The sequence below is a fragment of the Pseudorca crassidens genome, chromosome 15, assembly GCF_039906515.1.
Source record: "Pseudorca crassidens isolate mPseCra1 chromosome 15, mPseCra1.hap1, whole genome shotgun sequence".
Taxonomy (NCBI): Eukaryota; Metazoa; Chordata; class Mammalia; order Artiodactyla; family Delphinidae; genus Pseudorca; species Pseudorca crassidens.
Genome location: NC_090310.1, coordinates 81,166,162 through 81,230,126, shown reverse-complemented (window position 1 = coordinate 81,230,126; position 63,965 = coordinate 81,166,162). Strand labels below are relative to the sequence as shown.

General features: G+C 44.2%; 2 protein-coding genes across 3 annotated transcripts in view; one reads left to right on the top strand and one right to left on the bottom strand.

Annotated features, from left to right (window-relative positions):
* Positions 1-2,150, bottom strand: part of PFDN4 (prefoldin subunit 4) — a 9,721-nt gene extending 7,571 nt beyond the window's left edge. For both annotated transcript variants that reach the window (XM_067708554.1, XM_067708553.1), the window contains exon 1: positions 1,984-2,150. In XM_067708554.1, coding sequence (XP_067564655.1) covers positions 1,984-2,007 — 24 coding nt within the window. In that variant the 5' untranslated portion in view covers positions 2,008-2,150. The remainder of the gene's footprint in view (positions 1-1,983) is intronic.
* Positions 2,151-25,576: 23,426 nt separating this feature from the next.
* On the top strand, positions 25,577-43,274 carry CYP24A1 (cytochrome P450 family 24 subfamily A member 1). Its single transcript, XM_067708552.1, has 12 exons — positions 25,577-26,317; positions 26,539-26,729; positions 28,160-28,253; positions 30,093-30,189; positions 32,648-32,739; positions 33,396-33,507; positions 34,984-35,129; positions 37,853-38,019; positions 38,815-38,893; positions 39,373-39,570; positions 39,668-39,788; positions 41,649-43,274. Exons 1-11 carry the CDS (start codon positions 26,060-26,062, stop codon positions 39,776-39,778), a joined length of 1,545 nt encoding a protein of 514 aa, XP_067564653.1. The 5' UTR covers positions 25,577-26,059; the 3' UTR covers positions 39,779-39,788; positions 41,649-43,274.
* Positions 43,275-63,965: the final 20,691 nt, after the last annotated feature.

Here is a 63,965-nt window from a genome sequence, read left to right as displayed (position 1 = left end):
CTGTCATCCTGGCCATCCTTTCATTGAATGCACGCAGGGCCTTTGCAGGAGGTACTCCAACTTTCTCTTCTGCTCCTCATGGAATCCTGCAGACCACACCTTCTCAGGAAAGCCTTCTCTGACCTCAAAGCAGACCTTATTCCAGCCCTCATTTCACAAGCCCCTTTCTTCCACAGTTCTTATCGGAGTTGCAAATTTTACAGTTTTCTGTGTGACTGTTGATTAACGCCTGCCTGTCCCCAAGAGTGTAAGTTCTACAATGCTGTAAGGACAAGGGGATAAAAACTTCATTATTGTTCACCATTCTTATGTCGATCACCTAAAACTGAAACTGTGCCGTAGACCATGCTCAAAAAGTTTGTTAAATGAATGAAAGGAAAAAGTGTTGATCAAGAATTTTGCGATCAAGCCCAGGGTTCAAACCATTCTTCCACCATTTCCTCAACGTTTACTTCATCTCTCTGTACTTTAGTTTCTACATCTGTCGAATGAGGGTGAACCACAACTAGTATCTTCCATGGAGTTAAAGGCCATACCTGACAGAGAGCCCAATATAAAAACAAAACAGAGGCCAAGTGACTCTCACATAGCTTCTGTCAATCATCATGGCCCTAAACCCAACTCTGGTACCTGATAAGAATTCGTGGATGACAGACCAGTAGAATGAGCAACGCACCCCGGTTTGCCTGGGGCTTTCCCAGTTTCAGCACTCCCTCCATCTCAGGCAAACCTGGGTGGATTGGTCGCCCTACAGCAAGTGCAGGAGGGCTTAGACTATGAGGTGCCCTTGAGCAGGAAAGCAATGGAAGCACATTCCCATGTGGTCTTACAAGTGGAATGAAAGGAAACACACACAAGACCTACAAAGCAAATCCCTTCAGCCAGGGGACTCTAATCAGACAGCATGGAAGTTAAAAACACAGGCTCTGGAGGCAGAACATCTATGTTTATTTATCTAAATCCTAATTTGCCTCTGTGCTTCAGTTTCCTCATCTGTAAAATAAGGTTAAACATAACATCACCCTTAAAGGAGTGTAAGATTAAAATAAACAATGTATACAATGTGCTTAAACCGGTGCCCAGCACACAGTAAAGCCTCAATAAATATCAGATATTATTTCCTTGTCCCTCTCCATTTTCTTTCTATCTAGATTTCTTTAAGCATCTGGGTAGACTTAACAAATTATAAGTCCTGAAGACACGTTCTGCTTGCTTAGTAGGATAAAAGGTGGGCTGTGGGAAAAACAAAATAACACCTGAGTTTGCACTCCACCTCTGCTTATTAGCTGAGTCACTTTGAAGCCGCTCACCGCTCTAAGTTTCTCCGTCTGTAAAGTGGGGGAAAAACGTGCCCTTGCTAAATTGCTGTAAGGATCCGTGATAATAATAAACGGACAGCTTCTGCCCCGGCCCATCGTCTATCCTCAATAACAGATGGTTTTAGCCTGGAGGGCGCAGGGACACCGAGTGTAGAGTTGAGTGGCTCAGGGGCCAGAAAATCCGGGGATTGCGGGTTCCTGCTCTGCTCCTTACGGCTGCGTGACCTTGGGCAGGTGACTCCACCTCTCTGGACCTCAGCTTCCTTGCCTGCAAAGAAGGGTACCAGACCGCCCACCCTTGTGAACTTGTAAGGGTTAAACGTGACGACCCAGGTAAAGTACCTGCGTTATGGCCAGCCGCAGTCAACCGGACCCTTAGGCTACCCACACCCCAAGGACAAGGACTGGGCAGCGGGATCCTCAGACTCTCCAAGATCATCCTCAGCTCCGCCAGAGGCGACCCAGAGTCCTCTAAGGGTCCCAGACCCCAAGACGCCGGGCGCGGGCAGGCCTCGCCCCGGGGCCGCCCTCAGGGTCGGGAGTCTCGGCCCCGAGCCCCGCGCCGGGCTTCAGAGCTGCGCGCCCCCTGCACCCCGCGGCCGGCCCCCTGCGGCCGACCCCCGCCCGCCGGCCGAGCATCCCGCAACCCGAGCGCCCCACTCACCGCCTTCTTCATGGTGGCCGCCATCTTGGGACTGGACTACGGCCCGAGGCGGGGAGGGCCGCTAAGGTGTGCCTCGGCCCCGCGCCCTCCCTCGCTCCCCGACGACGCAGGACTCCCGCCAAACACAAAGTGGTCTCTACTTTCCCTCTGACTGGATCTTCGATCAGTGATTCCTAAGGTCTGGGACTCGGGGAGGACATGTAACCTGGAAAGACTTGGTACGTGCCAATTAAAGGGACAGGCGACTCCCTGTGGGCCGACAGAAACTGGGTGGGTGTGGCGAGCGGCCGCAGCTCCAGCAGCGGGCAGCAGGGGGCGCTCAGCGCGGCGGGGCCGCGAGAGAGCAGAAGGGCCGTTCCTTTCCACCAGTCCCACGAACCGTGGAAGAAATACATATCCCTAAAAAAAGAGCTAAGAACGAATGACCTTGGCAATAGCGTGAGAGATGTATGTGCCCTGATAATTCAGATGATAAACAGGAGGAAGTACTCCTAGTAGTTAATTTTTTTCAACAATATTATTCAGCAATTACTGTATACTCTGACACATGTGCCTCCCGATTCTTAATTTTTTTTGGTCTCAGGATCCCTTTACACTCTTAAAAATTTTTGAGGACCCTGAAGAATTTCTGTCCTATATTCTTCAACATTTATCATATTAGAAGCAGAATTTTTGAGTGTATTTATTAATTTAAAATAATTTTAAAATCCATTTCATGTTATTGTAAGCAACATTTTAAAATTAAAGATAACCATATTTTCCAAGACCAAAAAAAATATTGAGAAGAATGACAGTTTTACATTCTTGCAAATCTCTGTAATGTCTGGCTTAGTGGAAGTTTGGATTCGCATACCTGCTTCTGCGTTCAACCTCTTGCAATACGTTGTTTAATTGCTATATATGAAGAAAATCTGATCTCACGTAGATATGTCGTTGGAAAAGAGAGGCCCTCGGGGATCCCCTGAATAGGTCTCAGGGACCCCAGGGGTTTGAGAATTGCCCTGGACAAGCCTCCTTTCTCGAAGTCCCAATTTCCTCTTCGGGAATTGAGGATAAGGGGGCCTTATAGCAAGCACACCCTACCTTCTCTGCCACAGCCCTTAGCCCCACGTGGCATGGCCCGCTCCGTCAGGGTCCCAGCTCCAGAATCCAAGCCCTTTGCATTAGGTCTTCCCTGTGCTCAGCTCATGTGCGCCCAATATATACTTGTTGAACGACGATGTTTTTTTTAGGGTTGGATCTTTTCACAGGATCTGGCCTAGAGTGGAATCTGCATCAATGACACTCATTCATTTAAAAGATCACTAACTAGCTAAATGTAAAGGCGCTGCAAGAACAGACAGTGGAGGGGGAGATAGAACACAAAAGGGCAAAATCATTACAGATGGTGCCAAGCAACTGACGGGGGAAACAAATGAGGTGCCGAGACAGAGAAGAACAGAAAGGGGTGGTCCCGAGGGGCTCTTTGGAGGTGGCCGCTGAGTGAACAGAGAATGGGAGGAAGAGAGGAGAGGAGGGGTCTCTCATGGAGGAAGGAGCTTCCTGGGCTGGATCAGCAGCTCAAAGACGTTGTCTTCCTGTGTTCAGACTTCTTTAATAAAATACCACAGACCGGGTGGCTTATGAACAATAGAGATCTATCTCTCACAGTTCTGGAACCTGGAAGTCTGAGATCTGGGCGACAGCATGGTCACGTGTGGGCTGATTCACAGCCAGCACCTTCTGGCTGGGTCCTCACACGGAGGAAGGGGCGAGGGAGCTCTCTGGTGTCTCTTTTGTAAGAGCACTAAATCCCTCTCGTGAAAGCTCCACCCTCCTGAACTCCACACCTCCCAAAGGGCCCACCTCCTAATACATCACATTGGGCATTAGGATTTCAAGGTATGAATCTGGGGGGTGCAGAGAGACGCAAGCATTCAGACCAAAGCAGAAGTTACGGCTCCCAGCTGGATATGCTGTCGTCCTTGGCCTTCCCTTTATCATCACAAGACGGCTATTGCATCCGCAAGAGTCATGTCTTTATCCAAGAGGTGCACAAGCAGAGAGAAAAGGGGTCAGCATGCATCTCTCTGCTTATGCTTCCTCTGACTCGCTGTCCTGTGCTCTCTCACTCTCGCTCTCTCTCACTCTCAAGGAGAAATGTATTTCCTAGAATCTCCTAGCCCCCTTGCCTTTATGTCTGTCTTACACCCGCCTCAATCACTGGCAAAAGCTACCGGATTAATGATTACCTTGAACAATGATGGCTAATTCCTCGAGGCTGGACATATGGCTGCTGAAAAAGAAAACTAGGCTGGGTTTCTGGAAACAAGGAAGGGGAAGAAGGAAGTAAGGGTTGTTGGATGAACAGCCAGCAGGGTCCTCTTCTTGGGAGTTCAGTCATCAGACGGGGCTGTTCAAAGGGCTGGGCAGATAAGGAGAGTGTCATTTAACCTGGACAGACGGACAGTGGGCAGAACCGACCCCAACCTTAGTGCTGAATTGGCTCCCTCTGGTTCCAAAGTCTTCTTTCTCACTCCATTTCCCGCCGTCCCTACCCCCGTGGCTTCCCAGCCCACAGCATCCTTTGAGCTAATCTCCTTTCCTGCAGGAAAACCAGTGCTGCAAGTACAAGTGGGGACTTTTCAAGTCTTCTGCTAAGCATCCTCTCATTCCGTAATATTGAGTATTTCCAACATTTGCTTCTGTTTTTTTTCTCCAGCTGGAGCGTGTCCGTACTTGTTTGGACTAAAAAGAAAGAAGCCTGGGGTACAAATGAAAACAATAGGAGACTGCAGGTCAGAAAGGTAAACCCCAATAAGCACTTGAAAATACTATCCCCCAGGGATGAATGAACACATTCCCTTATACCAGGTTGAAAAGTGGCCACCCAGTGACTGGATGCAAGATATGGGTTGTTTTCGGTTGCTTTTTTTTTTTTTTTTTTGACGCATACAGTATTTTTTTTAATTGAACCAACATTTGAAACTTAGGAGATTTCACTCAACAATGTTAGAGTTTTTATAGAAACAGACTCACAGACTTAGAGAACGAACTTATAGTTACCGGGGGGAAGGGTGGGGTGGAAGGGATAGATTGCGAGTTTGCGATTGACATGTACACACTGCTATGTATTTATTTATTTATTTAATTTATTTTTGGCTGCGTTGGGTCTTTTGCTACTGCGCGCGGGCTTTTCTCTGGTTGCAGCAAACGGGGCTACTCTTCGTTGCAGTGCGCGTGCTTCTCACTGTAGTGGCTTCTCTTGTTATGGAGCACAGGCTCTAGGCGCGCGGTAATTGCAGCACACGGGCTCAGTAGTTGTGGCACACAGGCTTAGGTGCTCCACGGCATGTGGGATCTTCCCGGACCAGGGCTCGAACCCGTGTCCCCTGCATTGGCAGGTGGATTCTTAACCACTGCGCCACCAGGGAAGCACCACACTGCTATAAAATGGATAACCAACAAGGACCTATTGTATAGCACAGGGAACTCTGCTCAATATTATATAACAACCTAAATGGGAAAAGAATTTGAAAAAGAATAGATACATGTATATGTATAAATGAATCACTCTGCTGTACACCTGAAACTATCACAACGCTGTTAATCAACTATACTCCAATATAAAATAAAAAGTTTTAAAAAATAATAATAAATAGAGTTTTATTTTGCTTGAGCTTGTAAAAGCAGCATTCCGGTGACCTTCAGCCCCCATTCCTGTGTGCCAGCAGCTGCTGGTGCTGATTGGACGTGGCCCATTTAGCCCACAGGCCCTCTCCATGGTCCCCACAGGTCCCTACCTGCCTCATCTGTGTGCTTCCCTGTCAGGCCTTCCAGGCGTATGAACTTGGCTACCCCCAGGCTTCTGTTCTAACAGATCTAAATGAGGGGGTTTGTGCGTGCCTTTGTTTGACACCTGTCCCATGCTAGATGCTATTGCAAAAAGAGAGCTGAATCAAACAAGGTGCTTTGCAGCAGGGAGCTTACAGTTGGCACACGTACATCGCTACAGATCAGAGCACCTGGGGCTGCAGCCCTGAGACCACGCTGAGGGTCCTGTGTCTGGATGGGGCAACCAACGAAGCCTCTGGAACTGATCAATAAGGGCAGGTGCTAGGCGGTGGGGCTACAGCACTGAAAAAAAGAGACAAAATGCCCTGTTATATGCAGCTTACATTCTAGTGATGGGAGACAGACCATACTCAAAATATATAAGTATGTTATACAGTATGTTAGAAGGTGCTATTCATGTGGTATTAATAGCTATAACAAGAACACATAAAATAATAACAAAAGACTACGTAACTACCAGTATGAAAACTCCATGAGGAAGATACAAGGATAGAAACGGCAAGTATGTTGAAGGGGAAAAACAAAAGACAAAAACCTCTGTTTGAATTGACATGTAAGCTACAAAATTGTCCAGACACGTCCCAGCTTAATTTAGATTCTGTCACAAAGGGATAATGAGCTCATTTCATAGCCGTACGTGCATGAGCGCCCTCCAAAACCTGCAACATCCGTGCCAGGCTCCCGGTTCTAAGACTTCAAAGAGGAGTGAGAGGCAAAGAGAAGCCAACCTCTGTGATCACGTGGTAATTTACTTATTGCCTGCAGGGGGCGCCCGAGGATCGTGGTAGCCTTCCCCAGACCTGAGTCACTCAAGTCCACTTGGTAGTTTTATGCCAAAACACCAGCAGAACTAATTTTTTTGTTAATTTAAACAAATAATCTCTCTTTAAAATTTAGAATAAATATATTTTAAAAGGGCATTTAAACATCTCTGACTTAAAATGAAAACGAGTTTCACCTGCTTAAAGGAGCAGATCTTAAGCAAATCTCCACTCTGGGAGGCTCGGAAGAAGTTCTTTCAGCTGAGATTTGATCGAAGCTTGGAGAACTAGGGTCAGGGCCGCCTCGGGAGTGAGTGCCTCCTTAAATTCTCCACCTCTAGGCCTCTCGCATGCTTGGCCCTAATCCCTTGGGGAGGCAAGATGTGCCCTCTTCAACCCCCCACCCCCCACCCCCCCCACCCCCCGCTGTCGAGGGGGTGGCAGCAGCTCCCAAGGCCCACAGGGACCTGGCAGGAAATGTAAATTGAGTGAAGCCGGTTAGGGAGGGACCACTCCATCCACGGGGACTCAAAGCCACTAGAAGTTCCCCTTTTTACCAGAAATACAGATTTTCTTTTTTTTTTTTACACGAAGTCTCCTGGTGTCAAACTCTTTACTCAAATCTCTTTTCAAATAAATTCGAAACTTCCATTTGTACCAACCAGATGGAGAGCTCAGGCCACCCACCCATTTGTGACCTCTGGTAAACCTCTCCAGGTGCACATCTTCTAGAATGTTCTTAGGACCAAAATTTCCATCCCTAAATGCATTTTCATGGATCAGGGACTCCATCTCTTACTGGAAAATGTCCTCCCTAGGCTGCCTGATTATTCTCTCCTGAATTCACCTCCTTCCTGCTTTGTTCCGTGATCATGAACTTCCTGTGTCCCTGCATGACTCTTGACACCCAAGGATGTCTTTAAATCTATCTTAAGATTTAATCCAACTCCTAAAGCCTTCCTTGGTTCTTGCTAACCTCTTCCATCTTTAAATTCTGCCCGTTTGGGAATTCCCTGGTGGTCCAGTGGTTAGGAGTCTGAGCTTTTAATGCCGAGGGCCTGGGTTCGATCCCTCATCAGGGAACTAAGATCCCATATGCCATTCGGCGTGGCCAAGAAAAAAATTAAAATTAAAATGTCGCAATCTTGATTTAAAAAAAAATAACTTAACAAAAAATAAATTCTGCACTTGTTACACGATTTGGTACTTTTCTAAGCTACCACCGTATATGCCTTACCTTCTCTATCTTGTACTTCTTTTGACTCTTCTTGGGTAATGTAGTCAGTTTGGACTTGGCTAAGCTTGAAATCCCTGCTTGAAATTCTTCACTGCCTTCTCGTTGCTCTTAGTTTATAGTTTTCTTACCAGGGTCTAGCCTCTGCTCAGACTCATTTCATACTGTTTTTCCCTCCACTCACTATTCTCCATCCCTCGGGCCTCCGTTCTGTGAATGCCACCTGGTCCCTTCTGCCTCAGAGCCTTTGCCGCCCTCCGGGCCTTATTTCCCGTTATTCACCTGGCTAAAGTCTACTCATCCTCAACACTCAACCTCAGTGTCGCTCTGTCAGGGAAGCTCTCCTTTAACACATCTACCACCCAGAAAGAGCAGTATCCCCCATTGAAGCACCCTTGTAGCCCTCCCCAGCACGTTTTGTTTTGAACTCTGTCTCCTCGTTATACTAGGAGCACCAAGGGAAACAAACCATGCTTGTTGCTTCATCTCTGTAATCACAACACCAACAGGGAAGTAGGTGCTTGACAAATATTAGCTAATGAATAAATAAATGTGTATGAATGAGTGACTCTGTATTTAGGAATTCATACAGTAATATATAATACAATACAGCTGTTGATGAATTAATTCAGTAACAATGTACAAGAGTCCATAGAGTATTTCCATTCACCTTTTTTTTTTTTTGCTAGTATATCTAGTAAAACAACGTACCTCACAAATTGTCATCATGTGGACTCATTGCCTGAATAGCGCTTTCCTCCAGATGGTTTGTGATTCCAGAATCTGACATTTTTACTTTTCTCTTTACAAACCCTCAGGAACTGTCCACATTCTCGTCTACACTCCACAAAGCAAGATTGCACAAAAGCAAGGAACCCTCTCTGTCTTTGGACCAAAATATAACCACCTCTCACTAGTTTGAATTCTCAACTTAGTTTTTACTGGTTTTTCCAAAGCCCTCCAGTGTATGCACTGGCTTAAGTCCTGTATAAAATAGGCCATGAACCAAACTGTTTATTTCAAGGGTACACGCTTATAGCGATCTTGATGTTGAGAAAGGAGTCAGAACTTGTTATAAGGAGCAGTCACGGCATATCTTCAAATTAAAATATAAATCCCCAGACTTCTCTGGTGGCACAGTGGTTGAGAATCTGCCTGCCAATGCAGGGGACACGGGTTCGAGCCCTGGTCTGGGAAGATCCCACATGCCGTGGAGCAACTGGGCCCGTGAGCCACAACTGCTGAGCCTGCACGTCTGGAGCCTGTGCTCTGCAACAAGAGAGGCCACAACAGTGAGAGGCCCGCGCACCGCGATGAAGAGTGGCCCCTACTAGCCGCAACTAGAGAAAGCCCTTGCACAGAAACGAAGACCCAACACAGCCATAAATAAATAAATAAATTTATTTAAAAAAAAAAAAAAAATATATATATATATATATATTCCCTAAATTCCCTAGTGTGATTCATTCAACAAGGATTCGCCCAGAACCTGGGTTGCCCTTAGCGTTGAGCCAGGCAAACTCTTCACACAGATGCTGCTCATAAAAGGATCTGTTTTGCAACGAAGTGGGCACCTTACGTATTTGTGACCATCTAGTAACTCTTGAACACGTTTCTCTATATTTGGGGTAATTTCCAGGTCATGGGCATCAACTCTCCATTCTAGAAGTCAGAACTCAATTTCCCAGCATCCCTTAAGCTAGGATGCCGGTCTGTGGATTTAGGTCCAGCCAATCAGACTCACCAGCAGGAGATTTTGCTCTAAGAGAACCAATGAGAAGAGGTGCCAGGTGCCTGGGGAACCCACTCCTGGTGATGAGGGTAGTCCAGCAGGGGAAGCTGGGGCTCTCTGAAGCAGCAGGAAGACAGTCCTAGTAGAAGCCCTGGCCTTAGTGACTCAGGCTCGGAGGTGCTGAGATTGTAGCAGCCAGCAGTCCTGCAAGGTCATTTCAACGTCATCCCTAGGTGTTTGCCTCCACCGTGGATTCCTCTGCCCTTACAAAGAGTCTGTGTGCATTCTGACCTCCTTTTCCAAATTCTCCATCTGCTGAATCTACTACAGGGGTTATTTACCACAAAGAACCTAAAGAGGTGTTATCTTTAGAGAAAAGTTATTCCTTTGTTATTGTAAGTTCAGCCAAGACAATCATGAAGGGCTGGAAGGACAAAGGGCTGTGATATTCTTTAGGCTGTTTTGCGGTGCTTCTGATGTGATAACTACAGAGGTGAAATTCTATCTGAAAATAAAAAACTATTGGCGCACACCAATTACAGCCAGGGACCTTGTGCTGACTTTTAAGGTTTTTTATCGTCTATAGCACACACTCAAGTAACCTGTAGGTGGCATTTGTGTCACACTGACACAGACTTTAATGAAGAGACGAGGCTGAGGGGATAACAAAACCACACAAAGTCAACCGCAAGCCCCCAGGCCAGCACACCACCCACCATTACCACGTAATAATCAGCTATACGGGTTACACGTGTAAGTGGAAAAAACAATCGAGAGAGAAGTGATGCCTCAGCCACTGCTTAATGCTTATAAAGCCTCGAAAGGCATCATGACTAATCTCTCTGGAGAAACCTGGTTCGTTTTTGGCGATAAGCAAAGGATAAGACGGAGGATGTCATGGCAAACCTTGCTGTCAATCATTGATGTCTCTTTAGTCTTTCTCAGAGCAAAATACTTTGCAGGCACTAAGGCTGAGGAGAGGAACAAAAAAGCAACCCCTGCCCTCATGCTCATACGTGGCCACCCGGGAAGAGAGATGGATGCTTAGAAATGCTTAAGAAAAGCAGCTTAAGAAAATGAATGAGCACTTTTATTGTTTGAAGGATAATTATATTCCTGGCCACCTATTCTGAGAAAATAAGTCTAAAACCAGAAATAGACTCTGTACAAGAGTGGTATTAAAGCAGTTAGTTTATAAAAATGAAGCATTTGAACTACCCTCTGTTCAGCCTATAAGACACCCACAGTGACATGCATTTATCACAATGACAGTTTTGAAAAGTAGTGACATGGAAAACCATGCTGAAAAACAGGTAGCATGCGAAATTCCCAATTCCAATTTTATTCTTAAAAACATATCTGTATATGGGCTTCCCTGGTGGCGCAGTGGTTGAGAGTCCGCCTGCCGATGCAGGGGACGCGGGTTCGTGCCCCGGTCCGGGAAGATCCCACATGCCGCGGAGAGGCTGGGCCCGTGAGCCATGGCCGCTGAGCCTGCGCGTCCGGAGCCTGTGCTCCGCAACGGGAGAGGCCACAACAGTGAGAGGCCCGCGTACCGCAAAAAAAAAAAAAAAAAAAAAAAAAAAAAAATCTGTATAGATATAGGTAGATATACTTGGAAAAATATAGAGATGAAACCCATAAAAATGTTGCTATATAATAGTGATTTGATATCTAGGTGTCAGGGATTAAAGGTGACTTTACTTTGCATCTTCACAATTTTCTAAATTTGTGAATGTGGATTACTCTTATATTCATGTAGAAATTAATATTAGCTGATACATAATAATGTAAGATGTAATGGTAAGTGATAACAGCAAGCTATAAAATGGACATATGGTGATTCCAACTAGAATTTTAAAATCTACCCATAGGCAGAATACATAGAAAAAAATATATAAAACTATTCTCAGTAGTTGTCACCAGGTGGTGACATGAAATGCAATTATTTTTTCTTATTTGTACTTTCTCAGGTTTCATTTAATGATTATGATCACTTTAATAATATTTGGGAAACTTCTTTTTAAAAGACATGACTGTGCTATTAACCTTCTCAATAAAGATAAAAAAGGTTAGGTAATTCTCACATTCCACCAATCACAGGACCTCAATCATCAGAAGCAAAGGATTTAAATCTAAATAGTTCTCAACATTATCACCCTAAGTTTCTGAAAAGGAACAAGAAGCTTTCTGAGATGTTAAACAGTTAACTACATTTTTTAAATGTTTCTGTAAATTTAATCTTTAATGTGATGAGCACAAATCTCATAAAATATGATTGCTATAAGAAATTACATTTATTCACTTAATCTGTAAATATGTTTGCTATAAGAAATTATTTTGCCAACTTAACCTGTAACTAAATCTATGAACTTTTAATAATTAGCCCAATATTAAAAAGAAAGATGTAGAGATATAAATATAAGTAGATAACTCTTCTCTTGTTTGTAAGAACACTTCATAGTAGCACTATTTACAATAGCTAAGACATGGAAGCAACCTAAGTGTCCATCAACAGACAAATGGATAAAGAAGATGTGATATATATATGCACAATGGAATATTACTCAGCCATGAAAAGAATGAAATTTTGCCATTTGCAATAACATGGATGGACCAGGAGGGTATTATGCTTAGTGAAATAAGTCAGAGAAAGACAAATATTATATGACATCACTTATATGTGGAATCTTAAAAAATGATGCAAATGAACTTATTTACAAAACAGAAACGGACTCACAGACATAGAAAACAAATTTATGGTTACCAAAGGGGAAAGGTGGGGGGAGGGATAACTTAGGAGTATGGGATTAACAGATACACACTACTATACATAAAAAATAGGTAAACAACAAGGAATTACTATATAGCACAGGGAACTGTATGCAATATCTTGTAATAACCTATAATGGAAAAGAATCTGAAAAAGAACATATATTATTCTTTCTATATACTGAATCACTTTGCGGTACACCTGAAACTAACACAATATTGTAGATCAACCATACTTCAATTAAAAAAAATAAAGCTTCAGACTCAGTCTTGTTTTCTCCAATACACTGCTCAGAATTAAGGGTGCCTCTAGCAGATTCAAATCCAAACACAGAACAAATACCATAAAACTGTAGTTGAGTGAGTTGCTCTTGTGGATGTGAATGTAAATTAAAGCGGGTTCATTGAAGTGTTTTCACAGAAGTGAAGCAGAGGAATGGGGAGAGATGACACAGGGCCTGAGTTTGAAAAAGTGTTTCCCTGCTCAAACTGAGCTAAGCTATCTCTCCTCCTGAGCTTTTTTTTTTTTTTTTTTTTTTTGTAGTACGCGGGCCTCTCACTGCTGCGGCCTCTCCCATTGCGGAGCACAGGCTCCGGACGCGCAGGCTCAGTGGCCATGGCTCACGGGCCCAGCCGCTCCGCGGCATGTGGGATCTTCCCGGACCGGGGCATGAACCCGCGTCCCCTGCATCGGCAGGCAGACTCTCAACCACTGCGCCACCAGGTAAGCCCCCTCCTGAGCTTTTTGATGACATGAGTCAACAAGTTCCTTATTTGCCTATAAAACTTTGGTTTAGCTTTCTGTGATTTCTAATCAAAAGAGTGTCCAATGATACATTCTGGCTACATCAGTGTCTTAACAGAGCCTGGGACGAGGGCTTGCTGCAGGGAGTCGATTTGGGGAGGTGATCCTGAGAAGGTAGGGGCTGGGGCTCAGAAAATGTTCAAAGGCAAGGATGGGAAGCTTTTCCAAGGGCTGGTCGCCCAGCTGGTTACCCTGTGGGCAACTGGAGATTATTCCTCCTGGGAACTCTTCGGAGAAATCATGCACCATGTGTCTCAGAATTGTTCTCGCCATAGAGACGGCATTTATCCACCCATCCTTATTTGGTCAAGGGTTGCCCTGCGGTGTCAACTCCCTTGCACTTCCAGGATTGTTCTTACATCATAATGGCTGCGAGAGCTCCCTGTACCCTGTAGCCAACAGAAGAACCCCAAGAGGAGAGGCAGAGCTGAGGTAAGATGCACCTGTGCAGAGTTCACCATCAGCTCAATGGCCAGAGTAAAAAGACAGGTCAAGGAAGATACAACAAGGCATTAAAGATGCCCAACACCACTAATACCAGTTATCAGCAGGACACATTGGTCCTCCAAGATTGGACTCTACCATTTTTTACGAGCCCAGAAAAAAACAGGGCTGAATCCAGTGGAGCCCAACCAGGATTAAATATTGATGTCCACCACCACTATTACGTAAGACTATTAAATAACCCCCTTTGGGAAATTTCCCAAAGTCTTAGGGAATTGTTTGATCTTAGGGATCAAAGTCTTAGGGAATTGTTCTGTTGCAGAACTGATTCAGACCAGGTGTGTGTGTACAAGTGGGCTTTCCCCTGAAATGAATGGATGGCGTCAAGGGGAATTGTTCTGTTGCAGAACTGATTCAGACCAGGTGTGTGTGCGTACAAGTGGGCTTTCCCCTGAAATGAACGGATGGCCTCACTGCAGTTCCTCGCTGAAAGAGATTGTCCTGGATCTGACAAATGAGAGCGAGGGAGGTCAACTTTAGATCAGGTGAAGAAAAACCTTATTTTTCTCACCTTGACCCAGAGTTCAAGGAGATGAGGGAAGCAGGAGTGACCCTCGCCTTCCTCACTCCCTCATTCATTCACCACATACTTACTAAATGTTACCAGGACGCACCACATCATTTGCAGGGCTCAGTGCAAAACGAAAATGGGGGAACCCCTTGTTCAAACATTATTAAGAATTTCAATATGGCAACAGCAGAGCATTAAACCAAGTGTGGGAATCTTCTGAATGAGGGGCGCTGCGTGACTGCACAGGGCACACGTGACCCCTGGATGTCATCTATGGGTCAGACATTGTGCAAAGTTTCAGGCATATGTTGGCAAACAAAGCACATAAGGCACCTGTCCTCATGGGGCTTCAAGTCCAGGCTAGGATTTATGTTGTTCCTTCCACCAGGATCCTTTCCTGGGTATCTTTCACAGTTTGAGCCCTTGCTATAGTGAGTTTGATTCTAGTAATTAAATAGTTTTTCATGCAGCCTCTTCCCTAAACCTCTGGAGCCCAAATGAAGAATCACTGATCCATTCCAGGGCAGGGTGTGGGCACAGATGGCAATGTCAAGGGTGGTCAGGTGTGTCTCTGGGAAGCACCGTGGTCTCCAAGGAGCAGCTTCCTAAGGGATTGTCAAGTATAGTTTTAACATTAGCAGCAGTTGATTTATAATCTGATTTACAACCCAACTGCTGAGTTTTCTGTGACTCCATGGAGTTCCCAGTTCACCACGTAGGACGTTCCCACCACTTCTTATGGCTTTCAGACCTGAGCACGTAACATAGCTACCCCATCTACACAGGCTCCGGAGATTCTGAGTCCAGGACCGCTGAACTCCTTGATACTCCCCCGCTAATATTTACAACATTCCTCACATGCATTTTCAGAGAACATCTCTCTGCAGCTTCAAAAGCTTGTCAAACGCCCGGATCTGCATAAGGAACAAGAGCTTCCAGAACCAGCACAAGCCCCGACTCGTTCTCCTGAATTGGGAACACAGGGCAGGTGCTGCCATGGGTGGTGGGGAATGGGGCTCAGGTCCAGGAAGTACCATTCCTGACTCAGGTGTTCTAAGTCGGGGACTTCCTGTTCCTGCCTCCCCGTGGATAACACTCTTTACATTACAGGAATTTGTATTTCCCATCACTGGGTTGGATGAATTGCACTTACCATGTTCTTACTTGTGGGCTCTTTCACCTTAGCTTATGTTATGATGGGTTCAGTAAGTTAATGATTAAAATTGTAGGTATCCTTCTCTGAAGATCTTAATTCTAAAGGAGCATCTTCACCTGCTGGAAATGCTGCAAAGCAATTCTATTTAAAATGTAATGAAAGAAAAAAAATGGAAACCTAAGGTACATTTCATTTTTAAAGTCTCTAATTCATACCTAAAAGTATAATGCTTTATACTGAAGATAGTTCATGATGAAGTAGTAGATATTTTTCATTTCAAAAGTGATTGCTTTTTGTATGTATATTATACTTAAAGAAAAGTTTTCTTTTTAAACCATTTCCACTATTTTTTTTCTCTGGTTGATATGATTATAGGTGATTTTTGTTGGCTTATTTTACATTTTGTTGCATTTCATAACTGCTAAGAATGAGCTGCTAAAGCTTCAATTCTTTCTCTGAATCCCACATAAAAAACTTTCTCCAAAATCAGTGATCACATAATAAGTAGTTGATAAAAGGAATATTATCCACCTGGTGCTCCAGCACAAATGATCTTCAGACCAGAAAGGAGCTGCATTTGGAATCTGCTCCAGGACACAGTCTACCTTTCCAGAGTGTAGCTTTTAAAAGGGGGCCAAAAAACAGCACTTCTGTTGGAATTCTTTCCTCCCTCACCCTTGGTTTCCTACAGAAGAGAAAGCATGCTCCCCCATCTGAGTCTTATACTACCTTATACTACCTGCTTGCCATGTGCCAATAATAGTCTAAGTGGTGGCCCTACAACCACCCATGAGCTTGGTAATATCCTCCTTTTCACTGATAAGGAAGCCAAGGCTGGAAAAAGTGATTCCACTTGCCAGTAGTCATAGAACTTGATGAATTCTGAAGCTGAAATTTGCACCCAAGTACATCTGATGCCCAAGTCTATTTTCTAAACAATTTTCTCCTCTAAGATAAAGACAAGGATTTGGACCACGGAGCGATGCACACATTTTCATTTTAGAGAAAAGTTATTTTATTGAACTACTTGTTTTATGTTTTAGACCCCAGAAAATGTCAGCAGCCCTGTGGCCTCGTCATGGTATTCATCCTGTTGAATAACAATATATCTGAGTCACTTACACTTCATGGAGCAAAAACACGTGAGGAGCTCTATATGTGATTGAATGGTTTTGAAATCAAGTCACAAGCTCAGGCATGAGGATACTATATTTATTTATGTTGGCGAGATTAACTGATTGTGAATGTTGTATAAGTAAAAGTGAACGGACGGACACCCCGGGGACACTATTGTTGATGAAACACCGGGGACTCATGGCTCACAAGTCTCAGAGCAGGGCGACAGGTGGAGGTGCTCTTGTTCATTCCATAAAATGGCTATTCATTTCAATGAAAAATAATTTCCCTCCATCCCCATACCTTCGGACACCTGTCCAAAGTCTGAATTTAATTTTTCTACATTCACATGTTGTCTTGCCCCTGCACAGGTGGCATTCTCATTGAGCTCTATGAGTAGAGGTTCTTCTGCCCCTGACAATACACTCTGACCTTCTACAAATGCCTCAGATTCCCTTAGCAGGGATTTCTCAGTCCCTTAGAGAAAGGGCTTCCTTTGAGGATACGCTTGTGCGAGAAACCAGTTCAGAATGAGGGGGACCAGTATTCTCAGCTTCCTTTCTGAGAGCTGATGTGGATAAAAGAAAGGGTAACAGAGTGAGTGTGCACTAGACATGACGAAAACACATAAAGAGCCATTTATTTTGTATTTATTTACTGCTGGCCAAGCACTCTTCTAGGTGCTTTCCATGAATTAACTCAATCACTTTGATAGACTTAGGAGGTAGGTATGATCGTAATCCATGTTTTATAGATGAAGAAACTGAGACACAGAGATTCTGAGCCGTCTGTTCAAGGTTGCACAGCCAGGAAGTAGGGGAGCTGGACTTAAACTTGGCTTAAATCAACCCCTTGTAACCACTACACTAAGCAGGCCATCGAGATGCGGTGGCAGAGGTGCTGATGGGGGCAAGAGTATTGCAAACACAATGTTGGGGCACAAAATACAACCTCGGAAGGTCTGATAGCAACATAATGTTTAGTATGACTGTATTAGCCAGTATTTTCTAAGATGCAAGAGGAGAAACCCAGGTCAAAATGGAATTAGCAAAAATGAGGAATGTGTTGGCCGCTGAACAGAAAATCAGGAATGGATGGATACATGGTCGCAAACGATACCATCAGGATTTGATGTTCCCTTTCCCTCACCTCCACTTCTTAGCTCTGCTTTCCTCTGAGCTGGCTTTGCCCTTAGGGCAGCCTTCTCTACGTGGTGGCACCCAGCCAATTTGGGCTCTCAGCTACCCCTCCCGGTGGAAAGAGTCTTCTCTCTCCCAGTTGCTCCAGCAAAAGTCCCAGAATTCACTGATTTGACTGACTTGGATCACGAGCTCATTCCAGATGGACGCACCCCATCTTACCCAAGGGGATGGAATCTGCTGATTGGTCCTAAATCGTGATCCCTCCCTTGGAGTATGAGATAACCCTGTATAACCACACAGAGTGCTGGTGGGAGAAGCAACACCTCCAAGAGAAGTCAGAAGACAGCCCGGATGCTGGGTTCAAAACCCATAAAAGTTCATCACGCTGATCCCAGCTCTGTTTTATTTTAAACACATGTCCTCAGAACCATTATATTTCTCAGGAGCTGGAAGACAGGAGGCCACGTGCCTCTAAACTTAGCGCTCAAGAGCATTTTGTGCAGCGTTTGGTTGATCAAATGACTCACAGATAGCTTCTATGTGCAACATTTCAGGACCCGAGAAATCGACCAAAGTTCACTCCTTCCTGATGCTTACCTTACGGAAGCTGGTTCCACCTGTGCACTGGGAAAGTATGGAAGATGGTCTTAATAGCATTATTCAGTTTAATTCTTACTTTAAGCAACTCGTGTTTATTTAAATAATTTTAACATTCACACCTGTATCACCAAACAAAACCTTGAAATAATAAAATGCCTCTGCAATACTAGAGCATGGCAACCAGGAACCATTTGATAATTAGGTTTAGAGATGACAGTAGGAAATACTGTCCCTTTGTCTTTAGGGTGAATAAAATATATTTGTGTTTCTGATCAGGATTCTTTGTGTGAGTATCTGTGTGGGGCTCCTTCAGCTGTTAGCTGTGAAGGACCTGGTCCTGATCCTCCAGGTCTTAGTGAGGCCAACTACTTCTCATAATTGAAGTCTGAGCTCAAATGTTAGTTCCTTAGGAAGGGCTTTGCAGATAACCAAAGCACAGTAACCATACATAACCCCAATTTATCTCCATCCCATCTCCCTATTTTGTGCCTATCTGAAATTATTCTATTTCTTTGATTACATGTGTGTTGTCTGTCATGTGAGCTCCAAGAAGTCAGAGGCCTTGTCTGTGTTATCCATCATTGTATCTCCAGTGCCAGGAATGGTGCCGGGCACGTAGTAGGTGCTCAGTAACCATGTGTGGAATAACTCCACTTCCAAAGAATTCCATTCTACCTGGATAGAGTAAAAAACAAAACAAGAGACCACCGGAAACATACGTTAAATTATTTTTTAACAGAAAAGCCCATTATTCTGGAGGAATCTCAGTGTTCATGTAAACATACAAGAGCCCAGACTATTCTATCCAAGTTGCAATGAGGTTGGACTCTGACTGTCATTTGATATCACCAAGAACTAGAATACAGGAATTTGCACAGCTGTTCTCTTTCGGTGGAAAAATCAGGTAATGAGATCTGAACGGTGAGGGCCATTTCGCATTTGCTGCTACACACAGGCTGCCTAAGTACTCTGCTAGCTAAACGGTTTTCCTCCCAAAGATAAAAGGACTCTTCTAGAGTTTCCTTGTTTTAGAATTGCTCACCTGGCCCAATTCATGAATATTGGCAAACAACTGGATATCCACTTCCATTCTTTCTGGAGTTTACTCACCCTGACGATGCAGGTACTTTCCATCGGTTCCGTTTTAAGGTGCCAATCCAGTGTGGAAGTACACGTGTAGTGGTTCAAACTCTGGCAAGACACAATCAGAGCTCAATAATCCTTCATCCAAGCCAACAGCCACAGTAAGATATGTCAAGGCAGGCTCTTGACAAACAGGAACGAAACAGAATGTACTCTGGGTCCAAAATAATTAGCAATAATAATCCTGTCATGGAATTTTCCTGATTTTCACCGTGATGGAATTAACCAAGTTACATCATGCAAGAAAGCATAGAATGGAGACCCATGTGATGATGAAATTTTTTTTAAAATTTATTTATTTGTTTTTGGCTGTGTTGGGTCTTTGTTGCAGTGCACAGGCTTTCTCTAGTTGTGGCGAGCGGGGGTTACTCTTTGTTGTGGTGCACAGGCTTCTCATTGCGGTGGCTTCTCTTGTTGTGAAGCACGGGCTCTAAGGCATGCGGGCTTCAGTGGTTGTGGCACTCGGGCTCAGTAGTTGTGGCTTGTGGGCTCTAGAGCGCAGGCTCAGTAGTTGTGGCACACGGGCTTAGTTGCTCTGCGGCATGTGGGATTTTCCTGGACCAGGGCTCGAACCCATGTCCCCTGCATTGGCAGGTGGATTCTTAACCACTGCGCCACCAGGGAAGCCCTGCTGATGTAATTTTAAAAGTTAATTATGAAACGTATATGGTACTGTTGACTTAAAAACATTATAAGCACAACATGAGAGTTATTTGGGGCAAAATGAGGGCTGCAGCCCAGGAGACAGCGTTTCAGATAGCTCTGAGAAACTGCTCCGAGGAGGTGAGGGGAGGGGCCAGGATATATAGGAGTTTTGCAACAAAGAGCAGGTAATTGGGAACATCAAAAAATTATGGTTAAATAAAGAAAACCAGATATTTCAAGTTAAGGAATTTAGTGCTTTTCTATGTATGGGAAGGTGCAAGAGTCTGGGCTCACTGAAATCATTCCTTTGATATGCACCTCAGCTATCTAGGGCCTGTATTTTCACATCCTGAGTTTCCTCAGGACTCATCGCAGGGAGTGGCTGCAGTCGGACGGCAGCTAGATGGCGGGTATTCTTTTCAGCCCTGAGTTTCCTCACGGCTCACCAGCTCACGCTGGAGGGCTGCAATCATTGGTGACTGTGACATCCTTTGTTTATTGATATGGCAGGAAATATTCCACTTATAAATATTCCATTTATCAGCACCAATGGAATTTTTCAAAATCAATGGATTTTTTTCATTAGTCCGTTTAGCTTGACTCTGGACCAGACAGTTATATCTAGATCTTCCAAAATTAATACTACTATTACTACTGCTAATAATAATAATAATAGTAACTGCTAATACTTACTATTTACCATGTAAAAAACACTATTCAAAATATTAATTCATTTAATTGATTTTCTCCATTTTTTTTTTAGATGTTGGGGGTAGGAGTTTATTAATTAATTAATTAATTTTTGCTGTGTTCGGTCTTCGTTTCTGTGTGATTTTCTCCATTTTTATGTGGAGATGCTCTATTACTTTAAAGAGGGCACATCTACATACAGACCTCGATTTCCCCAGATATTTCTGAAAAAAGGAAATAAAATGTCTCTTTATATATAAGGTTTGTAATTAAACACAGGAATTGTGTTTCACCAGAACCACAGAATCAACCAAATAGAACAAGTACAGCTGTAACACGTAAGGCATTTAATCTTTGTTATTTTGCAATATCTTATTTGACAATTATTTATTGGGCACCTTGACTGATCCAAGCATAGTTATAGGTACTAAGAATACAGCAGAAGACAGACAGTCTTCCTGCCGTCAGGGACCTCCTGAAGCAAGCTAGAACTCAAGTTACAAGTAAAACTACAGTGTTATAATAACATATAAGAGCCACTATTATTATTCCCATTTTGCAGGTGAGGACAAGGTGGACCAGTTTGGTAATATGTAGCATGGTGGGTTCAAACTCAGGTCTGGCTTAAACTCTATAAGAAACAAGTTTACTCACACAAAATGGGAAATAACACTTAACTTAGCAATTGTGTGAGTAGAGATACAAAATGTCTGGCAGACACATAGTAGCTCTTCAATGAATTACAATTTGTTGGGATTTCCCTGGCGGTCCAGTGGTTAATACTGCACTTCCACTGCAGGGGGCACAGGTTCAATCCCTGGTCAGGGAACTAAGATCTCACATGCCTCATGATGTGGCCTAAATAAATAAATAGTAAAATGACTTATAAACTTGAGTGTATACCTGTGTTTTTCATCTCCTTAGAAATGAACCTGCTCTTTTAACGAAATTTTACAAAAGTTCTCTCCATGTAACTGCATTTTGGAGGCTTTAAGATACATTTTTTCATAGTATAATTTACCAAAAGGGCTGAATTCTACTCAGAAATTATCAAGCATATACAGGGGCCAAATGGACGTTTGTGAAGACAATGGTTGATTGCACTTCGGCTGATATTTCAAATATTCATCTTAACCTTCCTAAGACGTAAGTATAGTAACCCCCAATTTTATGAATGAGGAAACTAGGCTCAGAGAGGTTAAATAATTTGCCTAAGGTCACACAGCTAGTGAGTGGTAGAGCCTTGGCTTCAACCCAAGCTGTTGAAAGCCAAGCTATTCTTTTTGTCATATAGAATTGCTTCCTGTATGACACTCAAATAAAACCCTCCTGGGATTTTCCAACAGTCTCTTCCTCAGAAAACAAAGAATGTATTGATACAAATCTTTCTCTTTTCATTTGGCAATGAGGAAATCATCAATGATCAATTGCCTATTATGTGCTTATTGGATGCTGGCCAAGGTAAAAGGGGCAGCACTGTGTCATTTGCTCTAGCAGAGATAAAAAAAAAAAAAAGGAGACAATGTCTGTAATTTCAAGGATTTTTTGTGTGTGTGTCTAATCAGGCAGGAAACCCCAAGACAGATGCAACAGAGATTATGACCTTCATTATTTGAGAGCCCAAACCCTGTTAATTCTTATTAATGTTAACAATAAACATTTTAAAACTTTTACTATATGCCAAGGACTTTCAGTGCTTTGTCATCCTCGGAAAAACCCTACTGGGTAGGTCCTCTCATTATCAGCACTTTGAGATGAGCTACCTGAGCCTGACAGAGATAAAAGTAAATTATCGCTGGTTGATCCGGCTCCTAAGTGGCTGAGCTGGGATTTGAACTCACCAGCATTTCTTTGCTAGTCTTCCTCTGGCTTTATTCAATTATACAGTTTCCTGAGTCGAAACTACAGTATTAAGTTGAACACTCGGTATAACAACTGAGACATCTATGTTGCCTCTCTTGTATGTAGTTTGCAAAAACCATGGCATACAATACAGTAATATTGTAGGTAATATTCACCGAGCATTTTACTGTGCTAAGAACTATAGATGTATTATTCTCACAGCAACCCCACGAGATTGGCTATTTTTATTACTCTTATTTCCAGGAGACTTGACCTTTACCGTGTGGTTGGTTCTAATACCATCCGTTCGACAGATGTGGAAAGTAAGTCCTTCAAGTTTCCACAATCAGTAAGTGGATATACAACACACCCGCTAGTTTAGCCAAAGCTCTGAAGCACAAAACTATGTATTAACATTTGATATATTTGAGAGAGTGCTGTGTTTCTCAGCACAGAGAAATCAGCCGTTGCCCTCTTCGGGACCCTCAACCTCACCCTCATCACACAAGCTCACACAAATGCGCATGTGCATGCACACACACACACACACACACACACACACACACACAGAATTTTGTCATCTGCGGTCACTTGGTGTGAGGGCTGGAGTATAATTATCCATTCAGGACTCGGTAAGATTTCCCGGAACAAAACAGAGGGCCTGGGCCTGTCTTGGTAATGATGGTGGGCCTGTACCAGGAGCTTCAAGATCTCTCATTAGTAATTCCCAGCAATATCCCTATGGGGATGACTCACAGGGGCTCAAGCGACAGAGGAGGCCAAGGGAGGGAGAGTGAGTGTCTGGGAAGGGGCTCAAAGTAGTCATTTTGTATTCAGCTGCACCTCATCAAAGACGGGTATGTGTTGATGTCAACCAAGTTTTAAAGAACCAGCACTGCTTTCTTCTGCAATCCGGGACTTTCTCCACTGGACATGAAAAAACAATTTCTCTGAAATAGGAATTTTCTTGCTGGCTATTATGAGACTAACGACTGCCTGCACTTCTAAGTATCTATTTGGAGTTTATAAAGCAAAACGATGCTAAACTCATGTGAAAACCTAGCAAATCTGAAATTATTTTCCTTTCTGCTTAAGCACACCTGCAGAGAGAGAAAGAAAAGAAAACACAGCGGGGGTGGGGGTGGGGTGGGGGGTGGGCAGATAACTCAACAGCTGACATAACAATAGGATTCAGCATTTCTTGAGCACTTACTATGTGTCAAGCACCCTGCCAGAAGAAAGGCACACAGTGGTGAACTGAATGCTTCTTCTGTTTGGGGCTTTTTATTTATTTATTTTACCATCATTGAGGCGTAAAACAACATTTGCACCACACAGCTCCACATATACTGATCCCACCCACATCCGTTTTGGAGATATTCCCATTTAAGAAACATTTCCAATATTCTGAGATATTCCTGGTTTAAGAAAGGGTGATGTAATATAGCATGTTGTATATGAAGGTACATAGTAAAGGCCAAAATCAGAAAATCTGGGTCTGACTTCCACATAACACTACGATAAGGTCTGTGACACAGGGCAAATTATAGAACGCTCTAAATTTTAACTTTATTTATTCATTTATTTTTTTGCCATTGGGCTGAAATGGGAAATTCTACGAAAAATGTCTAGCTTAGTGCCTGGCTTATCATAAGCCCTAGAAAGCTTTACATTTGTACACTAAGTAACATATGGTATATATGATATAGTGTCTATTACATATAGTATATATTCTATAGCATATGCTATAGGATATGTACTATATAGTGTATATATAGATATATTACATATAGTGTATATTCTATAGCATATGCTATAGAATATGTACTATATAGTGTATATAGATATCTATATAGCTATAATACATTATGTATGAATTATATAAATATATAACTATTACTTTTATTAACATTAACAGCCATTAACGTTTAATCAAGACAAATCTGAAATGACAGAGTTCAAGCTCAAGTCGGCCTGCAAAAGGTTTTCAAAAACCAGCTAAAAGTTTACAATAAACTTACGAGAGAAGGATTTGACACCAGGGTCAAAATGACGCAGTCACGTGACTGAAAACCCTCAGAGGAAACAGAACTTCCCTCACCTCCTCCTTGGCTGGCGGTCGTTTTTGTACTGGATCAGAACGAAAGAATACGAACCACTTCAAAACAATCAGCAAAGTCTCCAACTTCTCTTCCTTGGTTAGTACAGAGAGTTCTACCCTTGCCAGCCACGAGGACCCTAGGAAGTGTGTGTGTGTGTGTGTGTGTGTGTGTGTGTGTATGGTGTGTTCCCTCCCGCGCTTGCTTAAGATGGACTTTGTAGGGATGGATGGGGATGGTAGGGGCCGCGGTTCGAAGGTGCAGGTGCCTAGCTTTTGCACAAGGTGGTCGGTGTCCAAATGGAGGGAGGGGCAGATGCCCAGTCTCAACCACGAGCCCTGCTTTTGCCTCTCATTTCATAACCAGCTAAAATGGCAACATCAGGTGGAGTACTGACGGTGGACTACGTTGTAGGCGCTTTACCTGCACTCACTCATTACATCTTCATAACAACCAAAATGGAGCAGCTAGGGAGAAAACTCTCCAAATTCAGCGGCTCCTCCTTGCCCAAGTTAAGACCCTAAGGTGAAATCCCCTCTTCGGGTGCCTTTCACTAAGACTCAAACCCTCCCCACCTTGGGAGGTGCAGAAAGCCAACCTTCCTCCAAAAACACTTCCGTCCAGGCTGGCAAAAAAACTGGTTTCGGGCAACGCGCGGGCTCTCGGGCTCCGGCAGGCGCCGGCAGCCTCCTCGGGGCGATACTCCGAGATCTCGCCAGCGCGGCGGCGCGATTGTGCAAGCGCGAGGCTGCAGTTCCCGGCCGCCGGGGGAGGGCGGGGAGGCGCGCTCGGCGCACGTCCGGTGAACTCCAGTGAGCGTGCCTTCCCTGGGGGATTATCTCCAGGGTGGAGTCCGCGGCGTTCCCGTCCGGAGAGCCGCGCTCCGGTCACCCGAGGCCCGGCGCCCTCGCTCACCTCGCTGACTCCATCCTACTTCCATGCACCACCCCCAACCCCGGGTCCCGCGTCCCTCCGGGCCTGGCCAGCCGTAACCCACTCCGCCCCACTTAGCGTGCTCATTGGCCACCCAGGGCCTGCCCTGTCTCCATAAATACATGGTCCCCGGGCATGGAGCATGGAGAGGGACAGGAGGAAAGCGCAGCGCCAGCAGCATCTCTTCTACCTTCCTAGACACCTCCACTTCGCTACTCCAGAGCTGGAAGTCAGACTTGCAACCAGCAGGCGGACTCACGTCCTTTCCTTTGCTCTTCCAAGAGCCACCCAACTCCCGGCTGCGCTCCTCCAGCCCCTGCGGCCAGCGCTAGGCGGGCATCCGCTCCCTGAGGCTGCCGCGCGGTGCAGCGTCGAGCATCCTCGCCGAGTTCCTTTCTGCTCTCTGTCCGTCTTCCGCCCTCTCCATCACACCTGCTGCCCCTCTTTGCCTCTCTTGCGCAGAATCGTCAAGGCCCCAGCTCTCGCCGGCGCCTCTTTAGCCACCTCGCCCTTCCCAGCCCCCGCACATTCCCAAGCGCCCGGTCTCCCCCGCTGCCATGAGCTCCCCCATCGGCAAGAGCCGCTCCCTTGCCGCCTTCCTACAGGAGCTGCGCAGCCTGGGGCAGCCCCCCAGACCCGTGACATCTACGGCGTGCGCGCCCCGTCGGCCGCGGGAGGTGCCCCTCTGCCCCATGATGGAACAGGGCGAGGCGCAAGACGCGGCCGCCCTGCCCGGTCCCACCAAGTGGCCACTGCTGGGCAGTCTGCTGGAGATTCTCTGGAAAGGAGGGCTCAAGAAACAGCACGACACGCTGGTAAATGCCTCGTCGCGCCCCCAGTTCCCGTTCTGCTCCCCGCCTTGCTCTCCAAACCCTCCCCGAGGCGCGCGGTTCGGGCGCACGGTGCGCTCGGTTGTGTGTCCAGGCTGCAGCGGGCCCCGGTCCCCGAGAGGAAGGAGGCGGGGAGGAGGGAGAAGCGCTCTTGGGACTCTGCAGCGGTTGCGCGCTTACTTCGCACCCTGCCCGGCCCGCTGCAGGCGGAGTACCACGAGAAATATGGCAAGATTTTCCGCATGAAGTTGGGTTCCTTCGACTCGGTGCACTTGGGCTCGCCGTGTCTGCTGGAAGCGCTCTACCGCACGGAGAGCGCGTACCCCCAGCGTCTGGAGATCAAACCGTGGAAGGCCTATCGCGACTATCGCGAGGAGGGCTACGGACTGCTGATCTTGTGAGTCCGGGAAGCAGGATGGGGTTCGGCGGCTGGAAATTGGGAAGGGACGGGAATGAGGGTTCCCTGGGGTTGGACCCTTCTAATGCAGGGAGAACACGGAAGCCCGTACCTGCTGCGGTCACGGGCTCTTGCGTGGACTAGAGTGGGTGGAGGGACGTCTGGGCTGAGTACGCAACACTTGTGTTCTTTCTGGCAAGGGGGCTGGGCCAGGCCTTTCCGTCAAAGAAATGTCAAAAAAAAGGTTACGCGAATTATGATGTTTGGACTCTTGGGTGGAATGAGATTGTCAAGTTAGCATGCCAAGGCAAACATGTTATACAAACAAAATTATCCCTTAAAATTCTGCGACCCGCCCCTCTCCCCCCTTGGGGGGGAGACCAGGGTTCGATCCCTGGTCCCAGAAGTTAACTCCTTTTGCTTTTGACAATGACCTTCCTTTGTAAAGGAAACTGTGGGAATTAGGAGATAGACCTACTTGGCAAGCTGGCATGGAGGGGTGTGGAGGTTGCATTTTAGAGAGAAATACTCTAATGTGATATGATTCCTCAGCTTTGACATTGTTAGCATTTAATACGTTAGCACTTTTTTTACCCCCAATGCCTAATAGTCGTATTTTTCAGGATATATATAATTACTGGATTTATTTATTTACGGCTACATTGGGTCTTCGTTGCTGCGCTGCGGCTTTTTCTAGGTGTGGCTAGCGAGCTCGCCAGCTCTGGAGCGTAGGCTCAGTAGTTGTGGAGCACGGGCTTAGTTGCTCTGCAGCATGTGGGATCTTCTGGGACCAGGGATCGAACCCGTGTCCCTTGCATTGGCAGGCAGATTCTTAACCACTGAGCCACCAGGGAAGTCCCTAATTACTGGAATTAAAAACGGTATTAATGCATGATGCATCACAGGCAGCGTGGTCCTCTATAGAGCAAGTGCAAAAGGGTTCATGATGAGAACAGGCTTTTTACAGCTCCGGTGAATCTCTCACTGTTATTTGAAGGCAATGGCAAAATTCTAAATTCGAGGTGTTCTGTGAATGTGTCTTTCAACCCAATTGAAAGAAGACAAGATTTTTTTCCTCAAACAGATCTGAGTTGCTGGTGAAGTGGGTGTTCACGTGCCCATGCTTACTGCTGGAAACAGGCCACTGGCCTCCCAGTTCAACCCCAGCGAGGGCACAGCAAAAGTTCTGAACCCAAATATGTGGACTTCATCTTTCTGTGCAATCTTTGGCTCAAGGGAAAAGTGATTATTCATCGTATTGTCAAACCAGCCCCGAATATTCCAATACTAATTATTCTCTGGCTGTTTCTTGGCACGATTCTGTGTTCATTTGGTTATATAGTTTATGAAGTCAGAGAACTGGAGGTGTCTCTGCTTCTTCGTTCTTTTCCTTTCCATTTGCTCTAAATATAATTCTGCTTCTCTCCCAGGGAAGGAGAAGACTGGCAGAGGGTCAGGAGTGCCTTTCAAAAGAAACTAATGAAACCAGTGGAAATTATGAAGCTGGACAACAAAATCAATGAGGTTTGCAGGACGGGGTTCGCTTTCCTGGTTCTCCTGGGGGTGGAGGGATTTAGTGGAGCTTCAAGCCACAGCTACAAAGTGCAGAAGAAAAGGCAGGCAATTTGGATGATTCAGGAGTCTTCCTTTTCTCCTCATTCCTCTCCACATCCTCCTTCCTTATTCCCCCCTCCTTCACTCCCTTTTAAAGTAGTATTACGATAAGGGAGCAGTTACGAGCATAGACTTTGACATTCTACAGTCCTGGTTTTGAACGTCACCCCACCCCCACCAGCTATGTAACCTGACTGTACCATTTAACTTGCTCACTTTCCCAGTCTATAAACTGGGAGTAACAATTCCCACTCCATAGGTTTACTGTGAGGATTAAATGAGATAACACTATACACTTCCTAGGTAGTGACAGCTGAGCTGGGTTTTTTAGGATGAGCAGGAGTCTGCAAGCCAGAGAAGGTGGGAAAAGGCATTCAGGCAGAGAGCATAGCCTGCTGCAAATATGGAGGCATGAGATGGTGTGTTCAGAGAACAGTACATTTAGTGCAGCTGAAGTGAAGCTTTCTCTGAAATGATGCTGGGCAGAGGGCAGGTCTTTACAATATTTTTGTGCCATGCTGAGGTTTTTAGATGTTATCCTTTAGCCAGCAGGGGCCCAAAGGGGGAATTTAAACATGTAGAGGATTCTTTTTACTCCTGTTCACTCTCAGTATTTATTTTGAACTGGACCCACATAGGATCATGTAGGTGAAAGATTGCAAATTCAGAAGCTTCCAAGGGCCAGGTGATTAATATCAATGTATAAGACAGGCCCAATAGGGATTTTAGCAAGCAGAATAGTGCATGCCCTTTCTAGAGGGGACAGCTGCCCCAGCTCTGGCAAATGCCTGCCACATGGAAATGTAGACCCAGTGTCACCAGATCTAGTAATTATTATTATTTTTTGATGACTAATGGAAAATTCATATGTTCATGTGAAATCTCTGGATTTTTTGATGGTAACTAATTCAAAGTACTTTTTAACATGCTATGTGGACAAACTAAACATGCCCATTAGTTGCACCTGTGGATTTTGTGGTCACATATACCCTATTTCAGACCCCAGCAGAGCCACTTTTATGTGTCCAAGGGAGAGTGGCTTAGCTACTCTCTAAGCCTCAGTTTTCTCATCTGTTACCTAGGAAATGGGAGTAATGACAGTACTTTCTACCTCATGAGGTTATTTGAGGATCAGCTAAGGTAATACACTTTGTACCATGCCTCATTCTATACAAGCCTCATTAAATGCAAAGCATTAGTCGTCTAAAACCCTGATTGTAGAAACGGGCCTCTAGGGGCTGTATAGGACCTGTCCAAGGTGACAGAGCTGTTTGGTAAAGGCGCTGCGTCCAGAACTTACAGTTCCCTGGCTCTAAGCTTAACATGCTTCATACAACACCAACCAGTAAGGAGACGTTTGCCTGCCCAGCTATGGAAGTGGCAAACCTCAGGGTAGCCAGAGTCCTTGAGACGTTGTCCCCACAGAGACACTGGGCTGATTCCTCCTTTGTGGTTTATTCTCCATTCTGATTAGAAGAAATGTTTTCCTTTTCTTAAATTTAGATCAAAAGCTGAAACCTAAGCTTCAGGGAGGCTGCAGGGAAAGCTCAGGAAATAACCCAGGACAAGGGTGTTGGGGCAGAAGATGAACTGCCAAGGAGAATATATAATTAGTGATGATTCAGAATGAGTAACATTATGGGCAGTGAATATACAAGGTAGCAAAACCTGAAGCTAACTTACTGAACTTGAAACTTTTGTTTTCCTCCAGTGACTGAAATGTGTCTTTGGTGATTTCTTTCTGTTAAGGTCTTGGCTGATTTTACAGGTAGAATAAGTGAGCTCTGTGATGAGCGAGGCTGCATTGAAGACTTGTACAGCGAGCTGAACAAATGGTCATTTGAAAGTAAGTTTTCTTCACGTCTTGTTCATTTGATTTTGCAAGTGATTTTGAGGACAGACATGGCCCTGTGGACAACTCTTCTGTAATCATACACTATTGCTGAGTAGGAAAGGCCATAGCAGCCCTCTTAATGCTTTCAGGCGTTTAGGTGATGCTCTACCCTCTGGACTGTTTATGTAGTCATTCAACAAACATTTATACAACACCTGCTATGTGCCAGGCACTGTACTAGGGACACAGCAGTGAACAAAACAGGCAACATCCTTGTTCACATGGAGCTCAGATTTTAGTAGGGATGACAATCAATAGTAAATATATTTTAATATATACTCTGCCAAGGAGTAAGGGAGTCAAGAAAGAATGTAGGTTCCTAGATGAGGCAAGTCTGCTTGGTAAGGAGACATTAGAGGTGAGACCTAAAGGAAGGCAAGGAGCAAGCCACTGGGGTATCTGTGGGAAGCCTGTTGGGACAGTGGAGACAGGAGGTGCAAATGTCCTGGGGTGAAAGTATGAATAATGTCTTTGAGGAACTTTGAGGATGCTGGTGTGAGTGGATTATGGGGGGAGGGGAAAGAGGAGCTGAGAAAGATTAAGCTGGGGCCTGAAAGTCCCCGCAAGAACATTTACTTTGAGTCCGATGTTGAGCCATGGAAAGTTCTGAACAGAAGGGAGCATGGTCACTTTTCAAGGACCACGCTGGGAATAAAAGCAAAGCCCTGCCTTGACGTGCTCGCTGCCAAGTCGATATGCGGGCAGGGGAACGAGGCAGTAGCAGTAGAATGCGGAGCACTTGACTGAGGGGGTTCAAGGCTGGGGGAGAATCCTAGTGGCTGCGTCAGCTGAGCATGGTCAGGGATGCTTCACAGGGGTGGTACCATCTCAGCCTAGGCCTGGGGGATAAGCAGGAGTTTCCCAGGTGAAAGTGAAGGAAGATGGAATGTTCCAGGCTGAAGGAACAGAGAGTGTTGCGTTGAGGAGAAAGAAGGGTGTTCTGAGTAACTGGAGCATGTCCAGCAAGGGACGAGGATGTCCAGGGCAGAGGATAGGAGGAAGCAGCGGCCAGCCCATGTCAGTCCTGTAAACCAGGGATGGGCATTTGGCTTTGAGCCCAGAGTCCCTGGGAGCGATAGGAGAGTGATTTTAGCAGGAAGGTGCCAAGGTCCGATTTGCCGGAAGGATCACTCTTGACTGCTAACGTGAAGGATTGGAGAGGGTGCCCCGGGACAGAGGCTTTTGTCCTGACCTGTCTCCCCCATCAGATAGACCTCGTTGTAAAGTTACAGACTGTCATCTTAGCACATGAGAAAGCCCCATGCCAATAAGAAATCCACAGAAGGTGTTAAGGGAAAGAGGGAATGATTATAGAGGAGAAAAGAAGAGTACGCTTTGGAAATCGTCCACTGGAAATACCCAGATTAAGGAGTATCAAATGCATTTCTTTGCAAGTCAAAGAAAACCTGACCATGGTGGTTGACAAAATTATTGTCCACCATTATGAGAAGTCCTGAGGAAGCCAGTCCACAGCTGGCACTCAGTGATGTCCCCGGGACCCAAGCCTGTTCTGTCTTCCTTCTCATCTATCCTGAGCTAGTTGGCTTCTTGCAGAATGGCTCCTGCCCCTCCTGGCCTCACCCCTGCATTCTAGCAAAAGCAAGAAGGAAAGAGGGAAGAGCTAAACCAGCTGTGCTTTCCCCTTTATCAAGAAAGCAAAAGTGTCTCCCTTGAATCTCATTGGCCAGACCTGGGTCATGTGACTGCTTTGGCTGCTACAGGAAGCCTGGGAAATCAGGGAACAGAATTGTCTTAGATCAATCCTGACTTATTGCCTGAGGACTGATACATTGACAGCCTAAATAAAATCGGGGTTCTCTTAGGGAAGAAATGGGCAAGAATGAGTATGGAGTAGGTCATTAACAATGGCTGCTATACATGATATCAAGGGTAAACTCTGAGAAGATCAAGACGTTACAGGAGAGATTCACTCATGTACAAAAATGGCTGCATCTTCACAGTGGCTTTTCCGATCAGGAGGTTCTGCAGGGGATGAGTCATTGGACCTGGAAATAATTCTAGAAAGAGAGGAGAGTAATCAGGCCCCTTTCTCTCAGAGAATTTGCTTTTCCTCTGTTCTTCGAAAAGATCTTTTTTTTTTTTTTTTTTTTGCGGTACGCGGGCCTCTCACTGTTGTGGCCTCTCCCGTTGCGGAGCACAGGCTCCGGACGCGCAGGCTCAGCGGCCATGGCTCACGGGCCCAGCCTCTCCGCGGCATGTGGGATCTTCCCGGACCGGGGCACGAACCCGTGTCCCCTGCATCGGCAGGCGGACTCTCAACCACTGCGCCACCAGGGAAGCCCAAGACCTCACTTTTATGGGAGACAGAATTGAGCCTTTGGTAGCCAGCTAATCATGGACGCCAGTGTCGTTGTGAATGGGTAACAGTGTTGATTATTTTAAATAACAGGCATCTGCCTTGTGCTATATGAGAAGAGATTTGGGCTCCTTCAGAAGAACGCAGGCGATGAAGCTTTGAACTTCATCATGGCCATCAAAACAGTAAGCATCTCCTGGGTAGAGAACCTTTCCTTATAAAACGTTTACAGAACCTAACAAATGTGCATCACAGTGTTTCCCAAGAGTGGCATCCACACATATTTGATTACAGCAGTTAAGTGTTCATTTTAATATGTGTTGCATATTTTCATGAATGAACGTACATAGACGTACATATAATAAAAAAAGGCACATTCAGTCGTTGTCAGGCAAGGTGAAAGTAGGTATTTCAGTTAAAGGTCAGTTGATTAAAATACTAGTGCAAAGAGTCTGAAAATTTTCAGATTAAAATTTGGGGGATTGTTTAGGTTGTATGTAGAGACAGTAGACCCTGTGAAACTGGTTTTAGGAATGGCTGAAGTTTGGAAATTATTGGAAATGGAAATGGATATGAGATTTGTATCCTTCTTTTTTTATGTTTAGGTCATAAGATCAATTTTTTTATGAAACACATCCAGTGGAAAAGCATCCCAAAGATGATTTTCATACGTCCCTGGAGGGTGGGGCCGGGGACTGTGCTGAGAGCCCTGAGGCATCCTTGGAATTCCGGCCTTTAGGGGAGCAAAGGGTGCAGTTGTTTAGAACACTTCTCTCAAGGAGTGCAAGTTGTCTTTGAGAGAAAGAGAAACGGGGGTGAAAGGCATTTGTGTTCCCCACAGATGATGAGCACATTTGGGAGAATGATGGTCACGCCGGTCGAGCTGCACAAGAGCCTCAACACCAAGGTCTGGCAGGCGCACACTCTGGCCTGGGACACCATTTTCAAATCGGGTAACGTGGCCACATGTACCCAGCAACCCTGTCTCCGGAGCTGCTGCCGGAAGGTCTGGATGATCTTGGCCTCAGCACCCCATCCTTTGATGGAGTTGCTCCTCCGGATTCTTTTGGGCTTTGCAAACTCATGAATTTGGGGATCGCCCTGGTACAGATGAATTCTAGGAAAAGGCAGGAGGTAGTTTTCTGTAGTCTTCTTTGGGAACTAGGAGTGGTTAAAAACAAGAACTTTGGAGTCAAAGATTCCTGGGTTCAAGTCCCAGCTCTGTCATTGGGTGTGGTGGCTTGGCCAAATGCACTCTTTTTCATTCTCAGTTGTCTCGCCTCTAAAATGGGTTAATAGTGGTAGTAGTAGTAGTAGTAGTATGTACCTCAGTACAACTGTTTTCAGTTCTAATATAGATAACTTAAAACCTGGCATATGATGTAGTGGGAACTGTCACTATTTCCTGCCAAGAAAATATGTAATATAATTTCTGCAAAACCTAAAAAAAACAAAACCTGGCACAGTCCAATATCTCAATGGATCAGAGCTATTTCTGCTACAGGATGAAGGGAATATTTGGTGCTAAGTATTGTTCTGAGTATACACACACACACTCATTTAATTCTCACAGAAACCCTGTAAAGTAGGGTTTTCTATTAGGCCTGAGTGATAGAACTGAGACACAAAATTAAGTAACTTTATCAAGATTGCATGCTGGGTAATGGCAAAACCAGGGTTGAAGCCAGGCAGAAGATCCAACTCTAACCGCTGTGCCATTTATTGTCATCATTTTTACCATCATCACCATGATTATTATTATGGTGGTGGCTTGTATGATGGATTGAGGTGAGGGAGGTGCATGCCTAGAATGTACTTGACAAACATCACCATTACTGTCAGCATGCATGGGCACTGCACGTGTGTGTGTATGTGTGTGTTTATGTTTGGTAACAATGGTGGAGGGTTTCTCCTCTCCTCTGCTGCCAGGATTTGGGAGCCAGATCCCACTGTGCCTGTATCAGTGACCATATCTGCTAGATGCTTGGATATGGGACGAAGTTCTGATTCTGAGAACGGACCCACATGCCACCTCTGTCTCATGATGACCTCCCTCTCCCAAGCTCTAACCTCTTCCTACTCAAAACGTGACTGCAGACCCAGCAACAGCATCCCCTGATAGCTTGTTAGAAATCAGACTTCCAGGCCCACCCCAGACTCTAGAATCAGAATCTGCATTTTAAGAAGATGCCCGGGGGATTCTTGTGCATGTTAATATTTGAGAAGCCCTGCTCCTGTGGGCATTGGTCAGGGCTTGCTGACTTAACAACAAGGCAGTATTAGCTTATCTGACAAATTGTCAAATTGTCAGATTGCCTGCAAAGACCCTTTAGATGTTGCAAGGAGAATTTGATCCTGGGTTCCATTTCACTCTTTTCCTCCTCCTAATTTTCAGCTGATTTCCTCTCCCTTTTTCTCTTCTCCAACAGTCAAATCTTGTGTCGACAACCGGTTAGAGAAATATTCTGAGCAGCCCAGTATGGATTTCATTAATGATATTTATCACCACAATCAGCTTTCAAAGAAAGAATTGTATGCGGCTGTGACGGAGCTCCAGCTGGCTGCGGTGGAAACGGTAAGGGTGGGCCCGGTTTTAGTTTGCTAAATCAATGGGCTGTAAAATCTTTTTCATGATGAATTTTACGTAGTCATTCAACTCACCTATTCCATAAGGATTAACTGAGCATTAGCTTAGCAGACATAAAAATTCTCATACTAGAGATGTGCAGGAGACCCAGAGCACAGCCTTTGTGCTTAAACATATGATAGAAAAATTCATGTGCTTTAGAGACAGAAATCCGGTTCAGGGTATAAGTGCTACGACAAATATGCAAAATGCGACAGGCATTAAGAAGCAGTAAAATCCTACAGCACAGCAAGGTAGATAATCGAGGTTTTTAAAAACTGGATATATTTTAGGCTGTGCATGTTACCCCAAAGTGCCTAACCGTGGATGTTATTTAGTCTAAAAACATTGGAATACTCTCTGCAATTCCAATAATATTTTTTTCTGCTTAAAATTGTCAACAGAGGGAGTTTGGGAAACACTTGATTTCAGTTTAAAGGAAACAGCTAATTTTGTTGTTGTTGTTGTTGTTGTTTTTTGCGGTACGCGGGCCTCTCACTGTTGTGGCCTCTCCCGTTGCGGAGCACAGGCTCCGGACGCGCAGGCCCAGCGGCCATGGCTCACGGGCCCAGCCGCTCCGCGGCATGTGGGATCCTCCCAGACCGGGGCTCGAACCCGCGTCCCCTGCATCGGCAGGCGGACTCTCAACCACTGCGCCACCAGGGAAGCCCCCCCCTCATGGAACTTAAGTGGTCTTGGGGCACAGATGATAGACATGTAAATAAATAATGAAATAGGATCATTTCAGACAGTGATCCAGGACCTGGAGGAAGCCATCAGGGTGAAGTCATAGAGAGGTAGGGGAGGTCGTCTCTCTCTGAGATGTCATATTGGAGCTGACACTGGAATAACGAGAAGGAGCCAGCCAAGGGAAGAGCTGGTGGAAGACCACTCGAAGTAGAGGAAACGGCACATGCCAAGGCCCTGGGCAGAAAGAAGGATGGACTGGAGACCTAGCACATGTGGTCAGAGTTGACAGGGGAGAAGATGATGGGCCCTGTTAACCAGGAGCCTTTGTGAGGCATTTGGATTTACTGCACCTGTGATGGAAATCTCTTGGAGTGTTTTAAACAAGGGAGGAACTTAATCAGATTGATGTTTTGTAAAGTGGGCTCTGGCTGGTGGATGGAAAATGGACCTAGCAGAGAGAGTGGAAATAGCAAGGCCAGCTCGCTATGAGATGTGTCTCCTCCATGGAGGTCAAGCCGGGATACTTTGTGCCCATGAGGTTTCTCAGGCCACTTCCCCTCCATTCAGCCCCTGCAGTTATCCTAAAAGGCCAGGGCTGTCTTACAGGGCTTTGGTGAAAGCTACAGTTATCTGCCTTTTGGAAACTCTATTTGGTACTTGCGGTAAGGGACCCACTGATACGGTTCAATCTGTTTCTTTTTTTAGTCCTGGCTATTCTGAAAGTCACATTTGGAAAATCAGAGAAATTTGAAAGTGTATCTAATTTGGTGGCTATGCCCTCTTCCTGTTTTGTAAATTGGACTCTTGTAATAATGACATCCACGGTTTATTTGCAGCTGAGGCTGGCGGTCCTCTGACAGGAAGAAGGCTACTTGGAGGCATCTTCTTCCAAAGATAATAAATACCATTCGCTCCAAATTGTCCTGCACTTGGCTCATTTATGTGAGTGGCACATAGCACTTAGCAAAAGCGTCTTCATGTCTGCAGAGAGGACACAATGACCATTTTTATGGGAATATTTGGCTTAAATTAGACAAAAATAGGCCTAAAGACAAATACATAAGACTACCAGTGGTGAGCATTATGAAGCTAAAAGCTGCACTGGTTGTTTCTGCCAATATTTTTTCTCTTCTCATTGCCTTTGGAAAGGAAATAAAGGATGCCACTTAAAAGGCCATGAGTCTTTGTCAGAAATTGTGGCTGGTTCTTTGAAATACTCAACTTGACGCTAGAATTTCTTATTTTGGTGTTGGCCGCCTCCTACCAGGGCTCTTTCCTTGAGGCTGAAACCCTGGGTCAGATAATGCCTTTTTATTTTTGTGGTAACTTTTGAGGGTGTGGCAAAAAAAATCTTTCTGTTAAATTCCAGGAATGCAACTTCTTGTGCATTTGCATTGCAAAATTTAAAAAAAAAAAAGACACTTTTATTAGCAACACTCTTAGGCTCTCTCCTCATTCAATTTTCATATTATTTTTTATATTAAACAATTAACAAATTTCATTTTGAGATAATTATCGATTCACATGCAATTCTAAGAAAAAAAATAGAGAGGATCCCTTAATCCTTCACCAAGTTTCCCTCAATGGTAACATGTGCATAAGATAAACTGTTATCACAACCCGGAAATTGATACTGTTGCAATCGTCCATCCAACTCTCATTGGGCCAGTTCTACACGCCCTCATTTGTGTTCAATTTTTGTACCAAACTATATTTTGCGTCCTAATGCAGCTGATTATTTAAAGAATTCTACTTTGATTCCCTCAGGAAATAAGCTATTATTCGTTGATGTGTTTTAGAAACTAAATCTGACTTTTCATACAGGGCATTTATTTGAAGCACAGCCAGGAAGGACATGTAAAAAGGCGTCACTCCTAATGTTTTCATGACGAGGTGGTAGGCATCACCTTTGGTTCAGCTCATACTGGTTTTAAGGCAGTTTATTTGCAGAAAACTCAAGTTTATGTCCATTTGGCTTTCAGACAGCAAACAGCTTAATGTGGATCCTCTTCAATTTATCTCGTAATCCCCACGTGCAACAAAATCTTCTTAAGGAAATTCAGAGTGTACTGCCTGAGAATCAGATGCCACGGGCAGAGGATTTGAGGAATATGCCATATTTAAAAGCCTGTCTGAAAGAATCTATGCGGTAAGAACACGTGCCTAAGCCAATATGAATATGTCAGAAGGCTGTTCTCTGCAACACATAATGAGGGATGCCCTCCCACAGATGGCTCCCACAGTTGATTCGTAAACATTTACCAAGCTACAAAAAAAAAAAAAAGAGCCTTTGGACCATATTCCTTTTCTATTACTCATTTCCTAAATCGTTTGGGCAAATTCTATTAAATCTTGGAAAGTCAGAGTCTTGCCCTTTACATCAGTAATCATAATACTCTAATGGACGCTATGAGCAATAATTAAGATTAGGGGCACGATTGAAGGATGTGAGATGAAACCTCAGCAAGGAACCATATTATTATGTAAGACATAGAGACACCTTTGGTTTTGAGCCTCTGTATAAAATGTTCTTTGAAAATTCTTTTTCTGGAAAACAAAGCTCACAATGTCTTAGGGTCAGAAGGAAATATCTTTAACTTCATGAAGGGTAGTTAGGAGAAACCGAGAACAAACAACAAGCTTGAGGGCGAAGCATGTCAATGTACACATTTGAATGTGTACGGGGAATGAAACCGAACAAACACTATTAACAGCTATGAAGCAAGCTTGTACTTGGGGGTTTAACCAACACAATAAGATAAAGAATATAAACAAGAGGTGTAAATATTGGGAAGAAAGAGACAGAACTTCTTTGTAAAGAGTTGGGATCATGTTCCTTTTTTGAGAACTCAGGCAGCAACTATTTACTTAACCAGAATCTGCATTCCCTTGAGCTAGAACTTGGTCCGTGCCCACTTAGACATCTCTGATCTTGTTTCTTCAGGCTTACCCCGAGTGTGCCATTTACAACTCGAACTCTTGACAAAGCAATGGTTCTGGGGGAATATGCTTTACCGAAAGGAGTAAGTAGAATTTGCACAGTCTGTACCTTACCCTTTTCAAATAGCCATCAGATCTCCCTAAACGTTTCTACTGGGAGAGCATTCATTTTGGAAACATGTAGATTGCAGTATGTAGTTGACGTGTTGTGTAGTCTAGCATTAGGAATAATGGTCTTCTGTCTCCATAGACAGACCTGGATTCAAGTATAGCCTTGAGTGAGTTACATAACCTCTGCGAGCCTCAGTTTTCTCATCTGTAAAATGGGAATAATAAAACCTACCACATGGGATTGTTGTGAGAATGTGATGTAAAATTTTAAAGTTCATGACCTATTTATTGTGCCAGTATCACCTGGCACATTTCAAGCACCCAATACATGTTGGCATTCATCATTATTATACCTTTGTGGGTTACTTTCACATTTGTAAGGTGATGGCTTTTGTAAATTTTGCTATTCAAACGTTTTCTTTAAGTGCTTTGTGTTTCTGTGTGTTTTTAGACAGTATTGATGCTAAATACCCATGTGTTGGGGTCCAATGAAGAAAATTTTGAAGATTCAAGTCAGTTTAGACCCGAACGATGGCTTCAAGACAAGAAAAAGATCAACCCTTTTGCCCATCTTCCATTTGGCATTGGGAAAAGAATGTGCATTGGTCGCCGATTAGCCGAGCTCCAGCTGCATTTGGCTCTCTGCTGGGTAAGACCCTGATGGGATTTCTGCAGCTGTATTCTGGGCTATTCCTCAAGGCAGGAGAAGAGGGGTGATTCTGCTTTTTTGTGCTTCTGTGTTCCAGATCGTCCGCAAATATGCCATCGTGGCCACAGACAAGGAGCCTGTGGAGATGCTGCACTTGGGCATCCTGGTACCCAGCCGACAGCTCCCCGTTGCTTTCCACCAGAGATAGGAGGCCTCAGGTGAGCATCTGGGGTGTGGAGAATGGCCAAGAGGTGAGCCAAGCTTGGAAGTCAACCATACTTGGCTTGGAGTCCCTGCTCACTGTTGGTTCACTGGGTGACCTTGAACAGTTACTTAACCTTTCTGCCTTCACAATTTTTGTTTCGTTTGTAAAATGGGGACCAAAATAGTATCCATCCAGAAAGATGATATGAATACAAAATACCTAGCCCAGAGCCTGGCATCAACTAAGTGCTCCAAGATGCAAGCTGCTTGTCATGGTTTTTGCTTGTGAATATCGGGGTGGGGGGCAAACTTTTTCTGTAAAGGACCAGTTGGCAAATATTTTAGGCTTTGCAGGACATAAGGTCTCTCTCACATCCACTTTGCTCCACCTCAGGGCAGCCTCAGACAACTGGTCAATGAATAGGGGTGACTATTGTATTAGTTTTCTATTGTTGCCATAACAAATTACTAAAACAAATTACTTACAAATTACTAAAACTTGTATTAAATAGCACACATTTATTATTTTATCATTCTATAGGTCAGAAATTCAACACAGCTCTTGCCAGGATAGAATCAAGTTGTCATTCGGCAGGGCTGTGTTCCTTTCTGGAAGCTCTAGGGGAGAATCTGTTCCCTTACAGATTTCCGTTGTTGGCAGAATTTAGTTTCTTATGGCTGTAAGACTGAGGTTTCTGTTTTCTTGCATCAACTAAGAGATATTCTCAGCTCCTAGAGGCCACCATTCCTTGGTTCATGACCTCTTCCTCCATCTTCAAAGCCAACTAGCGTCTAGGCTTCAAATCCCTCATCCTTCTTCTATTGCATCTCTCAGACAGGATATCATTCGGGATGATCTCCCCATTTCGAGGTCCATAACCTTAATCACATCTGCAACACTCCCTTTGCAATGCAAAGTAATCTATTCACAGGTTCTGGGGATTAGGGACTCAGCCTTTTTTGAGGGCCATGATTCTGCCTACCAGTACTATATTTCAATAAATCTTTATTTGTAAAAAGAGGTGGTAGTACTTATTGGACCATAGGGTCTTGATTTACAGACCCCTGGCATAGAAGAGGAGATATTTACCAGCCTGTATTAAATACAATGTAATACTTTTTCTGCAACATACCATTTATTACCTTTTCTGACAGTGTGGGTGTTCTCATGCCAGCTTCATAATTTTTGCCATATTCATATATCAGCTATTTAATTGCTGCTTAATTATTTCCTTTAAATTAACATAGGCCTAATAGTATACTTTAGCCTTATTTCTAATTTCCTTGATGAAATGGTGTTTTTTTTAGTCTAGTTATTTCCCCCTAATACACAATAAAATGAATTTTCAACTACTGCAGGGATAAGAAGTTAGCCTGAGAAATCTCTAGTATTATCAGATGTGAAAATATGACATTTCTGATACATAGCTTTATAGAATTAGGTGCCAGTGGTAAAAATCAGTCTTAATCACTCTTCCCTTTCAACGACATCACTTAGAATTTGCCTAGAACTAGTTGCTATATGCTAACTGCAAGGGTATTTGCTGATAGGTGGATTATTTCGGGAAACATGCAATTACAGATGAAATTTCTGATTGAGGCCCAGTGAATTCCTCCCTACGTGTCTGGTATCATTAGGCAATTGTCAGATTCTGAACATGCCAACAAACAGAGTTGAATCAAGTAGGATAATGAAGGAATTCTAGCTTAATTGCGAAACTTCCAGTCTTCAGCTAGGACAGTGTGCACAGTTATCTTGGTGAAACACAAGAGCCCAGGGCACTACTGGTTTTAGCATTTATTTTTTTGCTAATAATTCCTCTTGTTTAACTATACTGCTCTGATGTATAATTGGGGTATACTTTATTTTCCAGATTTTTTCTTTTTTTTTACCAAGACCACGAGCAGCAATTTTTACCCTTTTGCAAGAATGAGGCTTTGGGCTTCTGCATGACAGGAAAGCACACATCAAAACCCTGAGCGTGAAACAGCATGTAAAGAACATTTAGTCCCAGGTGTTTATACTCTTTCTTCTGTACAATTGTTCTAGAAGCTGTACTGTCTGTGTAGCTGATGGTATTTATTAAGATGGTATCTGGCTCAGGGAAAGCAGATTGTTGGAATGCCAGGCACTCTACAGGGTATACCGCCTGCTTACACATAACCTACACGTAACTGACGTCAGCACCATCCTGACTTACACAGAATTGCTCATCATTCCTGTTTTCTCTTGTATAGGGCAGTTGGGCACTTATCCGTTGGTCAGGTAAAAGTCACTAAATGGGGCTTCCCTGGTGGCGCAGTGGTTGAGAGTCCGCCTGCCGGTGCAGGGGACCCGGGTTCGTGCCCCGGTCCAGGAAGATCCCACATGCCATGGAGCGGCTGGGCCCATGAGCCATGGCCGCTGAGCCTGCGCGTCCGGAGCCCGTGCTCCGCAACGGGAGAGGCCACAACAGTGAGAGGCCTGCGTACCGCAAAAATAAATAAATAAATAAATAAAGTCACTAAATGTTTCTGTCCTAGCTTTACCAGATTCACTGCTGGAATCTTCACTTCTCAGAAGTTTACATTTCACAATGAAAGACCGACTATAGCTAGATTATTGGGGGCCTGTGTAGTATTGACGATCCATTTGTTGTAACTCTGTTTAATATATTTGGGGAAATACTGCTTAATAATAGAAGCAAAACTAAATATTGGTTAAAGTTATCAGGTCTCTATGAAGCTGTTGTGTTTTTTTTCTTGTTTTGAAATAGAAACATTATTGGAAAATTAGAGAAAACCTCTATGTTAAGAAGTACTTTAATGAAGTCAAAACCTCCTGTCTAAGAATGCCTTAATGATTTACTGTGGCATCATTGTGTTAAAGGATCCTGAAATTATTTAATTATGGCATTGAGTCTATTTAATCTATTAAGGACTGGATCAGTAGTTTTTAAATTGTGTGTATGTGTGTATGTGTGTGTGTGTGTGTGTGTGTGTGTGTGTGTGTGTGTGTGTATTCGAATGGCAATTTGCTTACATCACTTAAAAATATATATATGATATTTGACTTAGAAGTTTAGGGCAATGTTCTAAAGTTTAGTCATGGCTTAAAAATATTCAGTGACTTTCCCTGCCTTAATTTTCCCAGCTATAGATGGGTCAGTAGTAAAGTGTGCATACATTATAGATTAACTAGGTAAACCATGTTATGTGACTTGAACTCCTTGGGAAAATATGATTTCATAAACGGAAAAGGCATATAGATTTAAGCAATACTTGTAAAACTCTTAAAAATTGTGTTTACATGTAGTTTATTTGCACAGGTTTTTACTACTACTTTTCCTAAAAGCATACTATATGTTTCTGTATATTTGATAAAGATTTCCCTTTTTAGGTTACATTTTTAGACTATTTCAGAAGTGTACATTTATATCTTTATTTTGAACAAATATGTGCACATCACCAAAATAAGTATATGCTTTCTCACTGCTGTGAAATTCTTTTTAGAATTACAAATCCACATGTGTTGTCAGATTTCATCTGTATATCTTCTTTGAATTCTCTAAAAGAATAAAAGTTTTCAAATATGTGAGATGTTTCCCCTTCATTGCATTTCATTTTTTAAAAAAATTATTTATGTTATTTATTTATTTATGGCTGTGTTGCGTCTTCGTTGCTGCACATGGGCTTTCTCTAGTTGCGGCGAGTGGGGGCTACTCTTTGTTGTGGTGCACAGGCTTCTCATTGCGGTGGCTTTTCTTGTCGCGGAGCACGGGCTCTAGGCGTGTGGGCTTCAGTAGTTGTGGCATGCAGGCTCAGCAGTTGTGGCACACAGGCTTAGTTGCTCCGCGGCATGTGGGATCTTCCTGGACCAGGGCTTGAACCCGTGCCCCCTGCATTGGCAGGCGGATTCTTAACCACTACGCCACCAGGGAAGCCCCTCCCCTTCACTGCATTTCTTACAACCAAAGTTAAACATTCAAACTTTGTATCACTAGAAAATTTTGTCATGTGGCTAGTTTACAATATAATATTACAATAATATTTTACAGTAGCTTTACCAAAAGATGATCATTTGAATGGCAAAATAACTTTCCTTTTTTTACTCCATTCACTTCTATATGTACCACCATCCCCTTCACTCTGGACCACAGCAGAAACTGCCAACTGATCTCTATCTTGCTTCCTTCTAGACTGTTCTTTGTCCATTGGCCATATTGGTCTTTTTAAAACCCAAGCCCGACGGTGTCCCAGCCCTGCTTCTGTGGCATCCCATTGCTCTCACATAAAGATCCAATTCCTTAAGCTGGACTTCGGTGTCTTGTAAAGTACAGCCCACTCACCCACAGGCCCCAGCGCACCCGAGCCACCGGAGGCCTCTGCACTCTGGCCACACTGGCTTCTGCCAGTCTCTTCTATTCTTTAAACACTCTCTGCCCCCAAGTCTTTGCACCTGATGTCTTTCCTCCTGGAGCACTCTTTCTTCGCCTGTTCATCTCTCCTATGCACCAATCAGAGCACAGCTCAAGCTTCCTGGAGGATGTCTTCCTGGATGATCGAAATCCCCCAGAGGCTGAGGCTGACACTCTCTCTCTCTCTCTGTCTCTCTCTGTCTCTCTCTCTCTCTCTATATATATATATATCCTATTTGTTGGTCTCTGTTTAGGGGGAGCCCCGATTGATACACTCACTCTAAAAGTGTGCTAATGTTACCTCCATTTTACAGATGTGGAGGAGGAAACTGAAGCTCAGAGTTTAAACAAACTTTAACTGTTTTTTACAATGAAAAGTTTTTTTTTTAACTGATTATATAAATAGTGCTTCTGAACTTTATGGTGACCAATAAATCCAGGCACATTTCCCCAAAGTCATCCTGTTGACAGGTGGCTGAGCCAGGACTCAGCCAAGTCACACAACCTCCTGGCCACAGCCTGGTAGATGGGTGTGTGGTACACTGCTCGGCCCAGGTGAACGTGACAGATCTGTTACGATTGTTGTCAATCATACATGCCATTCAGCGTCTGTGGCTTATCGTTATGTCTCCTCCAGTCCCCATTCTGTCTCCCCGAAAGCCACCTCCATTCTTTAGCTCAAACAAAAGTCTAATGGGTGCTTATGGGAAACCAGTTCATGAGGATACATTGGGAATGCTGTCCACTTGGCTTTTGAGATGTCCAGATAATTTTTGGAGAGAGAGAGGGAGGCAAGAAAAGAGGGGAGGGAAAAGAACTACGGAAGGAAGGAGAGAATCGAGAGATCAAGGGATTTCCTCGATGTTTGTAGCCAAGATTCTACACACGAGATTGGCACTGCTCCTCTGAATAGTAGAAAATTATTCATGGGGCAGCTATACTCATAAGCAGGTGATGGAGGGGAGTTGCATTATATGCATCTTTAACCCATGCAGACTTAACCGTCCGTGCTCAGAGCAGAGGTGTGACTACGACAGAAGGTAGCACAGGTGACTCCAGCAGCCTGAGTGTGGTTGCAGGGCCCAGGGATCTCCGGGCTGATGGCGGGTCACTGGTGGAAGGAGCTAGCTCCTAACACAGCTGGGTATGGGGTCTGAGGCGTCCCAAAGATTGTGTTGGCCTGGCCAGAGCCAGGCCCAGCTGGTCTCGGCGAAGGGCCTGGCCTGCTACGAGCGGACGGGGGGATTACGGTTTTCTATTGTCTGCCCCCTGGTGGGTGAGGCTGGTCCCGAGGCCAGAGCCGGCTTCCTGGAGGGCAGGGCCAGGGCGCAGGGGATTCTGGAGCTGATGCCTCAACGCGGGGGGGGGGGGGGGGGGGGGGGGGGGGGGGGGGCGGAGCTGCGTCCGAGGCCCTCTTGTGGGCAGGGCCGTGTCTAGAGGCGGCAGTGAGCTCAGGGGGTCTTGAGGCAGCCCGTCTGCTGATGGGTGGGGCTGGGTCCCTGCCCAGTCAGTTGCCTGGCCTGAGGCGTCCAGCACTGGCACCTATGGGCTGTCGGGTAGGGCCAGGCCTTGGCACTAATGAGCTGGAGGGAGGCTCCCACCAGGACAGCCGCCGGAAGCCGGCAAGCGGCAGCGTCCACGCGGTAGGACGGTTCCTGAGGATGCCACCTGCCAGTGTCTGTGTCCCCAAAGTGAGCAGCAGCCACCCCCGCTTCTCCGGGAGACTGTCCAAGACCAGCAGGTAGGTCTGGCCCAGGCTCCTATCCAATTACTGCTTTTGTGCTGGGCCCTAGTGCGCGTGAGAGGTTGTGTGGCCCTTTAAGGGTGACGTCGCTATTTCCCCCGCAGTCCTGGGGGGCTCCGGAAGTTAAACCCTGCTGACCTTCAAAGCCGAATGCTCTGGGGGCCCGTCTTCCCAGGGCAGGACCCCCCAGGCTGGGGAGCCTGACGTGGGGCTCAGAGGTCACACTCTCGTGGGAGAACCTCTGCAGTGTAATTATTCTCCAGTTTGTGGGTCGCCCACCCTGGGAATATGGGACTTGACTGTATCACGAGTCTGCCCCTCCTACCCGTCTCGCTGTGGTTCCTTCTCTATGTCTTTAGTTGTGGAAGATCTTTTCTGGTAGGTTCTGGTCTTTTTCATTGATGGTTGTTCTGCAGATAGTTGTGATTTTGGTGTGCTCACGAGAGGAGATGAACTCAGGGTCTTTGTCGCGGAGCACGGGCTCTAGGCGTGTGGGCTTCAGTAGTTGTGGCATGCAGGTTCTGTTGGCCCCAACCTCTCAAGGGGGCATATATACCTTTCACAAGTGATGTGCAGGGTGAATTTGGGAGGTATGCAGACAAATAACTTTTATTACTGATAATGTGTGTTTACAATTATCTTCTGTAATACTAATATTTGTTAAATGTCTAGTAGTACTATTAAATTTGCTTTTTAAATAAGTTGATTTACATTATAGAGGGGAGATGATAGTGAGTGATATTTCTCAAAGCATATAAATTAGGCAAAACAACCATGAAAATGGCACAAGGGTATCTGGAAATGAGGAATTTCTGGAATTTAATAACCCTAGGATGAAGGTGTGAGTAGATTTTTCATTTTACAGATGAGGAAGCTGAGGCTTGGAGATTAATAAATGCTTATGTTTCTTGGAACTCTTATGCGATGGGGTCAGGATTTGAACCCAGGACGTTTGGCTGTGGAGCCCAGACACTCAGGTGGCCTCCGTGTTTCCCACCTCCTGTTAGTCACATCGTTATATAACCCCCTCAAAGTATGGGCAAGACCTGTGACTTGCTTCTAACCAATAGCCTATGTCAAAAGTGACGGGACCTCACCTCCTGATTATGTAATAGAAGATTGTCACATCTGTCCTCCCAGGAGACACTCTCCTTTGCAGGTTTTGATGACTAAACGGCTGATGGGGGGGCTCCACATGGCAAGGAACTGAGGGCAACCTCCTATTAAAAAGGAAAGTCCAAAAAGGAACCTAGTAAGTCCCAGATTAATCATCAGAACAGTATCATGCACTGATTTATCCAACAAATATCTATTAAATTGCATACTTGTTAAGGATAAAGGAATTCTATTCTCACGTTATAAGAGTTGTTCCTTGTTCCCTTCTGGAAATTCTCTGCTTTCCACAGTGTAGTTCACTATGGAGACAAGCTCATCCCACCTGTCAAGATAGGATTGATTAGTTCTTTTTTAACACTTAAATTGTAGGAAATTATCTAACATTTGTTCTCAAACGTGTTTAAGATTTTTAATTTCAGGTACATTTTGACTGTGGGAAAACCCCACATGAGTTATCTTACTTCTCATTGAAAATGAATAGATGAAAATGAGGAAGAAAACATGAAAGTGAATAAGAAGGGAGGGCACTCCTGTTTTCGAGACATCAGTGAAGTGGATTCTGGTTTTCATTAAATAACAGAAGCAGACTATTAATTAAAATGAGGAACTAAAATAATAAGGCCATGAAGTTTAGCTTCTAGAAGGATTGCCTTCTAGAAGTACAGTGTCGGCTAGATCAGGGCCATAGACACAGCAGAATATGCGGCCATTGTGTTCTTAATGAAATTCCCAAGACTAATTCCATCTATTTTTCTTAGAGTTTCTGGTTAAAGGTGCTGAGTCTGACTTTGGATGAGCACTCATTCAATTTGCCAAGTTTTTCCAAGGTTCACTAGCAAATGACCTGGGAAAAAATTCATATTAAGGCTTTAAAAGTCTACAAGTACCGGAAGAGCTTAAAATAGTTAACTCATCAACTAGCCCGGAATGAACTTAGGATAAGTTTGTCTAACATGTTCCTTGTTAGGACCAGAAAAAAAAAAAAAACAGAAAACAACTTCATCTGAGGAAAGGACAATTCATTTGTGTAGGTCAATATCAAACTTCCTCAGTAATGAATGACTTTGGTAGTTATTCATGTTCTGGCAGATCTGATGAAATCACATTTTATCCCTAAATTTCTAAGTGACTTTGATCAAGAGATGTTGGAAGCTGGAAAAGTTACACTAGCCTTCTGAAATGAACTGGGTAGCATGCTTTCTTTTCCTGTTTTCAGAAAGGCTTTGGATTATTAGTACCTTAAAAGTTAAACACCTATAAAACTACACAGGTATGCTCAGGACTGGCTACATAATTTGCAGGGTCCAGTGTCAAATAAAAATGAGGAACTTCTTGTTAAAAAAAAAAATTAAGAATTTCAAGATAGTGGCCCAAGGCATTAAACCAAGTGCCCATCTAAGCTTGGGGTCCCATGTGACTGCCCATGTAAGATCCCATAGCCATGGACCCAGCCCTGACATGGGCATGGAGGTGTTTGACCACCACGTCAATTGCTTTATCGATTATTGGTTTATTTAGATTTTCTTTTTCTTCTTGGGTCAGTTTAAGTCATTTACATTTTTTCCCCAAAGCTTGACTGAGGCTGGAGAACCCCCTCCCGAGATGGCTCCCTTGTGGGGCAGCAAGTTGCTAGCCATTTGGACGGAGCCTTAGTTCTTCACTACGTGGATATCTTCATAGAGTTTCCTGTGTGTACTTATAGCCCAGCTGACCTCTCCCAGTGAGAGCAAGGCAGAAGCCACATTTTCTTTTAGGAGATAAGCTAATAACAGTAATAATAATAATGATGATAATAATCATTTACTGAAGTGCTTACTGTGTGCCAACAATGTAGTCAGCACTCTGTGTACATTATTTCATTTTATTTTTTATTTTTTTGGCCACGCGGTTTGCGGGATATTAGCTCCCCAGCCAGGGATTGAACCTGGGCCCTCTGCAGTGAAAGCATAGAGTCCTAACCACTGGACTGCCAGGGAATTCCCCCGTTATTTCATTTTTAAATGCACAGCGACAGCAACAAGTCCTTACTGTTACCAACCCCGGGATATGAATGAATAAACAGGTTTGGATAAATTAAGTAACTTGTCTTCCCTTTTCTACAGAAGTTCTTAACAGAATTATCTAGACCAACCCTGGTTGAATCAGAGTTTCTCAGCATCAGCATTAGTGACGTTTAAAGCTAAACAATTCCCTGGGTCGGGGTGTTGTCCTGTGCATTGCAGAATACTTCGCAGCTTCCCTGGTCTCCACCTGCTAGATGCCAACAGCACCCTCTCTCAGTTGTGACAACGAAAGTTGTCACCAGACATTGCCAAACGTCCCCTGGGAGGCAAAATCACCGCAGTTGAGAATTACTGCTCACACTAGGATTTTTCTCGGTTGAGATGTCACTTCAGTATAGTGCAAAATTTCAAGCGTTGGATGCAAATTCCATCCATTGAAATGAGAACGAAAAGGAGCATGCATTCATTCCACAAGCATGTATTGTCTCCCTAGAGACCTGTACACACAACTGTAAAAATGCCTACACCGGCAGTCGTGAACTTTCCAAGATATGTAGGGGTGAGTTATTAAGTGTTGGAGATTAAAATCTGTACTATGGATTAGCAATCAAATAAAGAATTGGCTTGTCAGGTCAGATTAGGCTGACAAAATTAGGAACCACATGAATCACTGAGTTAACTGCAACAAAAGCTGCAGTTTACCGAATGCATTCCATTTACCCATTTCAGAAGGAATTCCTCCTGCCTTTGAAGCAAAGAAAGTTTAGGGAATGTATAGATTTCCATGCCAGTGTTGAAATTGCTTTGGGAATCTGTTCATTACCAATATATTTATCTTGCATTACAAACAGTTCCCAGGGATCTTGTATCAGCCCTCAGAAAGACAATTGAGAAAAATGACTTGTGAACAAGACATTATTACTCAAAACATGTTGTTGGCAATTCAGTTCTAAACAATGGCTTCGGGAAACACGTTTGTCTCAGCAAGTTAATGCATTTTTATCTGTTATTGAATAATTAGGTGGCTGAGTAACTCGGTACAAATGTTATCCCTACCACTAATGCTATTATTCATTTGGACATAAGGATGGAAATCCTTCAAGTTTCTAGCAACTTCTGGCAACTTGTAGAAAGTTAAGCCATCAAAAAGAATAATAAGGGCTATGATCTCTAACTGATGACTTTAATTCTGAACACCATGAGAGCTGGGGTTCAGGCAGACTTGCTCTTAGCTGCTTTGCCAGAACCTGGTCTAGTGTCTGGTACATAGTAAGTGCTCAGAAACCTTAGTTGAGAACACTGAATGATCTTTAAAAGTTCATTAGCTTCATTTCCTAGAAGACTGTCAAGAAATGTAACTCTGGAATGGATTTGAAATCTGTTTCTTATCCTCTACCGTGTTCCAAATAATCTTGTAACACCTTTTGATATAAATACCTGAATCATCAGCTCATCCTTTGGCTTTGAGAGTTGATTAGATTTTGCATTGGGGTTGAACTTAGATGCTCCTGTTGAGCTGGCCCAGTGCTTGACTCCCAGCTCATCTGAGGGCAAATGGTGAGTCTGCCAAACTTTACCATACCAAAGGGGAATTTTTTATGACATGTCTGAACTTCTGGCATCCTGAGTATGCATTACCGGGGATCATGCAGACCACCAAATCCACCATCCCTCCAATCTAAACTGATTGCAGGCTGGGCTTCCCAGAAGTGTTAGCACATCACTAAACTTTATGAAACACTTCAAGGAGTAGCTGCATTCTGCAGTAATAAAAAAAAAAAAAGGAATAAGAGCAAGGGCAGTGGTAGATAATATCTACTGAGAATTTGTGTGACAATCATTATGGCTAAGTTTGTTTATAAGCATTATCTTACTTTAGTTTTTACATCAATCATGAGCTGTGAGGTAGAATTATCTCCAGTGTTCAGATGAGGAGATAGAAGCTTAGAAAGTTAAGAAATATGCCACAGTTCGCAGAGCTAAGGAGTGGTAAACCTGATCTTTGAACCCAATATCCTTTTTGACCCCAGAGCGTGGGCTCACAATCACTATGATTTATGTCTTCAAATGAGACATAAAAAAAAACATCAACACAGTAGACATTACATGAGTCTGAGTTCATACTTGAAAGGTGTAGAAAGATGAGCTGCCCTTGTGGGGCCCCTCCGCTCCCACACTGAGCAAGATGACCTGTGTGACCAATAGATATTATGAAAGGCTAGATCATAAAAGACATTGTGACTTTCACCTTGTACTCTCTTGGATCACTCTCTCTACGGCGAAGCCAGCACCATGTCGTAAGGACACTCAAGAAGTCCTACGGAGAGGCCCATGAGACACGGAACTAAGGCATCCTGCTAACAACCAGGACAAACCTACCTGGCATGTGAGTGAGTCAACTTGGAAGTGAGTCTCCCAGCCTCATTCAAGCCTTCAGATAACTTATAGTTATCTTGACTGCAATCTCCTGAGACCCTCAGACAGAATTGCCCAAGAAGCCACAAAACTTTTTTGGTGCAATTTGTTACACAGCAATAGATAACTAATACAAAGGGGGAAGATGTTTTCAAGGGAGTGATTATAATGATGAATCAGGATAACTAAGATGGATAAGCAAGGAAGTGAAGGAATGTAGGGTGTGCAGTTGGATGGATATAACTGATTAAAATCACAACTCCCCACCATGGTGTACGTACCCCAGGCCCTGATGCATTCTGACATAATCTCTTACCCTTCTCATCTTGCTCACTAAGCATACCCCACACTGATTCCGTTGGTGCCATTGTTGTTGCTTCAGTAAACCAAGCTCATTCCTGCCTGAGGACTTTTGCGATTGCGATTCCTTTACCTGGGACACTCTTCCTCCAGATCATTGCATTGCTGGCTCATTCTCATTCTTTAGGTCCCAGCATAAAAATAGCTTATTCAGAAACAACTGTCGTGTGTAATGTTGCCATCCCCCTACTCCCACTAAGCTGCCCTACAACATCACCCTATTTTATTTCCTTCATATTCCTTAGCCCTTTCTAAAATTATTTGTTTGTTTGCTTACGTATCTCCTCAACAAGAATATAAGAGAACAGGGACCTTATCTACCTTGCTGACTGCTGTGTTCCCCAGTGTCTTAAATAGTGCCTTGGCCAAAGTGGGATCATAATATAAAGCTGCTGAATGAATGGATGGTTAAAAAGAAGCAGAGAGAGAATAGGTTGAACCCTGGCTTACACAAACAGTACACGTACTGACAACAAGGAAATGCCAGTTAAGACAGTAACTGCAGACACTGAGAAAGCAGAGAGGCTGGACAGAGACACCTTCAGCCTCGGAGGAATTCAAACCGCCATTCAATTCAAACCTCCAGGAAGGAGGCCCAGCACAACGAAACCAGATGCTGACTTCTGCGTGGAAATGGTGCTTCAGCCACGTTGGCGAGGGTTCAGATGTATCAGGAAGGAGTCTCATACTTGACCAACCCTCCATCCCTGCACTGTGTCTGATCCTATCTGGGGAGGCTTCAGAAGGACCCACTTTTAGTTCATCATGACTTCTCTGGCCTCTGAATATGGCCACATGGTAAAGTCAGTGTTACCTGGGAAGCCATTCCTCCAATTTCATAGAACACAGTGCAGCTTCAAAGAAACTTCCACCAGGACGTGAGTGATCTTGTATTCATTCGCTACCACACGTTGTTTAATGTTCCACCCTAACTGGACACTCTGAACCCGATATTCACATGTTATTGGCAACTAGAGCCACAGCAGCCTCGCCCCAATTATGAATTTACAAGCTGTTGACACATCACATGCAGGCATTTTTAATCATTAAAGACAAACCCAGGAATAGTTTGGATTCTACGCCCAACTGCATGTTACTTAATGTCTACAACTGGGCAAATTAGGCTTCAAAGGGTCTGAAACCCAATTCCGTGTCTGCGTGAATCATTACCCCCTCAAAGTGGATCTCAGCACATTGTAGAACTGCTAAATACATGGGTGATGTCCTAACCAGGAAAATAAATTCTTATTTTGAAAGGGAAACAGTTTTCCCTCTTTTCAGATGAAAGGCATACATTTGTGTTCTGAAAGTTGTCGCTAGGGCAATAATGAATCCATCTTCATGTTCAGGGACTGGGGTGATTAATAACCAATAATTCTTAATAAGAGTCTGATTGATGTGGCAGCTTTATCAGCCCACAGGCATCATGTGTCGCACTGGGAATGTCTTCATGTCATCCAACCTGAAACACAGCTCTTGGGATGTTCCCAGGGGTCAGTTGAGTGGTGTAACCAGCATTAGAAATTGAAAACAGCAAACACAAAAATGGCAGTTAGGGGCTTCCCTGGTGGCACAGTGGTTGAGAGTCCACCTGCCGATGCAGGGGACGCGGGTTCGTGCCCCAGTCCGGGAAGATCCCACATGCCGCGGAGCGGCTGGGCCCGTGAGCCATGGCCGCTGAGCCTGCGCGTCCGGAGCCTGTGCTCCGCAACGGGAGAGGCCACAACAGTGAGAGGCCCGCGGTACTGAGAAAAGATTTACAATATTTATGGGGTTTTCTTTTTCCTTTTTTAGAATTTTTTGTTATTTTTTTCTCTTACTGCATGATGTAAGCAGTACTCATTTATCTAAAAGAACTCTGCCAAAAATCTTGGTTCTTTTTGATAATCAAGACCAAGATTCAAAACCTGAAGAGAAGGTCTTATGCAACTTTCCGTTTCAAAATTGAAACTGTCCTGCTGAATCCTTCTGCTTTTCAACTGGAAAAAAAGTTCATGAAAGAGATCTTCGTGGTTTTCAGTGGAAGTTTAGGACTTTTGTTAGGCAAGGAAAGGCTCCAAGAACAGTAGAGACACTGAGCAAGAGAAGAGGAAGGGGAGGAGAGAAGATGAAGGATAGAAAAATAGAAAAGAAGAAAATGGGGAATAGGAGAGATGCTGAGCAGAGGAAAACAAAGCCAGAGAAGTTCACGTGCTGAATGGCGGTGGATCCACCGGCTGTGAGAAACCGTGTAGTGATGGCTGGGAAGAGACTTTGAGAAAGGATGCCCTGTGTGCAGGGCTTCTCTGGGGTCACATCACCCTTATTCATCTCTTTGCTTCCCCATCCAGATCCATATGTGCCCACCTCTATTCCTGAGAGGCTGACCTCCATGGTCCTCCAGATCCTTTGCCCTTGGCTACATTTGGATTTAGCCAATGGGAGGCACGCACCAGCAGGAAATCAGAGGCTGGGAAGTGAGAAAGGCCAGAGTATTGCTTCTGTCACCCCTCAGGCCACGTGTCCGCCACTAACTTCATCCCACTAGACTACGTCTCCTTCCAGGACCCATCCTCCACTGCCTCAGCTCTCACTGGGCACCTGCAAAAAATACTTCCTCTTCTTGCCCCTTCAGGCTAAGTTCTTAGCACAGGTAATGTTCTAAAAAGATCTCTCAAGTCAATGAAAGAAATGAAAGAAACACGTGTTTGATAACCAGCGGTTATCAGGTACTCCCAACATGAACTCATTTCCCCCTAAAAAAAAAAAAAATAATAATAATTCCCTTTTCCTACAATGGCAGATAAATGATATCGTCATTATATACTAAGCATCAAGCTAGCAAGCTATTTTTTTAAGTAAAAACAAAGCATTCTACCAGACAGAAGAACTTGAAGCCCTGATGAGATGACTTCTAAGAAGAAAGAAGCGATTTTTGATGAGGAAAACACTTAGAAATAAACCAAAGGGGTGTGAACTTGAACCTCAGACTTAAAGGTGGCAAATAGATTCACTCTTCCATGAAGCTGAGGTGGAGCCTTTGGATGCTTCTCTGAACCTCACACACAGACCAACATACTGACTCACTGTTCAAGCCAAGAAAAGAAGCAACCAGGAAAGAGAAACCAGAAAACTGTGTTGAATTCCACTCTTGAGCACTTTATTGCCAAAGTACATAGACCAAGCGTCTTCAGGCGTACCGGTGAGAGATTTTCTCCCACATATTTTGGCCCATAGCCCAGGTACAAACCCCCCTGAGTTCAATTATGGCCCAGGAATCACCATCCCCAACAGTGCTGTGACAAAATTACTGGGTGAACTCATCAGGAACTTTGTGTACGGAAAAAAAAAGAATGAGGAAAATTATCCACTGTGGATGGTGCCAGAATCCCTTCTTAGGAGCACTTTATCACGAACTATATGACCTTCTTTCCCATCAGCCATACCTTCAATGAGTATTGGATTTGAACTCTGGGGTGCACAACATCACAGACTTAGGACTAGTTTATTATCTCATAGTTTTATGGAAGATTAAGAAAAATAACCAATTAACAAAGTGGTCAGTTGCATAGAGATGACCAACAAACACATGAAAAGATGCTCAACATCACTAATTATTAGAGAGAAATCAAAACTACAATGAGGTATCACCTCACACCGGTCAGAATGGCCATCATTGAAAAATCTACAAGCAAGAAATGCTGGAGAGGATGTGGAGAAAAGGGAACTGTTCTACACTGTTGGTGGGAATGTAAATTGATACAGCCACTGTGGAGAACAGTATGGAGAGTCCTCAAAAAACTAAAAATAGGGCCTTCCCTGGTGGCGCAGTGGTTAAGATTCCGCCTGCCGATGCAGGGGACACGAGTTCGTGCTCCGGTCCGGGAAGATCCCACATGCCGCGGAGCGGCTGGGCCCGTGAGCCATTGCCGCTGAGCCTGCGTGTCCGGAGCCTGTGCTCCGCAACGGGAGAGGCCACAACAGTGAGAGGCCCACATACCACAAAAACAAACAAACAAAAAACCTAAAAATAGAACTACCATATGACCCAGCAATCCCACTCGTGAGCATATACCCTGAGAAAACCGTAATTCAAAAATATGCATCCCAGTGTTCATTGCAGCACTATTTACAGTAGCCAGGACATGGAAACAACCTAAATGTCCATCAGCAGAGGAATGGATAAAGAAGATGTGGTACATATATACAGTGGAATATTACTCAGTCATAAAGAGGAACAAAATAGTGCCATTTGCAAAGACGTGGATGGACCTAGAGACTGTCATACAGAGCGAAGTAAGTCAGAAGGAGAAAAACAAATATCGTATAATATCGCTTATATGTGAAATCTAGAAAAATGGTAGAGGTGAACTTACTTGCAAAGCAGAAATAGAGTCACAGATGTAGAGAACAAACTTACAGATACCAAGGGGGGAAGGGAGGGTGGGATGAACTGGGAGATTGGGATTGACATAGATACACTACTATGTATAAAATGGGTAACTAATGAGAACCTACTGTATAGCACAGGGAACTCTCCTCATTGCTCTGTGGTGACCAAAATGGGAAGGAAATCTAGAAAAGAGGGGATATATGTATATGTATAACTGATTCACTTTGCTGTACAGCAAGAAACTAACACAACATTGTAAAGCAGCTATACTCCAATAAAAATTAATTTTTAAAAATCTGTGTGACATCCCCCCCAAATCAATAAAAAATAAACAAACAACAACAAAAAAGTGGTCAATTAGCCAACAATAAGTGATGGAGAAAATGGAAGAGAAATTTGAAGGGAAATAAGGTAACTAGTATGGGAAACAATTTTATAAAGACTTAACATGCTTCTCGGGGTTGAAGACTTCGATGTGTCAGACCCAATAAGCATCTAAAAGCTTAAAAAGATTCTGATTTGACAGTAATGGTATTTCTTTTGAAGAAAAGGTTAATAATAGCCTGCTACACACAGGAATCTCTGGGGCCTCCTTCCCACAGCCAGTTATCGTCCGCAGGAAACTGAGGTTGTCGGGTAATGTCATGGTGTCTCACGCTATTTCTTGAACACAGGTTGGGATAATTACAGAATGTTATGGGAATCTCCTGAAACACCTCAAGTAAGGAATGTGCCTCAGATAAACCGGCTCCTCTGTGGAAATCCGTATAAGTACTTTGTGTCTGGTCCCGGAACATTGAGATTCCTTTGCTCTTTCCTTCTCTCTCTCCTTCTACACGCCTGGGCCAACTCTGTAATACTCGTGCGGGGACAGGAGTTCATTCTTGACTTAAGATGATCGGTTCACAAGGTGAAATAGGCGAGATGCCCTTCCCTCCGTTGTCCCGTTCTCCGCAGCTACCAGCTCCATCAATAACCGCAGGTGATGCAGCCCCTTCAAAACGCGCCCCCGAGCACGCGCCTCCGCGCCCTTCTGCCAAGCTGCTTCATGTTAGGGACCATTCTGAAGACTTGTTTCTTCCCCTGTCTCCTCTGAGTGTTCTTCTGTGACTTTCAGACAGAGTGGCAACGATTAAAACATACACACGTCAATGTTTTCTGGGGCATAGAAATTAGAAGGTACTAGTTTGAATTCTCGTTTTTCTCCTCCTTTCTTCAAATGTCACAATCCTTCCCAAATCCCACGCCATTCAAGACATTACCAAGATAAATTTTCACATTGTTAAAATAAAGTGTGACCCTGTTTCCTCAAAATAAAGATGTGCCGACCACAAATAGTTAAAGCTTGGCTTGACACAACGTACCAGCAATTAAAACACACACACACACACACACACACACACACACACACATTCTTTTCCTTGATCCAAATTTCTAAACTACTTATTTAAGAATAACCCAAATCACCAATGATACATTTAAACACTAAACATACAAAAAGTTAGTACATTAAAAATAATTAAAAGCTTGGAACCGGCGTGAATCTGGACAGTCTTATATATCAGAAAACTAGACCATGAAAAGAAAGAGAGCACAATCTCTCTGTGAAGCAGATACTTTTATGATCCCCATTTTACAGATGAGGAAACCAAGGTACAGACAGAAGTAACCTATTCAAAGATCAGTGACAGAGCTAGAACCCAACCCCAGCAGGGGGACCCCCCCAAGCCACACACATAAAGACTACGCTCTAATGCCTTCCTTCCAAAAGTAGTAAGTAAGAGGATGTGTTGAGGATTTCTATGTGCCGGCACCATGCTTGGTGCAGGGTGTACGATACGGGAAGCAAAAGCAGACACGGTCCCTTTTGCCGTGAAGCTCTGGTGGGAGAGAAGAACATTCACCCAATGCTCCCTGATCAGGACTGAGCAGTTCGTGGAGCAGTGAGCCTTGAGTGGTGGTTTGGTTCCATTAGGGGTGAGAGTCTCTGGTCATTAAGACCTGTTCGTACAGAGACCCTCCAATGTGTTGTCCTCCTTAGAGAATGACATTTCTAAGAGCATCTGATTTGCCAAATCCATGTATTATTTAAAGCACACTCTCAGTTCAGAATTTCCGTTTCCAGGTGACACACACGTGACCCCCTCTTTATCCGCCCTGAGGTGTTTGGAACAGGAGAGATTACTTCCTTACCTTCACAAGTCCAAACCAGCACAGTATCCAATCAGCCAGTTACAGAAAGGAACCACCAAAATTTATCAAGTCTATAAAATCGGGTACATAACATCAAGTACAGAAACTCTGAAAACCTTGGGAATCATTTAGCCTTAGGAGAACCTCAGGAATATGCTCATTTATTGATGAGGCCATGAAACATATATTCCCCTAAAGGTTTTCAGCTACCTTAGGGCTGACTAAATTAAGATCTGATTTTTTCACAACCACCTGAAAAGATGGTTGAGGCCTGGAAAAAAATTATTTCCAACCTATGAAAAAGAAATATCAAAATGACATGTAATATATGTTTCATAAATATCTAGAAAATGTAAAACTATGTTGATGATCACTTGGTACTCAAGTTAGTACCTACATGTGTACATATGTGTATATATGTATATGCTTATATGAGTGTGTATGTATATATAAAAATATGACTTAGTGTGGGATTTGGTTGAAGTTAAATCTGTTATGGTATGTGGTAGAATATTCCAGATATAAGAAGACCCTAACTTGTTCTTTAAAATTTTTATTGAAGTATAGTTGATATACAGTATTGTGTTGGTTTCAGGTGTACAGCAAAGTCATTCAATTATACATATATATGTATCTATTCTTTTTCAGCTTCTTTTCCCTGATAGGTTATTATAAAATATTGAGTACAGTTCTCTGTGCTGTACAGTAGGTCCCTGTTGGCCATCTATTTTATATATAATTGTGTGTATCTGTTAATCCCAAACTCCTAATTTATCCCTCGCCCCGCCCTTTCCCCTTTGGTAACCATGAGTTTGTTTTCTATGTCTTCGGAAGACCCTGAATTTGAAGAAAAGATATTTGTGAAAAAGTGGGTCGGGGAGGGCAGTATCAAAGATTTAACTGCATTTTGGATTAAGCATCTAAAGAACAACCCAAAGCAATTCTTTTCTGTTTTCAATTCGTCAGGTTTTAAAAATGTTTCTTTTAATTAACTGGCTGGCCGATTTTTCACAGCAATGGGTCCCATGAATTCATGCCCCGGGAATTTACTGAGCACCGAATGACAGCCACATTCCTCTTCAAGACTTAAGCCTAATCCACATGTTCTAAGCCACCTTGGGGTCTGCTCTGACACCAAGAGGTGGACAAAATTAGCAGCGTCCTCTTGCCCAACTCTTTGACAAGAGACAACTTGACTTCCCTTCCTGGTGAGGGTGAGGAATTGTGCCCGATCATCCTGGTAACCTCTACTGCCTCCATCTGGTCCGAGTGATTCAGACGGAGACCTGCCTGCCTGTTGGTTCTCCTAACTGGGTTTGGCAAGCCTGATAAAACAGGCAGTTTGCCTTTTGATGTGTCGTCTACAGAAGTGATTCAGCAGGTCCCTGTAAGGAACGCTGAAAAACTGGGGCAGGGAGGCTGACTTTGTAAGGTCCCTGCTCCACAAACCCAGCTCCCGTCGAGGCTGAATACTCCTCGGCACTCTCTCCCTTTGTTTCCCTGAAGGAACCGGACGATGAATCACCAGCTTGAAAGAGCCTGTTCTTTCCTTCCCCATTTCGAGCCCCATTAAAAGTTCCCTCTGACGCTCCTTGTTTACATAAAGGCTGAAGGCATCCTGACAGTGAGGAACACGGTTTGCATATGAAAACACACTTTCCTTGTCTGTTGCAAGTTGTTTTCTACACGGAGGTTCTAAACCTGGGAGGTGGTGGCAGGGGAGCTCTGTGAACCCTAGAAAGACCATCAACATTTGGGTGGATGTGTGCGTGAGGATTTTTCAGGATGGGGTTCATAGCTGGGGGCTCGAAGTTGAGAGTCTACTAGCTCTCCAAACTGACTGAGCTGGTAGAGCTCATGTTTCTTGAATTTGTACTCAGAGCCAGGCACTGTTGTAAGTATTCATTTAACCCTCCCAACCCACTTATGAATTGGCACTACTATTTTCATTATCCCCATTTTACCAACCTCAAATTAACCAACCAAGAAAAATGGTACAACTAGGAATCAGACCCAGGGATGCTGATTCTAGCACGTGTGCTCCTAACCCCTGCACGATACCACCTCCCGCAATGAAACAGAGGGAAAGCTATGAATGTATTGCCATTTTAGCTCTACCTAGTCTGAGTGGGAAACTATGAAGAAAAAGTAGACTCAACAAAGAAGAAATGGTAAATCACCGGGGCTATTTGTTGATTAAACTACCAGGTTATTTAGCAAAATTTCCTGGGCTTTGTGGGCACAGCTTATGTAAAATCTTATGAGCAACAGCTGCCTGCAAAATTCATCTAACGCCCCCCAGGAAATGTATTTCTTCCCTGGGGTCTTCAATGTCCCCAAACAAAGATACTCTATTTCCCCACCGTCATTCCACAGAGAATATATGCTTTCTAGGCACACACACAACTAGGGAGATGGGTCTTTATAGGCACAAAAACATTCACATTTGAGGAGATAAGCATTGTTCACGGTCCACTGTTTCTCTCTCCCAATGTAAGGCAATTAGTAGATGCAGGATATGAATTTAGTCGTGTTTATCCTGGTCATAGGCTTTGATGGAAGGAGTCTGGGCTCTGGAATCAGATAGTTCTGTCTGTGTTAGTTAATGATTGGAAGCAAGATATCTGTAAACACATTAGCTCTGGAAGTATTAGTAGCCCTAGTATTGTTTGTACCACGTATGGTCTTTGTTTATGGGCCAGATACTGTGCTAGAAGTGCTACATGTTTTACATCATTTTATTTTCACAACTTTCCAAGGGAGATACTATTATTACCTGTGTTTTGCAGATAAGGAACAGAGGCAACTAGAAATTGAGTAAGAAATTGACTAGAGCCACACAGATGATAAAGCTCTGAGCCATGAAATGAACTGATGTGACCAGTCACACTAAATATTTGCTCACTACCTGTGTCTTGGAAGTGTGTGTATGTGTCTGTATGTGTGTGAGTGTGTGTGTGTCTGTCACCCAAATTTTCACAGGCGAAAACTCAGATTTCTATCCCCCATTCTTTTATTGTAATGTATCTTTCTCTCCTAAGCTGTTTGAAGCATAATAGAAAGTATTTTAGCATTTCTTTGATAGACAATGTCTGTTTAATGACTTTATTGATGAGGGGTTTTTTTGTTGGTTTTTTTTGCTGTACGCGGGCCTCTCACTGTTGTGGCCTCTCCCGTTGCGGAGCACAGGCTCCGGACACGCAGGCTCAGCGGCCATGGCTCACAGGCCCAGCCGCTCTGCGGCATGTGGGATCTTCCCAGACCGGGGCACGAACCCGTTTCCCCTGCATCGGCAGGCGGACTCTCAACCACTGCGCCACCAGGGAAGCCCTATTGAGGAGTATTTTAAAGTAAACAGATTTGTTCACTAAAGAGGAAAAATTATAATCTGGGAAAAATGCCTTGTCTTAAATGAAGGACTTAACCCGAAACTGAAGTTCATGTGTTTACGACGTGAGTCACCTCTGACTCACTCTCTGGGCTTGCTTGGAAATGCAGGAGAGAGACTTAGAGCCCAGCCTGGGGTCGCACTGCTGTTTTTCTTGTTGTTGCCTTAAAAATGCTCGGATGGAATCGAGGCACAGAATCAACAGTGCATGAAAAATGGAACCAGCCTCCTGGTCAGTGTCTTGTTCCAAGCGCAGAGGTGGAAGTGGTTCCAGTGGCTGCTTTCATGGGGGGAAGGAGTAGTATTTGGACATTAAAGATTTACCAAACTGTATTTTTTATTCTATTTTTGAACTTTGCTGAGCAAAACCCATGCACCTTCTGAACCTGGACTCTGAACATCCTCTCTCTGGTTTACTATAAAAAGAAGATTCTTCAAAAAAAATTGGGGTGGGGTGAGAGTTTAAAAATTTCTTTACTTCTCAGTAGCCTTCCTTGTGGTTCCTGCGTTTCTGGCTGAACAGGCACAAGCCGGTGAATGGTAGGGAGGAAACACAAGTAAAATATTGTCTTTATTTGAGGTCCTGATTCAGAATGAAGAATTAAGGAACTTATCACACCAAGGGTTCCTGGCCTAAGTAAACAGTGCTGCCTTGGAAGGAAAAACAACACTTGACAAGAAGTGAGGTGGGAACTACACTGTCAGGAAAGGCGTAGGGTGCTGGAAGATTCTGCAACCCAGGTCACAAACAGGCAGGTTTCGAGCCACCTGTGGACCTCAGAAAGTCTTTGTTTGGCCGGCATGGTGTGGTTTAAACTTTTGAATGCGTCAACAACTTTTAAAAATCGGGAGATTCCATCCTCCAAATTGGGATCTTCACTTCTCTTCAAAGTTAGATCTGTCTCCCTGTGGGCCTGCTTCTCGTGGCACCATCGATACAGCCAGGTAACAGAATCCCCTTTGAGGAGGTCAGGCCCTCTCTGGTTTGCCCTGCTCTCCACCATTCCCTGCTGCTTCCCACCTGGCCTATCTCACTCATTGAAACCTTGCCCCACCTTCTGTGCATTTGGGCTTTTAGCATGTGCTAAGGACCACGCGCAAGTCCTTTATTTAACTCCAGCCCCCATTTATTTACCTCCGAAATGAAAAAAAGACCAAAAGTCGGCAAAGAAAAAGTCTCTCTAGTTTTCTTCAGCTGTGAAATCCTATAAGAGAAGAACCCCTCATCCAATATATCTCATGTCCTGAGATACTGGCCTCGGCCACCAACATAGCTCAATGCCCCTAGCACCTGCTTCTCACTTACCAGCAGTCCCAAAAGAAGCAAAATGACTCCGTTCTTTAGATCTTGTCTCATTTCCCCAGCTGTTAACAACAAGCATCCTCACTGAGGAATATTTCAACTGAAACCTCTATGAAAAAGCTCCCTGTCTTTCGTCGTGTTCTTCTCCATTGTTAAAAAGCAGGTATCCCTTCAAGTGTTGCTTCATGAATACAAAAGGTCGGGTTTTGTGATTTTCCTTTGAGAGGCCCCTCAGCATTCCCACTGTCAGTGTAGCAACCTGCTGTCAACAAGAAGATCAGGCAGAGTCCCCCAAATGCCCTCCTGCCCCCAACGCAGAGAGACCACCCTCTCTTTTACGGCTTTTCAAATGTGTCCTAGGAGACAACCCTCAGTCTGTTCACTGCAGGCACTCAGTCCCCAGGCTGCTTGGCATTTATCAAGCACTCAATGAGAGAAACAAGGATCCTGGAGGGACTGAGCTGCTGAGTCCCTCTGGTGGCAGTAGAGCAAAGTAGTTAGGGGCTCAGCTCCCCAGACCAAAAATGAGCAAGCAGGTAGATAGCCTTGGCCTCTGCTCTCAACCTTCCAGTGGCTTCTCCATCAGACGGGAACCATGTAATACTTACCCAGCAGGGTGGTTGTAAGAGTTAAAAACAACCCCGGACCAGGTCTCGAGGCATACAGTGCACTTAGCTCAGACCTTGGAATATGGCCAACCATCATGATAAGGGCAGCAATAATCATAACCATGTTTACTGAGCACTTAGAAGCACATGGCTCTGTTAACTGCCTTACACCCATGATGACATTTAACCCTCACAACAGCCCCACACAATGGGTACTGTTGTTACCATGCTTTTTTTTTTTTTTTTGGCCATGCCACACAACTTGCGGGATCTTAGTTCCCCAACCAGGGCT

Excerpts from the sequence above, each read along its gene's own strand:
- CYP24A1 (XM_067708552.1), top strand. The coding sequence starts at position 26,060 with ATGAGCTCCCCCATCGGCAAGAGCCGCTCCCTTGCCGCCTTCCTACAG. Across the intron at positions 26,318-26,538 it reads AGAAACAGCACGACACGCTG|GCGGAGTACCACGAGAAATA; the intron begins GTAAATGCCTCG and ends GGCCCGCTGCAG. Across the intron at positions 33,508-34,983 it reads GGACACCATTTTCAAATCGG|TCAAATCTTGTGTCGACAAC; the intron begins GTAACGTGGCCA and ends CTTCTCCAACAG.